The sequence below is a fragment of the Periplaneta americana genome, chromosome 1 (assembly GCF_040183065.1).
Source record: "Periplaneta americana isolate PAMFEO1 chromosome 1, P.americana_PAMFEO1_priV1, whole genome shotgun sequence".
Classification (NCBI taxonomy): Eukaryota; Metazoa; Arthropoda; class Insecta; order Blattodea; family Blattidae; genus Periplaneta; species Periplaneta americana.
The window spans coordinates 151,620,903-151,681,850 of NC_091117.1; the positions used below are offsets into that span (position 1 = coordinate 151,620,903).

The 60,948-nt window shown below is 35.6% G+C and overlaps 2 protein-coding genes across 3 annotated transcripts; both read left to right on the plus strand.

Moving 5' to 3' along the window:
* The first annotated feature begins 13,209 nt into the window (after window positions 1-13,209).
* On the plus strand, window positions 13,210-25,308 carry LOC138702065 (salivary glue protein Sgs-3-like). The gene is made up of 2 exons (XM_069829602.1): window positions 13,210-13,331; window positions 24,348-25,308. The coding sequence occupies exons 1-2, from the start codon at window positions 13,281-13,283 to the stop codon at window positions 25,047-25,049; spliced, it is 753 nt and encodes a 250-aa protein (XP_069685703.1). The 5' UTR covers window positions 13,210-13,280; the 3' UTR covers window positions 25,050-25,308.
* Window positions 25,309-41,896: 16,588 nt separating this feature from the next.
* Window positions 41,897-59,804, plus strand: LOC138702072 (uncharacterized). 2 transcript variants are annotated; one of them, XM_069829615.1, is made up of 3 exons: window positions 41,909-41,990; window positions 46,993-50,043; window positions 58,490-59,804. In XM_069829615.1, the coding sequence occupies exons 1-2, from the start codon at window positions 41,940-41,942 to the stop codon at window positions 48,532-48,534; spliced, it is 1,593 nt and encodes a 530-aa protein (XP_069685716.1). In that variant the 5' UTR covers window positions 41,909-41,939; the 3' UTR covers window positions 48,535-50,043; window positions 58,490-59,804. The 2 variants fall into 2 exon arrangements, with proteins under 2 accessions (XP_069685724.1, XP_069685716.1); XM_069829623.1 differs by lacking the exon at window positions 46,993-50,043 and having other exon boundaries at window positions 41,897-41,990; window positions 58,490-59,507.
* Window positions 59,805-60,948: the final 1,144 nt, after the last annotated feature.

Here is a 60,948-nt window from a genome sequence, read left to right on the forward strand (position 1 = left end):
TTCCTCATTTTCCCTAATCGTTTGTCGATTTTCTCCTAACATATTCACGTCATCCGCATAGACAAGGAGCTGATGTAACCCGTTCAATTCCAAACCCTCTCTGTTATTCTGAACTTTCCTAATGGCATATTCTAGAACGAAGTTAAAAAGTAAAGGTGATGATGCATCTTCCTGCTTTAGCCCGCAGTGAATTGGAAAAGCATCAGATAGAATCTGGCCTATACGGACTCTGCTGTAAGTTTCACTAAGACACATTTTAATTAATCGTACTAGTTTCTTGGGAATACCAAATTCAATAAGAATATTATATAAAACTTCTCTCTTAACCGAGTCATACGCCTTTTTGAAATCTATGAATAACTGATGTACTGTACCCTTATACTCCCATTTCTTCTCCAATATCTGTCGAATATAAAAAATCTGATCAATAGTCGATCTATTACGCCTAAAACCACACTGATGATCCCCAATAATTTCATCTACGTATGGAGTTAATCTTCTCAAAAGGATATTCGACAATATTTTGTACGTCAACAAAAGTGATAATCCTCGAAAGTTACTACAGCTAGTCCTGTCCCCATTCTTAAAGATAGGTACGATTATGGACTCCTGTAATTGTTTTGGTACAATTTCCTTTTCCCAAATTGCAAGTACAAGTTTATAAATTTCGCTAGATAATGCGCTTCCACCCTCTTGTATTAATTCTGCTGGAATTTGATCAATACCTGGAGACTTGTACTTTTTCAGATTTTCTATCGCAATTTCGACTTCAGAAAGTGTGGGTTCCGGTATAAATGGCTCAGGAGTTTGTATTTGAAATTCGTCCCGATCATTTCTACTTGGCCTATGTATATTTAGTAGTTGCTCAAAATAGTTTTTCCATCTGTTCAGAATTGAATGAGAGTCTGCAAGCAAGTCACCATTCTTATCCTTGATCACGTTTACCCTTGCCTGATATCCGTTTATAAATTCCTTTATACCTTATACATATAAATCTCGAATGTTTTTATTCTTACTATCTGTTTCTACCTCATTCAGTTTTTCCTTCAATGTAATCTCTCTTTTTATTCCTAAGTGTATATTATATTATATTATATTATATTATATTATATTATATTATAGAATAATAATAATAATAATAATAATAATAATAATAATAATGAGGGAGGTGGGATATGATGGTAGAGACTGGATTAATCTTGCTCAGGATAGGGACCAATGGCGGGCTTATGTGAGGGCGGCAATGAACCTCCGGGTTCCTTAAAAGCCAGTAAGTAAGTACGTAAGTAAGTAAGTAAGTAAGTAGTAATAATAATAATAATAATAATAATAATAATAATAATAATGTTATCAAAACAACCTATTGTCTCTCTTCTTGACCTAACTCTAAAATGACACGTTGCTGAAAGTGACATGAAAGAAAAATCTCGCAGTGTTTATGCCAAAATGCATAATATACTAAAACATATATACCTAGAATATTTATCTGGAATAAGTGAGTTTTATTTTCATTTTTCTGTTTCTGCATTAAACAGCAAATATTAGGATCTATAAATATCTACAATTTCTGAACGGCATAACAGATTCTTTTTATTATTTTGGAGATATTTAAATTGACGAATCAAAACTTTCACGCGTGTAAGGAAACTTACAGGGATAAATTTTGTGTCTTAAATGTGGTCAAATATTTTTATAATATACAGAAAATTATTTCTATTAATATGTCAAGTTTTGGGAAAAATTAAATAGAATATGTATTTCTCCATTTTTTTTTCCGTGGCGCCACAGCCCTTGAAGGGTTCAGACCGACAAGCCGGCTGCTGGCCTCACGTCCACATACCGAAGCAGAGGTGGACGATCATCCAATCAGAATGGAGGTATCGTGTGGTTAGCACGATGATCCCCCCAGCCGTTATAGCTGGCTTTCGCAACCGGATTTCGCTACCTATCGTAGCTTCCCAAGTGCATCACGATGCTGGGTGGGCACCGGTCCCATACACTGGCCGAAATTTCATGAGAAAATTTCTTTCCCCACGAGAACTCGAACCAGCGCGCATTCCGTAACGCGGAATTAATAAAAACGTTTCCTATCAAAGTTGTTTGTTTTGAAAAGCTCTATGAAATAGTACCCTATTTGACCCGACTTCCATTAAAAATTTTAAAGTGATACACAACTGACCCTACTTCCTGTTAAGGCTGAGTGATGAACTCAAGCTCAAGTGAAAGTTCACATGTGCTTTAGCAACAAATATTTTTGTCTCGAAAATTTTAATGCACTAGTTTCCGAAATAAATGGCGTACGGATGGTCTGAGTCATCCATTGTTTTTCGTACGTTTTCTCTTTGAAAGGGTAAGAATTAATAAAAATGTTTCCTATGAAAGTTGTTTGTTTTGAAGAGCTCTATTAAATGGTACCATATTTGACTATGACTCCCATTTGAGATTTTAAAGTGATACGCCACTGACCCTACTTCCTCTTAAGGCTGATTGATGAAATCAAGCTCAAGTGAAAGTTCTCATGTGCTTTAGTTATAAATATTTTTGTCTCGAAAATTTTAATGCACTAGTTTCCGAAATAAATTACTGTTACGGGTGGTCTGAATCACCCTGTATATCATATCATATCATATCATATCATATCATATCATATCATATCATATCATATCATATCATATCATATCATATCATATCATATCATATCATATCATATCATATATCATATCATATCATATCATATCATATCATATCATATCATATCATATCATATCATATCATATCATATCATATCATATCACATCATATCGCTAACACTGGTTTATGAATAAGAAAAACGTTAGTTCACTGATCATCCACTGGAAGCCCGCTCTAAGAATGTCTATGAATACGGCCCTGAATGTTTAAGTGACCTTGATTACTATGTAAAATACTAATCAACCAAGTTTGGTAAGAAATTGACAGCACTGTCATAAAACTGTTCAATGACCGTGTAAGAGATAAAGTAACCTGGAGACATTTTTATAGCAGTTGGTGGTAGTAGTAGTTGGTTGCTGTGGTGGTAGTAATAGTGGTTGGTGGTTGCAGTAGTGGTTGGTGGTTGCAGTAGTGGTTGGTGGTAGGAGTTGGTTGTGATGGTGGTAGTAGTAGTAGTGTACTAGTGGTAGCAGTAGTTGGTTGTGGTGGTAGTACTAGTGGTTGGTGGTAGCAGTAGTTGATTGTTGTGGTAGTAGTAATGGTTAGTGGTAGCAGTAGTTGGTGGTAGTAGTAGTAGTAGTAGTAGTAGTAGTAGTGATGGTAGTAGTAATAGTAGTAGTAGTAGTAGTGGTAGTGATAGTAGTAGTAGTAGTAGTAGTAGTAGTAGTAGTGGTAGTAGTAGTCGTAGTTGGTGGAAGTAGTAGTAGTAGTAGTAATAGCAGATTTCATTCAACGGTGCTTTCAAAGTTGAAGGTTATTCATCGCCAGAATTCAACTTGAGCGAGGAAATATTGCCGACAATGTTTCCCCAAAATCCTTTATCAAGAACAGGATTCCTTTACGTGTAATAATCTATGTCCCGGGACCCCCAGTTTTACTTCCCTCACAGAAAAGTCCATGCTAAGGATTTTGTGCGAGATCGTGCGTATTTGCTTGCTTTCCGCACAAAACCAATACGCGGTAAGTGTGAAATACCACATTCAGTATTCCCTACGTAACACACATAACAATTTCCCTCTTCTTACCGCTTAAGCGCCATATTCATTTTACTGCTTTAGGTTTTTAACATATTATTTTTAGAGACGTTTAACATAGTAATAATTATGAATTGGAAACTTACCACTGCAATTTCACCTAAATTGCAATGTTAATTATTGTTTTTAAATATTTGCAAAAATTAAGTAAACTCTACAACACCACAAAAGTTACTGCATTTGTAATGCAAGTAACATTAAGGAAGCCGTGAAAATATCAACAAGATTCCAGATGCCGATGTTATTACTGCAATATGTTATATAAATAATATTGTTAAAATATTAAAATGAAAAATAAATCATTACATAACCTTACCGTTTGTTTTAAGTTCGCATTTATAGACTGGGGGAAAAAAAGACAGACTTATATCACGGCCTGCTGGAGTATAGTAAACACAGAAAACATTTCATAGGAACAATGTTGAAGATAGATATATTTGTTTTCCAAAGTTGCCGTCATTGAACAGAAACCAAGATGGAGAGTTCATTGCAACTAATTAGAAATTCCTCTTTCAGGTATGTAATAAACGATCTTCGCACAAAATAATGTACGATACACAGCGGTATGTTTGTTTTCATGTTCTCCGAAATTAAAAAAGCTCAACTACGTTTCGCTTTTTCAATCTTTTCCTCGAACATGAAAATATCAACATACCGCTCTTGTAACGCATATTACTATTATCGTCCTTTAAAATTTACCGTCCTCTGCCGTGATTGAGCCCACAAACCTCGCATCTCATTGATAGCACGGAAACCATTAATGACTAGACCATCGAGAAGAATAGGAGCACAAATTAAGACAGATGGAAAGCAAGAAAAAAGGGAAAAGTCATGTTCAGTTTAAAATTCACACCACAAAATATGCTACTGTAGGTCCTCTGAAACTAGAATTCAGGTTTGTAACACAATTGCTTTATTACACTAATGTTAAAAAATAACTTCTGTACTTGATTTAGTTTATGTCATTAAGATGCCCATGGCAAAACTCTCACTCGTTATATTAAAAATAACGTACTAACCGCGAGCGTTATAAAGCAACTACACAAAGATGTGTCACTTTAGCAGGAAACTCTGCGGCTGAAGCAATAGATTACTAGAGTAGATGAACTCTAGTAGATACAGGAAACGGGAGATCCTAGTGACAGACCTTGGAAACACGCAGCGGACATGCAAAGATAGTGCCGGAGAGAGCTGTTGAATATTCCGCACGGCACACACGCGCCGCCGCCATGTTTGTGTAAGGCGATACACAACTGCGCAACCAATTTACACCCGTAATAAAAAGAATAAGCTCCTGAAGTACGAGATAATGGACTCGAGCCCGTAACGCGAGAAGACGTTGAAACAAAGGCGAGAAAGAACTTCTCCAGCACAATTTTAATTCCATATTCCCTTCTCCTTTACCGACTGTGTAGAAAAGAGTTTTATTAAAGGATTCCAGTTCTTAACTTTGTACGATCGAATATGAGTACATTACAACCTGTTCTTATCCTAAAAGATATTTATTAGTAAAGTTCTGATACATATAAGAAAAGTAAAATGCAGCGTTGAAAGTGCACTATCCGTGACACCGGCTAGGTTCTGACATTCTAGTTATTACTAGACTTCGAAGCTGAGGTACATAAACTCTGTTACGTGTAAATAGGATAAAGCAGGTAGAGAGGTAGTCCTCTCCCATCATACACCGTATGAGTTGGAGATTTTCAATATAGACCGATTAAATACACTAATAAATAAACTATCGCCTGAAGGACAAACGTAAATATTATATCATATTGAATACAATGTATGTCGTCTCTCAAATGTAAAAACATAAATGTGAATTGTGCTTGTTTACTTTTCCATTAACGTGGAAAGTTGCCTCCTCACTAAAAATGAATTTGGCTGAAAGGTCTTCATCATCCGCCATTAGTGTCAATAAATTTTCACAGAAAACACGTCATTTTGCATGGTCATCCGGTTTCAACTTATGCACTAACTTAATTGCAGTTTGTAGGGGTGAAATCGCAGTCGAGAACGTAGGACCTTGGAAACGGTGGATTTAGAAATGTTTAACTGCAGGCTAGCTCTACGCACAGACTTTCGAGGACTATGTACAAACGCCTTCCGCACTGACAGGCAGTTTCCCTGAATGGATTTACAACATACGCATCCATCCTCTACAAAATCTCTATACCACTTCAAAATCGTTTTGTCGGTAGGTGCCTCATGATGAAAATTCAGTCTGAAAGCACGCTGTACTTTTACTACACTCCGAGTACTATGATATTCCAATACACACCAACTACGTTCCTGTGGATTCGCCATAACCTAAATTACCCTCTAAATGCTACAGGATTCACACAGATATTTATTAGCAAAGTTCTGATACATAGACTATAAGAAAAGTAAAATATAGCGTTGGAGTGCACTATCCGTAGCAAATGTTTAAGTACCGGCTAGGTTCTGACATTCTAGTTATTACTAGATTTCGAAGTTGAGGTACATAAACTCTGAAGTTACGTGTACACAGGATAAAACAAGATAGCGAGGTAGTCCTCTCTCATCATACACCGTATGAGTTGGAGATTTTTAATATAGACCGATTAAATACACTAATAAATAAACTATCGCCTCAAGGACAATTTTGCTTTCGCTATATTTAACTGTTAGGCGTACATTAATTTATTTATCACATTTATTCCGTATCTTACTCTTCTTGCATGTGGTTCGCCTGGTTTCAGTTCCTGCTGCAATAAACAACAACATTCATTTTCGAAGTTTCAAATGAAAATGACCGCCGAGTGTCGGATAGCATAACCGTGTATGCGGAAAAACTGCGTTCAACATCGGCTGAAATCAAGGGCGCATATGTAAAATAGTTCGTATTATCAATTTCATTTCTACATCGTTTATAACAAGCGTATTTTTCATCTGACAAAACTCTTGCAATTTTGCATAATGAATTGAAACCACCGTTTTTTTTTTGTATCAGGTCTACTGTGTTCATTTTCGCACACACCTTTTTGCTTAGGCTATATCATCTTGCAGACACGATATTAACCCTTATATACAATAATTACATTGTTTTGATTTTATAATACGCAATAATCGTATACAAAACACGGAACATGTTTGCTTAGGCGTGTCTCAAATTCGCTCCCGGTGCCTGTACTTGAAACGCCGACTATATTCCGTCCGGCGTCGTATATTCACCTCAGACTAACAAATATACCGATATCACGGCCCTGCTAATGAAGAATCATTTATCCCTCTGGCGTATTTCAATAGAGAGGAAGGTATTCTTGTAAATTTAATTTAAAAAGAACTAATTTCAAGCCACTGCACAATGCGAGCAGATTGCAACGTTGTAGCCAGTAAAATAGCTCACCTAGCGAGACAGCTGTATTACGAGAAAAGTGCGTTAGCGGCGATGTTACCACACTGCTGAAACTTCCAACTTAATTTTCTAGTAAACTGTGTATTTAATCACAAAACGTAATATAGGTTTTCTATTCATTTAAATGTACCCTATCATCTCTTTCAATCTGTAAGGTTATTTCAATTCCACTGTTTATATAATGCTAGTTAGCCACAATGAAATCGTTTAAATCCCTAGCATGATACAAAAGTTAATTATTGTTGTTAAGTTACCGATTGCATAAATTAAATGTTGCTTCTAAACAACAAATTACTTCTCAGGTTGAAATAATGATAACTAAGATTATCATTATTTTACATGTGAAGTAATGAGCTATTTCTGACAGTTGCAAATAGTTTGACAAACAGATAATATTTTTTGTACAAGAACATTATAAACAGTCTTCATCGTTAGCGAAAATCGTTCATAAAATGCCACATTTTCGTACCAGTGTCGTAAAATATTACGCTGCCAACTGAAGCGTCATGACTTCTATTATGATAGCATAACTTGTACCATAAAGTTAACATTACGAAACGATTTACTGTGCAATAATATTTAATACCGGTACACCAATGTTGTCATAGCAACCCATTTCCCCTCAGTCCATGATATCAAACTACCTATCATTACACATGTTATATGTTATTTCTTTATTAATTTTTTATAGCAAGAAATACGATTACAGTATGTTACACAGTTCCTAAACAATGACTCATGCAGGAAATTGTAGGCCTAACATTAAATCTTGTTTCATAATATACTATTATTTAAATGCTATATATAGAATTAACTGTAAATAATGTAAATAATTTCAGGGGATTATTCTTTGCGACATTTCAAACAAAAAAGTTTAATACAATTTTCCTCGCTTTTGCTTCCTTTTTGAGATAAAAATTGTTTTATATGAAACATTTCATAGCCTATTTTGGGAAAGCCATTGATTTAATTCCCAATATGCTCTGTCAATTTAAGAGAGTAGTGTATTATGATAATGCTTGATTGAAAGAGTTTTAGTTTTGTCCTTTAAATGTGCGGAAATTTGATCCGAACAAATGTGACACTGTAAAATTCCTTTGCGGGAAGAAATGTTACATCAGATTTGACGGTATTTTCAGAACAGCCCCGAAGTTCACTCTAGCTCATTCTAGAGCCGAGGTCAAGAAAGCATGATGCTCTACATGCATGCCTTCCAAGTGCCTGGTGTAACTTTATCTTTTACCTTTACCTTTACCAGAAAAATTATCCGTTGAATCCATTACCAACAGCTATTCTCCTGGACTGGACTAAACGTGAACCAGAAAAATTATCTGTTGGATCCGTTACCAACAGCTATTCTACAGGATTGGACTAAACGAGAATCAGATAAATTATCTGTTGGATCCGTTAGCAATAGCTTTTCTCCTGGACTGGACTCAACGGGAACTGGAAAAATTATCTGTTGGATCCGTTACCAACAGTTATTTTCCAAGATTAGACTAAATGGGAACCACGAAAATTATCTGTTGGATCCATTACCACTAGCTATTCTCCTGGAATGGACTAAATGCGAACCAGAAGAATTATCTGTTCGATCCGTTACCAACAGCTATTCTCAGGACTGGACTGAACGGGAACCAGAAAAATTACCTGTTGGATCCGTTACCAACAGCTATTCTCCAGGACTAGACTAAAAGGGAACCAGAAAAATTATATCTATTGGATCCGTTACCAACAGCTATTTTCTAGGACTGGACTACACGGGAACCAGAAAAATTATCTGTTGGATCCGTTACCAACAGTTATTCTCCAAGACAGGATTAAACGGGAACCAGAAAAATTATCTGTTGGATCCATTACCAACAGATATTCTCCAAGACTGGACTAAACGCCAACCAGAAAAATTATCTGTTGGATCCGTTACAAACAGCTATTCTCCAGGACTAGACTAAACGAGAACCAGGAAAAATTATCTGTTGGATCCGTTACAAACAGCTATTCTCCAGGACTAGACTAAACGAGAACCAGGAAAAATTATCTGTTGGATCCGTTACAAACAGCTATTCTCCAGGACTAGACTAAACGAGAACCGGGAAAAATTATCTATTGGATCCGTTACCAAGAGCTATTCTCCAAGACTGGACTAAACGGGAACCAGAAAAATTATCTGTTGGATCCATTACCAATAGTTATTCTCCAAGACTGGACTAAACGATAACCAGAAAAATTATCTGTTGGATCTGTCACCAACAGCTATTCTTCAGGACTGGGCTAAACGAGAATCAGAAACCTTATCTGTTGGATCCATTACCAAGAGCTATTCTCCAAGACTAGACTAGACGGGAATCAGGAAAATTATTTGTTAGATCCATTACCAACCCATTACCACCAGCTATTCTCCAGGACTGGACTAAACGGAAACAGGAAAATTATTTGTTGGATTCATTACCAACAGCTATTCCCCAAAACTGGACTAAACGGAAACCAGAAAAATTATCTGTTGGATCCGTCACCAAGAACTATTCTCCAGCCTTGGTAACGGATGCTTTTCCGTTCCTGTTTCCTACCTTCCCTGGTATTATCACGTAGTTCCGAAATATTAGATGTCTCTACATCTGGTATATGACGAAAGTATCCATAAATCTCGTATAATATTTTATGCGTATTCTATATCAAAATTGTAATAAATTGTGTATTAATTGTCTATTAATTTTTTTGATCAGTAAAATCCTAGCCATGATGTTGATAATGTTGATGATCGGACTGAAAGAGTGACTTATTCACTCATCCACTCCCTGGCACGTGTACTGCTGCCATTCTGACAGTATTTTTTCAGTCTCCTTGACAACCCAGTGTGGCGATTCGCAGACTTTGCAACGTGTTGCTCCTCGCTGCAGTAGGCCACCTGACGTGCATCGAGACACACAATTTGTAACATTTATTTGTCTTACTCTCACTTTGCTACAGCAGTCATTAATATTATCATGCAGTGTTGAGAAAACAGTAATTACTATAATATTTATGACTGTAATAAAGTTTGTGCGACCTTGTTACATAATCATTAATCCATAACGATGGCCTCAGAATTTTCTCTCGTTCATGGGCTTAAATAATAGTAATCCGTGGAGCGATAGCCCATGAAGTCCAAGGTTATTCAGCAGACTGCTGGCCTCACGTTTGCATGCATCATATGAGGTGAACGGTTATCCAACCAGAACGAGGTTATTATGTAGGTAGCATAGTGATCCCTCCAGCCGTTATATGGGATATTGCTACCTAAGATATTTCCCCAAATTCATTATGAAGTTAGCCGAAATTTCATAGAAAATTTCTCCTCCATAAGGAATCGAACCAGCGCTCATGCCATAACGCGAGTCTAGGCATAAAGCCTTTAGATCATGACGCTACGGCGCGGAATCTTTCATGGATCTTCTCATTAGAAATTAAAATTAATTTAGCAAATGTCGTTACAGATTTTATTCTGAATGTAGGCTAACTGTTTTACGTTTTCAGTGTAGAAGTAAGTATAGGCTACAAGGAAATAGCTTTGAGACACTGAAAAATGCAGATCTAGAGATTTCGGCGAAAACAGAAGTCTGAAGCATGTGTGTACAGGAAAAGTTTTTTTTTTGCATGCAGCTAAACTATAATTGAAGGATTCAGAACCATAGTGGGCCAAGCGCCATTTACTAAAACCGTAGAAAACAAGGGTTATAATGAAGTTATTACCAAAATTCAATGGAAGTATAAAGTATACACATTAAAACTAAATGATATGTCAGTCTTCATTAAACTATGGCATTCACTTAACTTTAACCCTTACTTTCTCCGTTTTTAATAAATGGTGCTTGGCCCACTATGGCTCTGAACCCTTCAATTCTGATTGTCTGCGTACAATGATCTGTCAAGACTTCTAGACAACAATTTTCATTCAGAATATTCAATGTTAAAATCACTTAAGTGTCTAATTACCGGGGATGCCCTCCAGTCCCTGTGTGGTCAAAAAAAGTATGCATGTGATCCAATAGATTAATTTCTCTCCCGACAGATCGCGGCCCTGTAAGACCCGTGTGGCGTGGGTCGTATAAATGAACCTAAAACTGAGAGGTTAACCAAGAGAAAGAAAGAAAAGGTATCTAATTAGATCAATTTCCACTAAATCATTATATCCGAAGTTGCTTTCACAAAGTATATAATTTAGATACATTTATATCCTAAATTTTAATCATAATCTGTACACCCGGCCACAACACGACACTCTATTGTCAGTCCTTCTCTATAGAACTTCCGCATATTCTTCGTCTTTTACAATAAACACTATCCGTTCTTGGAATTGATTACCTGCAGATGTTAGGAGCTGCTCAACTTAAAACGCTTTGAAGTCCAAAATAAAACATTTTATTTTAGAACGCACGGCGTCCCAGGATATTATATTATAATTCACAATGTAACTAGTTTATAAAGTAATCATGTAATTTTAATTGTCATCTAGTTTAAGTAAGTTTTAAGTCCGATAATCCTCTGGGTTATGCAAATTTTTCTGTTTCGATTTTGTCTTAGTATACCTATCACTTTCTTTTGTATTAACAGTATAACTTATTAAATGTATTTCCTTTTTATCCTATGGTTGAATGGAAGAGAAGATCTCACGGTCTTAACTCTGTCGGAATAAATAAAGCATTATTATTATTATTATTATTATTATTATTATTAATTTTTTAAACAAGTTTTCGATTGTAGGTATAAAATTATTATTATAAATTATAATTATGTTGCATCCCAAAAAGAAAAAGTATATGATTGTCTCGTGACGAGAATATTGTACGAAATGGAAATATAAAAATTGGAAATATATCCTTTGAAGAGGTGGAAAAATTCAAATACCTGGGAGCAACAGTAACAAAAATAAATTAGACTCGGGAGGAAATTAAACACACAATAAATATAGGAAATGCCTGTTATTATTCGGTTGAGAAGCTTTTATCATCCAGTCTGTTGTCAAAAAATCTGAAAGTTAGAATTTATAAAACAGTTATATTATCGGTTGTTCTATATGGTTGTGAAACTTGGACTCTCACTATGAAGGAGGAATATAGGTTAAGGGTGTTTGAGAATAAGGTGCTTAGGAAAATATTTGGGGCTAAGAGGGATGAAGTTACAGGAGAATGGATAAAGTTACACAACGGAGAACTGCATGCATTGTATTCTTCCCCTGACATAATTAGGAACATTAAATCCAGACGTTTGAGATGGGTAGGGCATGTAGCACGTATGAGGGAATCCAGAAATGCATATAGAGTGTTAGTTGGGAGGACGGAAGGGAAAAAGACCTTTTGGGGAGGCCGAGACGTAGATGGGAGGATAATATTAAAATGGATTTGAGGGAGGTGGGATGTGATGGTAGAGACTGGATTAATCTTGCTGAGGATAGGGACCAATGGCGGGCTTATGTGAGGGCGGCAATGAGCCTCCGGGTTCCTTAAAAGCCAGTAAGTAAGTAAGGTATAATTGCACAAACAATACTTCCTATATACTTCCTGTTCCTTCTTGCATTTCCTACTCATTTCTCCTTTTATATTTCCCTTTTCCGTATTCATTTTTATTACTTTTTCCTTGTTCATCATGTTCGATATATCCTCGTTCACATTTTTCTTTCTTTTGTCTGTCTTCTTCTGCTTACCTTCGTTTTCTTCTTCTCCCGTCTCTCACTTTCTTTTTCTTCCTTTTATGATAATTAACATTAGGATTTAAGTCATGAAATACAGATTTATGTTGCAGTCCTTATTGTTTGTATTATTTCATGTTGTCATCTGGAATTAAACTTTATATACCTTACTTAAGAGACAGCATCTTTACTCCAGTTATGGATTCTCCAAAATTTGTCATTTTGTAAATCGACTTTAATGTTTATAATCACTATTGTATTCACATATAAGAAAATCCTTTCTAAGAATAATAATTATGATTAATGTAACAAACATGTTTTTGAGTAAAAAAAAAAAAAAAAGATTGTGTGTAAAAAATGGACATTAGTGTTTCAACTGATAAAAAGACAGATAAAGTTTTGACGTCACGAAGTAAGAAAAACATCTAGATTTAAAACGCAAAACTAGTATAAAAGAGTGTCACAGTTACATTAGGACCTGAGCTGGAAGTCTTAGAGAACAAATTACAAAATGGCGTCTAGACAATTTGCGTGCTTTTTTCTCGTAGCTGCACTGAATGTGGTGAGTGAATTTAATGTTTTGATCATTCATTTGTTTACGTTTACATACATTTATACGCCGAAGATTATGATTCTATAAATTGCGAAATCAGTAATACTCGCAATAGTGACTCGTATAGTGTAGCTAAATAGTATAATTATAATATATGTAATTAAATTACGTAATTTTACAAATTATTGTAAGTTATCTAACATGAAGCCGAACTAGACATGTGCATTGACAGGCACGAAAACACTGACAAGAGAAACAACTGAACTATAAATACCACGTCTGAAATTAATATAATAGTACATTATGCAACGAGCCTATAAGGATAGTAATTATTTTCATACGAGCGTCTTAATTACCATTATAGGCAAGTTTCATACAACTTTTTATGCTCGACCATATTTCTAACTTGAAATTATTCAGAAGTATTCATTTTATTTGTATCTGACCTGAGAGCGGAAGTGACCTTGTGCATAGCTCGTAAATTGTGAGATGTGAGCAGAAGCGAAAGTATTGATTTTTTCCGAGGAACAATAATGCCATTGGCCTTGTAACATGAACTAATTTTAATATAACCTGGAAATTGATTTAGAATTGAAAAACGAGATGACAAATTGAATTTATTTGAATATTATTTACAATTAACGCTAATTATTATAGTAACAGAACATAACCTTCTGCGACAGTATTGGATTTCCAGCCTCCGTGACGTTTCCCTCGTTATCTTTCGATTGCATATCCGAGAATAATCGAAAACCTGAACTTTAATGAATAGGTGTACTTTAATGACATGCATTAAAGAACTGCTACCAGGTGTACAATTACTACATTTCGGCATGGTCGAGCATAAAATAATAATCTCTACACAGATTATTCGCCTAATAGTGCAAATAAATTGTGAATTCCTGGCCGCACATGTCACTCATATGAGTGCGCTCCTTGTATGATGATATAATATAATTATGTCGAACATGGAGTAAGCCCGCAAGGGAAAAAAAAAACAAAGAAAAAAGATTAAATCTGGTGCTGTAGATTGAGCCTCGGCGCAGCTCAGTGGTAGAGCATCCAGTGCTTAGAACTGGGGACCCGGGTTCGATCCTCGTCGCCGGAGCGAACTTTTCTCAGACATAAAAATAGAATTCCCACTGCTCTTACAAACTATCGAAGAAACACAGAATATCTATTAAAAATGTAATAGAATGCTGAGATGAAAACAGACCGAATAAACTGAACATAGTATTTCTAATAGACGTAACTATTCTAATTTTCAGAATCGTACATAAATTATGGAATATATAGGACTAGAAATAAAGGAAGTGTGAAGAATGAATACAGTGTATAGCCTATTTATTCTCAATTTTGTTTTCTCTGTCACTGGAATGCAATCGTAAAACCTGATGACTTTTGTGGAAAATAAAATGAATTCATTGTAAGGAATATAAAAATTGTCTTCAAAACATATCGTGTAACTGATTAATTTCTATGAATAAGAAAAGCAAAGGATAAAAATAACGTTTTAACATTTCGAACTTCAAAATTACTCTTTACTACAGAATCATTCACTGTTTTTGTAATGAATCATGGTGAAGAACCATATTATACAGAACAAAGAACAGTTTCGGGAATACATAGGCCTATATTATATTGTTTTAAATCGCTCTTCTGCATCGGAAAACATTACAGAAGGAAATACAACTAGGAACTTTCTCTCGAGAACGCTGCAGTTAGAGCAGACTGGATTTTCGATAAATAAGAGATACGTTATACTCATCGAGAACGAAATCTGATAATTTGGTCACTATCAATAAGAAACCTGCGTGAGTAGAGTGAAAACACAGTAATTTCATAGTAATTACTGTAAAAAAGTGATTTACTTTAATCTTATCGTCAGGAAGGGTAATATAAAAACCTATTAAAATAATTTGATAGAATTTTGCTACTTCATACGCATATAATAATAATAATAATAATAATAATAATAATAATAATAATAATAATAATAATAATAATAATAATAATAATAATAATACTTACTTACTGGCTTTTAAGGAACTCCGAGGTTCATTGCCACCCTCACATAAGACCGCCATTGGTCCCTATCCTGAGCAAGATTAATCCAGTCTCTATCATCACCTCCCACTTCCCTCAAATCCATTTTAATATTATCTTCTCATCTACGTCTCGGCCTCCCCAAAGGTCTTTTTCCCTCCGGCCTCCCAACTAACACTTTATATGTATTTCTGGATTTAATGGTCCTAATTATGCCAGGTGAATAATACAATGCGTGCAATTCTGTGTTGTGTAACTTTCTCTATTCTCCTGTAACTTCATCCCTCTTAGCACCAAATATTTTCCTAAGCACCTTATTCTCAAACATCCTTAACCTAATGTTCCTCTCTCAAAGTGAGAGTCCAAGTTTCACAACCATAAAGAACAACCGGTAATATAACTGTTTTATAAATTCTAACTTTCAAATTTTTTGAGATCATAAAACTTCTCAACCGAATAATAGCAGGCATTTCACATATTTATTCTCCGTTTAATTTCCTCCCGAGTATCATTTATATCTGTTACTGTTGCTCCCAGATATTTGAATTTTTCCACCTCTTCGAAGGATAAATTTCCAATTTTTATATTTCCATTTCGTACAATATTCTCGTCACGAGACATAATAATATACTTAATCTTTTCGGGATTTACTTCCAAACCTAGCTCTTTACTTGCTTCAAGTAAAATTCCCATATTTTTCCTAATTGTTTGTGGATTTTCTCCTAACATATTCACGTCATCCGCATAGACAAGCAGCTGATGTAACCTGTTCAATTCCAAACCCTCTCTGTTATCCTGGACTTTCCTAATGGCATACTCTAGAGCAAAGTTAAAAAGTAAAGGTTATAGTGCATCTCCTCGCTGCAGCCCACAGTGAATTGGAAACGCTGTACGTTAACTTAACTTAATAATAACAATAATAATAACAATAATAATAATAATAATAATAATAATAATAATAATAATAATAATAATAATAATAATAATAATGTTAGCATATGCCCCATAACCAGAAAATTTATCAACTTGTTATGACATATCTTAATAAATAAACAGTGCACAAGTTTAAAATTTAAACCTCATCATTAATTTCGTTAAAATTCAGCTGAGAGATATAATAATAGTGATAGTAATAATAATGTAATTAAAATATTGAAAATGAATGTGTTTCAGATTATAAAGTAGAATGAAAAGAACTAGCAAATGAGTGATCTGCTAATGCAGAATATTATTCTTCTGATAAGATACTAATTATGAATTACTGCGTAAGCTAATAGATTACTCAAGGTCAATAGTCACGGCATTTCATACTGAACAAGTATCGCGTGTTGGGGAACTAAGAACATTTCAGTTTCATTGTATCAAATAAAATGACAGCAGCTGCTGAACATTCGAACTACTGTATCTGACTGGTGCCATGACATTCGACTATTGAATTTTATCAAACTTTCCTTGTACCATATATCATCTTATGACGTACTGTAATAATACAGCAAATACGTCAATATCTCTAATTTGTTATCTAATATTTCTCATGTGAAATTTGTCTAAGTTTCACTCACACCATTTAAACAAATTTAGAACAATGTTACAAGCTTCAAACGGAATGAATGAATGAATGAATGAATGAATGAATTAATTAATTAATTAATGGAGTGAGTGAGTAAGTGAGTGAAAATCAATCTATGTCATCATCATCATCATCATCATCATCATCATCATCATCTTCAAGGTTTAGGCCTGGTGGCCTGTTCCTTCCTCTTGGGAAGTGTCCTCCCATCTATTGCGGGGTCTTCCGACATTCCTCCTTCCTTCCGGTCTGTAGTTCAGTATTTTTTTTTTTGGGAATCTGTCTTCATTCATCCTTAATATATGTCCTTTCCAGTTTTTCTTTTGTCTTGCCAATCTGTCGTTTAAGTTGAAAATTCCCAGTTCCGTCCTTATGTCTGTGTTTCTTTTCTGGTCCAATAGAGTGCATCCTGTCACTGATCTCAGAAATCTCATCTCTGCAGCCTCTATCCTTCTTCTTTCTGATCGAATCAATGCCCAGCTTTCACTGCCATACATAAGAACAGGGACTGCCCATACTTTATAGAATTTTAGTTGGGTTTCTTTTAGTGTTTTCCGGGATAAAGTTCTTTTTATTGTACCGCACATTCTTTGGAATTTATTTATTTTGTTGTTAACATTGTTATTTTCGTAATAGGATACGTTGCAACTCAAATAATTAAAACTATGTCTTGTATAAAAATGCTATTACATTTAGTGTTTTCCGGGATAAAGTTCTTTTTATTGTACCGCACATTCTCTGGAATTTATTTATTTTGTTGTTAACATCGTTATTTTCGCAATAGGATACGTTGCGACCCAAATAATTAAAACTATGTCTTGTATAAAAATGCTATTAAATTTAGTGTTTTACGGGATAAAGTTCTTTTTATTTTATCGCACATCCTCTGGAATTTATTTATTTTGTTGTTAACATAGTTATTTTCGCAATAAGATACGTTGCAACCCAAATAATTAAAACTATGTCTTGTATAAAAAATGCTATTACATAAACCTCTGTTCTTTGTAGACATCATGTGTGTTTCAGAAACCATAGTCACTGCATCTTTCACTTCGTCTTCCGATACATAGTTGTCTTCCAGTGAATTTTCCCTGACAGTCTTGACAATTCGCATTCTATCATACGTCTCTTGATTCTTTGTTTGCATGGTAGAACCCCTAAATATTGAATTATTAACTATTTGAAAGAAATTTCCTGCTGAATCTTGAATATTATATGAGCATGCAAAATTCTTAAGAAAAGGGATGTATGCTATACAGCGCGAAGAAAATGGTCGTCATGCACTCTACAATGAGTTGGAGAAAATCAAGAAACATCTATTTACATAGATTACCATTCTCGTAGGCCTATATTTTTCTTAGAAATATGCACTACAATTTTATCAAAGAAATTGTACGAGCAATATTGTAAACGTTCTACTGTTTCTACCCATAATCTTTAGAGTACTGGTTAGAGATTAGAATTTTGGGCTATAAGAATAGGAAACCGTGTTAAATTGGCGTACTTTCTTAAATTCAAATTGTAAGACATCTTCATTTTTTATTTCATTTTTATTTTCGTAAAATTTTAAATTAGTGGATTACACATTATACAAGATGGGTCAAAAGTCGTTTTCCCCAAAAAATTCTATACATTTAATTACATTCAATTTACATTTGGCTAGACATTCGTTTACAGATTTTGTTCAAAATGGAGGCCCTGTTTCTGGATACACAATTCACAAGTTTAGACACTGATTTACAGATGACAGAACATAATGATTTTAATCGATTTTCACGAATGACTTTTCGATCATCTGTTTCTGCGGTTTCTGAGAAAAAACATCATTTTTCAGAATATCCCACAGCGAAAAATCACATGGTAGCGCATGATCTGGGTGGCCATTCTGTTGTGCCACGACGATCAATTCAGTCCACACCTCTGGAGTAACGGCTAGCGCGTCTGGCCGCGAAACTAGGTGGCCCGGGTTCGATTCCCGGTCGGGGCAAGTTACCGGTTGAGGTTTTTCCGGGGTTTTCCCCTCAACCCAATATGAGCAAGTGCTGGACCCCGGACTTATTTCACCGTCATCACCTTCATATCATTCAGACGCTAAATAACCTGAGATGTTGATACAGCGTCGTAAAAGAACCCACTAAAAAAACGATCAATTCATTCATGGAATTGCTGGTTGAAGAAATCCCTCACTCATACACCAAAATGAGGTGGTGCTCCATCCTGTTGTCATATTAACTGCATTTCTACAAAACCTGGGCTATTTTCAAGACATGATATCGAAAAAACAGTTGACACACGAACATGGTTGTCAACCCACCACTTATTACAACACCTATTCGTTTATTCAAGTTATAACATCTGTATAAATGTACAGTAGTGGCAAAAAAAAGTCGGACCGACCCTTGTAGCTGATACAAAATAATCCTATGCTGTGTATTGTGTCAAACTGTGGTAATTTCAATATGGATAGTGAAGTCCATTTAATGTAAAAATACGCAGTTATCTTTGCCGAATAGAAGTAGAAATGTAATATTGATGCCAGATGAAAATAAAACTCTAAAAGTTTTTTCGTCTGTAAGTTTGAGGCACTGAAGGAAACAAAAGACGGTAAGAATCGAACAAATGGAAAAAATTTCATTGTTACAATTGATTATACAAGATGGATATGTTTTGTGACTAGCAAAATTTGAATCTGTGGCTCTGAAAAAATGGAGAAAAAATGGGAGTATAAGGGTACAGTACATCAGTTATTCATAGATTTCAAAAAGGCATAGGGGAGAGTTGCCTAATTTGTACCATTTTACACATTTTATTTTTTCTAAATTTAACTGACAAAGTTTGAATTATTTCAATAGTGACATCTTAATTCCTAGTATTTTGGGGGGATTTTCCTGAAAAGAAAAGTTTGCTTCAAGTTAACATAAAGTCATTACGTTCAGTTTTCTAAATATCTGCAATGAGTACAAATTAGGCAACTGGTTTCCTAAATTGTACCATTGGGTTCCTAAATTGTACCACATATATCAGGGGATCTAAGTTCTTGCTGTGGATGGTGTGTCCATCAAGCAACAGCAATACTGGCCTTTCTTTGTTAGGATGGACGAAGAAAATGAAATGTTGCATCCATTTGACGAACAATTCGAAGTTGATGTAGCCAGTTTCTGAAACTGTAATAATAATGCCCGGTGGAGCAACAACAGACAGATCAGTACTCATCCGGTGTCTCTTGAAAATAATCATGGGAGGAACATATTGACCAGATGCACTGGCACAACATACCATCGTCGTATTCACTCCTTCTTCTTCGCTCGATATCACACCCACTTGTTTCTTGCCTTTCCTCGCTACGATTTTCTGTGTCTTCTTCTGCACTGTGGAGAAGCCACTCTTGTCCACATTGAAAATTCTCGTGGATTCCAATTTGTATCTCTCACTAATGTTTTCCAGCAGATCGAAGAATTCATAGGCACGTTCCTTGTTGAACCCTTTCGCTTGAGCCATGGATGTTGCCTCTGGCTGCCTACAAGAAAATTTGGGATGCCTCTTCAGATAGGCTGTGCATAATACCATTTCTTCAATGCTTGGTCATTTTCATGATTGAAATTATGTGGCAGTCCATTTCTCTGAGCTATATCAAAAGCAAGTTTCCTAACACCTGTTGGAGTTAATCCAAACATCATTTATTCAAACTTTAGAATGTGATCTTCAAGTTCATTTTCAATTTCTACCGAAAATACTGTGGTTCTTCCAAGCGATTTCACATCTCCATTAGCAACTACGTTTTTGTTTTTCGCATGTTTTAGTATTGTAGGCTTAGGCACATTGTACATTCGGGCACATTCATTTATTCCATGATCGTCATTCACATATGCAGCAACAGCAAGACTTAGTGCATCCTGTGACCATGTCCCGTATTGAAGCTCCTTTGCCATTCTGGAATTAATGTAAAATGCAATTATAATTTGTTGCAAAGGAAGAAACTTAAAAATGCCAGAATATGAAATGTGGAAATTATTCGATTAAATTCTAAATGCATAATTTAGTGTATTTATGCTATTTTTATGTCACGCTAATTTTTATTATTAGTAATGAACGTCCAACATTACTATTTTAAGTTCAGAATTGAATGTGTTTTATTTCCTAAAAATAAAAATTACAGTATTATATTCACATTGAAATGATTAGGAGTTAATAAATTATAATTACTGATTTAAATTAGGTATGTTTTTATTTATACATCACTATAATTTCAAACATTTCTAAAGAAAGTTCCTATTGTACCGGTACATTATAGGAAACTGAAGCCGGTACAAAATACGCAACCTCGCCATATTTTCTTTGTTAAATTATTGCTGTTTAACGGTTTCTAACAGAAGTCTGTAACTTAATGACAATTACAATATATAAATATAGTTTTAAATAATATATAGCATTGTGGACTTCCACTTACCTTTCGGAAGTAATTGTTGTAGCCATGTAGCGCAAAAACTAGATTGAAACTACCTAAAACAAGTTTTTTCACTTCACGTCTGCACAATACAACCCTGAGGCTTCGTCTCTCATAAAATGGCATGTTTGTAGATGTAGTTCACAATGTTTGACGTACATGACAACACTTATCAGGGAACTAATTTTCAAGACGGTGGTACAATTTAGGCAACGGTACAAATTACGCAACTCTCCCCTATGACTCGGTTAAGAGAGAAGTTTTATATGATATTCTTATTGAATTTGGTATTCCCAAGAAACTAGTTCGATTAATTAAAATGTGTCTCAGTGAAACATACAGCAGATGCCGTATAGGTCAGTTTCTATCTGATGCTTTTCCAATTCACTACGGGCTAAAGCAGGGAGATGCACTATCACCTTTACTTTTTAACTTCGCTTTAGAATATGCCATTAGGAAAGTTCAGGATAACAGGCAGGGTTTGGAATTGAACGGGTTACATCAGCTTCTTGTGTATGCGGATGACGTGAATATGTTAGGAGAAAATCGACAAACGATTAGGGAAAATGAGGAAATTCTACTTGAAGCAAGTAAAGCGATAGAGTTGGAAGTAAATCCTGAAAAGACAAAGTATATGATTATGTCTCGTGACGAGAATATTGTACGAAATGGAAATATAAAAATTGGAGATTTATCCTTCAAAGGGGTGGAAAAATTCAAATATCTTGGAGCAACAGTAACAAATATAAATGACACTCGGGAGAAAATTAAACGCAGAATAAATATGGGAAATGCGTGTTATTATTCGGCTGAGAAGCTTTTATCATCCAGTCTGCTGTAAAAAAAATCTGAAAGTTAGAATTTATAAAACAGTTATATTACCGGTTGTTCTGTATGGTTGTGAAACTTGGACTCTCACTCTGAGAGAGGAACATAGGTTAAGGGTGTTTGAGAATAAGGTACTTAGAAAAATATTTGGGGCTAAGCGGGATGAAGTTACAGGAAAATGGAGAAAGTTACACAACGCAGAACTGCACGCATTGTATTCTTCACCTGACATAATTAGGAACATTAAATCCAGACGTTTGAGATGGGGAGGGCATGTAGCACGTATGGGCGAATCCAGAAATGCATATAGAGTGTTACTTGGAAGACCGGAGGGAAAAAGACCTTTGGGGAGGCCGAGACGTGGATGGGAGGATAATATTAAAGTGGATTTGAGGGAGGTAGGATATGATGATAGAGACTAGATTAATCTTGCTCAGGATAGGGACCGATGGCGGGCTTATGTGAGGGCGGCAATGATCCTTCGGGTTCCTTAAAAGCCATTTGTAAGTAAGTAAGTAAGTAAGTAAATAAGTAAGTAAGTAAGGCTCTGAAATCAGCTATAAGGGTCGGTCCGGTTTTTTTTGCCACTACTGTACAAATATTAAATCTAAGGACGAGTATTGGGGAAAGCGACTTTTTCCCCCACCTTGTACATAATTTTGGAACATTCTGAACTTGAAATTTATTGCATTTAGAGCTATCTTGATTTAATAACAAAACAACAATAAAATATGCTTGACAAAGGACTCCGAGAGTATCGCTAGGGTACCATGTACTTGGAAAAAGCATTAGTAAAGAATATGTACTGCATAATATTTTCACAACTCTAATTGTAACCCATTCTGCTCAGAAAATAAAAAAAGAAGGAATTTATGAAAATAAAAAGTGTCGTATCTCTCCGAAGAATCGCAAGATGGTATGAATGATCGCCAATTTATATTCTTCCTAGCCATTTATATATGAATTCGAATTGGAAATACACCTCAAAATATATACCTTCAATCATGAATACATGGTACTAACCTCTGCAAACGAGTTTTACAAATCAGTCACAAGGTCAGTTTAACCTACTCTGTTGTAACAAAATAAGCTATGTCCCGAAAAGTTCCTTCCTTTGATCATACACTGCATAGCCTAGCTAAAATATAATAATTTTCCCCTACTGTACTTTTGTATAAATCAAATTTGTGAATAAGTTTATATTCAGACATAATCACTTCCTTTTAAAAGGTGGAAAAATTCAAATACCTTGGAACAACAGTAACGAATTTAAATAACAATCGAGAGAAAATTAAACGCAGAATAAATATTGGAATTTCGTGCTATTATTCGGTTGAGAAGCTTTTATCATACAGTCTGCTCTAAAAAACTGAAAGTTAGAATTTATTAAACAGTTGTATTACCGGTTGTTCTGTATGGTTGTGAAATTTGGACTCTGACTGTCAGGTTAAGGGTGTTCGAGAATAAGGTGTTTAGAAAAATATTTGGGGGTAAGAGGGATGAAGTTACAGGAGAATGGAGGAAGTTATACAATGTATTCTTCAGCTGACACAATTAGGAACATTAAATAGAGACGTTTAGGATAGGCACCGTATGTAGCAGGTATTAGTGAATCTAGAAATGCATATAGAGTGTTAATTAGAAGACCTGAGGGAAAAAGACCTTTGGGGAGATCGAGACGTAGTTGGGAAGATATTAAAATGGATTTGAAAGAAGTGGGATATGACAGTAAGGACTGGATTAATCTTACTGAGGATAGGGACCGATGGTGGGCTTATGTGAGGGCGGCAATGAACCTCCGGGTTCTCTAAAACCCATTACTACATAATTAAGAAAGTGAATAATGAAACATATTTTGGAAAATAAGTGTACAATAAAATATTGATACATAAAGAGCCCTTCTTGACCAGTAGGCCTAAATCAACTAAACCGAGAGAGATATTTAAATAAACTTGTATTAAAAAAGTAAATTACAGTAATAGGAAGTATTAAAAATTTGTTTCCAAAATTAATTTGTAAATAAGTAAAAATATTAATACGTTAGAAGCAGGAGTGCAATAAATACTCATTGTTCATGTAAGCGTAATATAAATACATTTAACTGATTGGGACATTGGCTTGATGTAACTTGTTTCAGATTTTAAGCTTCGTAGTTTCTTCGACGGCTGGACAAGCGACGTTCACGTGTCCGGGTATAGGCTGGTACCCCCATCCCACGGATTGCACCAAGTATTATGTTTGTGACAAAAATCTGAATCCCACAGTGAAATCCTGTAGTAGTGGTACACACTACGACCCTGTCTACCAGGACTGCGAGACAGGTCCTTGTCCCACAACTACAACATCGACAACACCATCAACTACAACATCGACGACAACGCCGTCAACTACAACGTCGACGACAACGGAGTCAACAACAACATCGACAACGGAGTCAACAACATCGACGACAACGGAGTCCACAACAACATCGACAACACCGTCAACTACAACAACGACAACGGAGTCAACAACAACATCGACAACACCGTCAACTACAACATCGACAACACCTTCAACTACAACATCGACAACACCTTCAACTACAACATCGACAACACCTTCAACTACAACATCGACAACACCGTCAACTACAACAACTAAGACAACCGTAACTACTACTTCGACTCCCACTACGACAGAGAAACCGTGCAAGAAACCGGGCCAGACATTTCCTGACCCTACCAGCAAGTGCAATTTCTATCGCTGTGACGTAAACCTCAATCCCGTGAAGGAGAAGTGCCCGTTCCTAACTATCTACGACAGCAGCACAGGAGGCTGCATCTTTGGATTCTGTTAAAGGCTTAACGAACTGTTACACAACTAAATACTACCTGGCTATGTTTAATAATTTTAAAAGTTACAGTAAACTTAGTTATTAATCTGTATTATATTTAATATATTGGTTATCTTAATGTTACTTGAGCCGATGATCTGATCAATTGGAAATCTTTGATTTTGTTTATACGAAGAGTACAAGAGAAACTGGAGGTTTGGAATGGAAAATAACTAAGGTTATTGTAGTTGTATGTGTATTGAAATAAATATTGTATGCACTCTGTTGATATTAAAATTTGAACTACCTTTACCTCAGAGTTATACACACTGACTTTAATCATTTTATTAGAAGTTGGATTGTAGTTTATTTGAACTCATTGGGTAAAATATCGCAAAATATTTACTTACTGAAATTCAACTCTAATGACTTGCCGTTTCCTTATATATATATATATATATATATATATATATATATATATATATATATATATATATGTTTTGTTTATATTGGAATTTTCATCGACTATTGTAAGGTTACACGTAGCTGAACGTGGAAAGAAACATTGTAGTTGAGAAAAAGAGTGTACTCCTGAAAGAAAACATCAATCATTTAGGCCTACTCTGTCTACTAAATTAGAATTTCAATGAATACAATGGATTGAACTCGAGTTTTGGTATAATAAAGAATACCCTAGCGCAGATCTAACGAAATAGTTAGAAACCTTTATCCAGTCGTGGTTAGGAAACAAATCGTGCAAGATCTGACTATAGTTGAACCTCATTGTCTTTAACACTTACTGTATATAGTGTCCGGTAACTCAGTTCTAGAGCGAAAAACCTAGAACTCTGTTACGATGCCCGACGTTGGCTGGAGAGTTATTGCAGTGGACATAAACGTAGTATGAGTTTTTCCGCAATAATTACAAATTGGAATTCACCAACACTCCATTTCACTGTATGGTTCGAGAGTAAAGTGTACGAACTTTGGTAATGTCGAGTAGAGACCACAAATCAGTTACACCTTTTTTTGTATAGCGTTCACTACAACGTATCTTGATGGCGGACCAATAGTGTTCTCGGCACTGAACGAAGCCGTTTAGAGTTTTCTTTGCCGTTATCTGAATTAGTGATGATATCGGTTGGAGGCGTCTGGATTGAGCATACTACAGTAGCAGTAGCAGAGCAGCAGTAGTAGTAATAGCAGCAGTAGCAGCAGCAGCAGCAGCAGTAGTAGTAGTAGTAGTAGTAGTAGTAGTAGTAGTAGTAGTAGTAGTAGTAGTAGTAGTAGTAGTAGTAGTAGTAGTAGTGTTTAGAATGGTGCGTCAGTAATTATGGTTATTTGCGCCATTGCACGAGAATCGATATATAACTAATTTAAAAGTGGTAGACGTAAAATATCAAGATTACTGTAGTTAAGAAAGTTGTCACAATAAAACTCTAAACAAAGGTAATACACCTATTTGAAAATTAGGTCCTCCCTTTTTAAAATGAAACTAAAATAATTAATATGAAGCCCAAAATAAGGATTAGAATTGTGTTTCTTAATCGAGTATTTAATAGAGATGGATTGATAACACAATTTTTCGATACTCCATATTAAGACTTGTTTTAAAGCTTCGATACTTGATAATAAAGTTTAAAGCGAAAACTGAAAACATAACACAGCAAAAAAAGTAAAATACTTTGCTAATATACTTTAAATACCATATTCATAAAATATGTAATCACATTAAATGTCTATATTACTTTTAAAGATCTATTCAGGAAAAGAAGCATTCTCAATCTTTCTGGATCCAAACACTTTATTTTCTTGCCACATATCACTCCAGTTCTACTGGAAAGTCTCTCGGAAAAAAAGTGTAGCTTGTGGTATAAACAGATATTTAACATGTGTCTTTCGTAGCTTGGGGGAAATGGTCTATACTTCTCAGTAGGTAAAATGCATTAACATTAGGAGACAGCAAGCCTTTGTGTATAAATGCATTTAACTCTTGCAATGCTTACTGAATTTCATTCCCATAGTTTAATGTTTCAGTGTCAAGCTCCATAATACACCCTTAAAGCCTTGGCCTCGCACCTCGCACGGTTGGATTCAGAAAAACCAAGAGACAACATTTAATATGGTTCATTTCCGAGCAATACTAGACCTTGCCAATTTTAGTTAGATAATGAATTGAGTTCATTGAGGGGAAAGAATGAGCTACCAGAAAGAGAGTTACCTTCACGATGGTTAACATTATAAGATCTACAGACACGGAAGTTCAGCTCAAACTAAAACATATCTTCTCCCACCATAACCATTGGTGATATAGTCATAGTAGGCCTACATGTAAGGTAACAGGACAAATCTTGCCTCCTCTTCTGTAAAAATCTTTTTCAGCATACCTACTTTCTTAGAATTTCCTGCCACGCACCACTACTGACGGATTTCCATACGGATCAATTGGAGCTATTGAGACGTTTGGTTTATTACATTTAGGTACTTTACAACCTACAATTTTATAATACTTTTGAAATTTAAATAGAAAACATATGCTTAAAACCGGAGCATAGATAGCTAAGTTATATCACATAACCCCTTAGAATTTAATGAAACTGCCATGTGGAATCCTGGCTACCAAGTCACTCAATTGAGTGCGCTCCTTGTACTGGGACATTATTCTATTTTTACTAACATTTCTAATATTAACCAGACTATACCTTTGGATTAACGTTTCAGAACCGGAAACACTGCTTATTACTCCCTTCCACGACCGAGTTCGATGATACGCAAACAAATAACTTTACTAAGTATAGGAGGGAAGAAAAGTAGTGCATCCATTTACATACCTAAATTTGGAAATATTACGTTTTTGGGTTTAATAATTTTCGTTAGGTTTTTATTTAATAAAAATTCAATACAGTATTAACAATACGTGTTTTTTACTCACGAACTGAGCTATCCATACGGAAGTATTCATTATGCAGTGTAACTTATATTATACTGTCTATAGCACATTAGCGTACAATATAAAGAATGAAGTTAAATTGAAAAATAGTCGAAATTTGGATATTTAAACAAATTGTTGAAAATGGTGGCTGCTCATTTCTATAGAGGCTTCAGTTCCTTTGTGCATATTATCGCACTATAGACTATTGTACCTAATTCCAATTACCAGTTTCGTCCTTCGTACTAGTAACTCATGTTGAAATAATTCTGTACGTACTCTATAACAGAGTACCTTACGTACTGTAAATTCAATCTTCACTTCTGTCCGATCCGAAAAGATAAAATTACTCAGACATGCTATCTACTGTCCGTCCAAGTGGTTTTGTCGCAGGGTCGTAGAAAGGGAGGAAATCACGTGACAGTTATTACTTAACGAGGTCCTTTTATTTAAGTTATTTTAAACAGTTGTATAATATTACGTAGATGTCCAATTCCTAATAGAAAATATTTTCAAAATTGGGCTAGGACAGCCCAGCAGAAGCGGCTGAGGAAAATCGGGATGTGACGTAACCAAAAGGACGCACAGTACCTGTACGAAAATATGATTAAATAATAAATACTTTTTTTTTACTGGAAAACGCGACCATACTTCTCGAACGTACTATACTCACTAACTCAGTACTGTTTACTGAAAGGCCGGGCATGAGAGCGGCTCCATTTAGTCGGCCAGAGCTGCTATCGCTCCGCAAGGCAAGCCAGAGCAGAACGCTCACGCAGTGGCGGACTCACATTACAGCACCTTCCCTGCATTAATGTAACAAGAGCCACGATTGTTCTAGTCATTCAGTCTGTCAGTACATAATAGTTTATAAGGATATTACATCAATCCATTGTACAGTACAGAATTTATAACACTCTTATTAATTTAATGAAATAAACTTCGCTCTATGCACACACACAAATCATTAGGCTTATTTACATAACCCATACGCACAGTGCTTTAAGAATATTACATAATGGTAGCTATTAATAATATAAACATAAAGGATTACAATCAGACATAATGGTAGGGTGTTAATAATATAAACATATGTAATAAAGGATTACAATAATATAATATAATATAATATAATATAATATAATATAATATAATATAATATAATATAATATAATATAATATAATAATGTGATATGATATATGACATATTATCTTAAACTGTAATATACTATACTATGATATAACTTAATACTTGTATAATTTAAAATTATATATTACTAAATGTATAATAACTTATAATGCAATATAAATATCAAATAGATATTCTTCTTAATCAGTTGGAGTGTTTTATGACAAATTAAACACTTTGCTAAGCCACTGCTCTCTACCAAAAAGAACTCCTCCTCCCATGATACATTAAACGCATTGGGAGTAGCGGGACGGTTTAATGTATGAGCGGAAGCTCCGTCTTCAAAGTTCGCCATTATACTGCAGAGTCACCACTGCACCGACATTGAATGACGTACAGTATGCATACGTCACATCGCTCGGAAGAACAGCTCTTTAAAGCACACAGCGCTCATTTCTCAGAATCACGTAATGTGCCCAGCCCTGATTTACTGTGACCGTAAGACGACTTTGCATACGGGGCCTTGGCTCTGTGTGAAAGATGGCTGGAAGTTTACTAGTGGAGGGGGTGGGAGTGAAGTACATTAAAAAACTCTAGTACAATAAAAATTGAAGTAAAAATAAAATGATGTCTCTGTATAATGGCAGTTGAATTAATATATGTGTCGAACTTGGAGTCAGGCCACAGAGGGAAAAACACTATCGGAGAGGGAATCGATACGGTGCTGTGGATTGAACTTCGGCGTAGCTCAGTGGTTATAGCACTTGGTACGTAGAACCAAGGACCCGGGTTCGATCCCTGGCGCCGGAGGGAATTTTTCTCCTCCAATAATCAAAATATATTGAGTTGTGATACATACATGTTTAGAAGACAGCTCTCAAAGTGTAATTCTGTAATTTCTGCGTATTGGTTCCACTGTCGTTTATTTGAGCAAGGTAAATGAGGAAAATAGCGACGAGTGTAGAACATAAAACTTCATGCAAAAAAGTTTGTCGTGAGCGTCCAATTGCATTTTTTTTTAATTGGGACAGATACAACCCGTGGTCAGATCGGAAGTGGTACTTGCACTTGTAGAAATAAAAATAACTAACAGTGGTATTCGAATAGCCTGCTAGGTTGTACGGCAGTGATCGCCAACTATCTCGCGACACATGCCCCTGCCGCTCATTTCGTGCAGTCTCAATAAGGAATTGTAGAATTGTTTATATATGTTTCACTGTGTTTTTTTCTCTCTCTTTTCACATTTTACATTTTTTTTGTGAAATTTTGTTTGAAGTTAGATTAGTTGTAATTGTGATAATTAATGATAACGGTAGTAATAATAATAATAGTTGTTTTACTATTTTATTATTAGTAGATATTATTTTCGTTTTGAAGATTCAAATTATGCACAGTTACAGCACGAATGGTCGTACGGGCTCGTGCGAAAGATCTTGTGTACATGAGTTTGTATAATTTAATATACATCAATAAATGCATCTATCTATCTGTCTGTCTGTCTGTCTGTCTGCCTGCCTGCCTGCCTGCCTGCCTGCCTGCCTACCTACCTACCTACCTACCTACCTACCTACCTACCTACCTACCTACCTACCTACCTACCTATCTATCTATCTATCTATCTATCTATCTATCTATCTATCTATCTATCTATCTATCTATCTATCTATCTATCTATCTATCTATCTATCTATCTATCTATCTATCTATCTATCTATCTATCTATCTATCTATCCATCCATCTATCTATCTACTAAAGCATAACGGTGACATATTGGCATTAACAGAAATCTACAATGTTATTTTACAGCGGCAAATAGTTACTCTATCACAGAGTAGAGAGGTGTTAGTGCTCATTCATAAAAAGAAACTCATAAGAACATTAAAAACTGCAAACCCATTACTTTTTTAAACTACGATTACAAATTGTTTGCAAGAGTTTGAACGAATCGTATAAAAGTGCTACTCCTTCACCTGATTTATAACTCCAAAATCTGTGGAGTTTCAGGCAGATCGATAGCAAATATGTCAACTAGGAGAATAGGTTGCTTACATTCTCTATAATCAAACTGAAGTTTTTAGTGTTCCTTGATTTTAAACGTGCTTTTGATTCTATCAATCACAAGTTTCTCTTTATTGTACTGGAAAGACATGGCTTCAATCCTAAATTCATTACTGAACTGAAATGTTTATGTACTCACATTAATGTTATCATTCAAATTAATTGTTTTTGACGATCCCCCATTTCTGTTAATAGATACATTCGGTAAGGATGTCCTGCCTCTATGGTGCTTTTCGCCTTTGTTCTCAATTCATTACTCTATTTACTACATCAACAGGTTACAGGTATCCGGATTTATAATACTGGATTAGCAGTGACAACATAAGTCGATGATGTTAATGTTTTACTGGCTAATGATGAAGGCTCCTGCAAAATGTGAGATGTTCTTCAACCTTTTACAAAATAAATGTATCTGGATTAGAAATAAACAAAAACAAACCTCAAACTTTGCCCATTGCAGTTTGGGTCTCCGAACCTGTTTTAGCTACATTACCCATTGTAGAACAACTGAAAATATTGGATATTTATTATCATAATATTCCTGATATCATGCTATGTTTGAACAGAAAAATGGTTGTTCAGTCCATTAAAGCACTAGCTCAAAACTGTAAATGGAGATCTTTATGCCTATATGAACGAGTCTAGTTCGTGCATACAAAATTATGGTATGTAGCACAAGTGTTACCATTACAGTTAATCATGCCCGACAAATTTCTAGTGCAATTCTGAGGTTTATTTGGCAAGGTTGTTTGTTTGAAGTGCCACTATCGACCTTACCTCTTCCTCTTCAGGCGGGTGGACTTGGACTCTGTAATGTCTCGGATATCTCTCCTTATTTCTATATAGGTATTATAACACTGAATCTCAGCAAAGCGTGGTTTCAATAATGGAGTTCAATATCGATCTCAGATGTCATATAGATATTAGACAAATATATTCTCAATTGAAATAGCCTACTTCAGAATATATTTACAAGAATGGAGTTATCTGCAACATTACTATAATTCTTTGGCCTGTCCATCAAAACATGAACTTTATGCATGTTTACAACACTGCAGAACAGCTATACCAATGCGCATTGCTAACATTCTGCCAACAGGGATAAAATTTCCTCAACTGTTGAAAAACATTACATTAATTTCAGATATTTTTTGGTAGATTAATAGCTACCTTCACGTTATTTGATATAAACTTAAGTATATTGTGTGTTGATTGCTTATAAAGTGTGATATTCAGATATTTAGCATTATTAATGCATTGATTATCCCTAAGACCTTTAATTTTTCTGAAATCTATGATAACTTGTAGAGATGGTAGCTTCTTCCTGCTTTGATTCTCCCTGTTTTTTTTTTTTTTTTTGTGAACACGCTATGTTAAGCTCTTTAGCAGCTCATTGCTACTCTGAGCTCTCTATGTTTTTGTTAAAAATGTCACGTTCTAAAACATTCCATGTTACTTTGAGACTGTATGTAGGCAATATGTCTGTTAAAATTTTATGTTTAGCTCTATAGCAAGTCACTACTACTTTGTGCCTCTTTGTATGTTCTGTTAAGAAGATATGTCAAGCGCTATAGCACTTTATTACTGCTTTCAGCTCACAGAGAAACCAGCTGCGGTCAGATGGATAGGAACGATAAACAACGCAGAGGTTCAGTGACATGTCGTTCACAATGAGTGCAAGTCGTGCTTCGCCTACATATGTACATAAATACTACATTTAATTTTCTGTTTATAACAAATGTAAATGTAGCTTACACATTGCACAACACTGATCGATTCTTATGTCAACGATGAACACAATTGCGGGAGTAGAAGGAGACCGCTACCTGAAGATCGCTCAAGCTAACACATAAAACCCCCAGGCCTGTGTTAGGTTATGTTCGTGATACTTTCAGTTTCTTTGTATGTTTTTATTTAAAATGTTCTGTTAAGCTCTACCTACCTCATTGCAACTTTCAGTCTCTAGATATGTTTTTTTTTGTTAAAAAGTTATGAAGCTCTATATAAACTCAATGCTACTTTGAGTCTCTCTGTATATGTTTTGGTAAAAAGTTATGTTGTTAAATTCTATACAGGCTATTCTTAATTTCGGTCACTTTGTAAGTCTTTGTTAAAATATTATACTAAGATATGTTGCAACTCATTACTTTGAGCCTCTATGTATGTTCTTTTGTTAAGAAGTTATATTAAGCTCTGTAGCAATTCATTGCTACTTTGAGCCTTGTATATTTTTATTAAAATGTTATGTTAAGAAAAATAAAATGTTAAAGAAATGGCATCATATTCCCACCCTCTTCTTATCTCCTTCACTTCGTTAGAAGTAAGCAAACAGATATAATCAGCGAACGTACTCGTACATATCTGTAATACTGTGTGTAGGGTACTGTGCCTCGAAATGTTTCTTTGAAAGCAGAAATACGTAAAGACTTAAATTTCAAGCAAGACGTGCTGATGGGAAAAATGTGAGATGCTTAATTTTTTGTATAATGTTAAATGGAGTATATAAGAAAAATTTACAATGTCATTATTCTTATTGTCATAAAGATTATCACGCCTTTATCAGTAACTCGAATACTTCATTAATAATAAGAAATGAAAAGTATCGGCTCCTATGTCGTATTGTAAAATAGAGGCAACCTTAAATGACACACATTTATACACGGTGAACGGGAAGTCCCTTTACACTGACTTTGAAAGTATGTGGTTATGTGCAGTAAGGTGTACCGAAATTCGTGGTTAATTTTTTTTAAGAAATTAAAGACGTGGGGGTCTAAAAAGTTTCTCATAGGTTAATTATTGTCTTTGCCAAATTTTGATCTCATACGAAGATTTCTAGCATTAGCTTTAAAGTTTAAGAATTTTATCTAAATATTAACTTATGTTTAAACTCTGATATTCATTATATTTGTTACGTTTTCTATTACTTGAAAAATTTTAATGTTATCTAAGTAACCAGATAACTGAACAGAAGTCTTAATAATATTTTCAGGCTATAATAGCCCAGAACTCATCACGGAGAGGTGGCTGTTATCGAGTTTCTGCCTGCCCACCCATTCATTGTCTTCATTTCTGTTTTCAATGTTACTCCAACCTAGATGAAAAACACTCACTTTTCCTTTCATACTTAGGTAATTCTTTCCTTGAACGAAGGTTGGAGCGAATACATGCATCTCTTGCATCATAACCACATACAGAAGAATCAGCATCACTGACAACTTTTACTAGTCTTTCAACGGCCTGTGTGTGGCAAGGGAAACAAGGAACATCAATTTATTGTAAATTTATGTCACTCAGTATTTTCAGAAAATTCTCAGTATTTATATGAGCTATCCCTGATGGCTCTGTGACACTGCACGTGTTCCAGTCAATCAAGTCCATATACTCCTTAGCCATAAAGTTTAATTCTGGCACTAGACACTTGCGAACAGTCTTCAATTACTACTCCTTGCCAAAACTCGTGCTTCTAAAACATGAGTTCCAGAGGATATTTGCAAGTGAAATCCGAATCCAAATAATAATTATTTTCTTCCGATGAACTGCTCTATTGTATGGCACACTCTGGAGAAAAAGGTGGCATGTCTTCTTTTCGTTTACATTTCATGGATCTTCTTTCCTCTTGCTTTTTATTTTTAGTTCTTTTTGTTACTACATTGTCCAGACTTGCAATCGCCGTTTCTCTACATGTCCGTTGATCAAGTAGGAAATTTCTTTCTTTTTACGGTATTTTTCGCGATTTTCAAATTTGCAATTCACGAAGTCAAGACATATTCATGTTGCAATATAAAATAGTCTTAGGCAGTGCAGTTTAGATTCATTAGATTTTCTGCTTTTGTCCTGTTTTTAATAAATTCTTAACTTTATTATGATAATTTAATATCATATCTGTTATTGTTCTCATGGAAACAGGGATCGAAGCGTGTTACTATGAACTCACTACTTTATTTACAATTTTTTCGACATTACACGCACTGCAGGTTCTTTACTTCCTTCACCTTTTAATTCTGTGAGAGTGAAGAGATAATACCTTATTACATCTCGCTAGGTCCGGAGTGTTCTGTTATTCAATTCTTTTGGGGTATCAAAAATATTCTTCGCCCTGACAGATGTCTTCTTTCTTGTTTTTACTGGTGAAGATTTCGCCATTAGAAATAATACGCAACACTCAAAACACATATCAATGCATATGGGAAATTGTGACAGAATGGAGAAGTGATAATCACACCTTACCTTCACCCGCTCCCTCCCTCTACACAGTACGCACACTAATTTGAAGTATATTGCGTTGCCAGTTTGGTAGTGTCTATTCAGTCATCGATACAAACATTTATAACATCTGAATGTTCCTTTTTATTTTTTATTGTTTATTTTTCAGTAGGTTACTTTATATATCAACATCTTAGGTTATTTAGCGTCTGAATGTGATGAAGGTGATAATGCCGGTGAAATGAGTCGGGGGTTCAACGCCGAAAGTTATCCAGCATTTGCTCATATTGGGTTGAGAGAAAACCCCGGAAAAAACCTCAACCAGGTAACTTGCCCCGACCGGAAATCGAACCCGGGCCACCTGGTTTCGCGGCCAGACACGCTAACCGTTACTCCACAGGTGTGGGCTGAACGTTCTTAATATTCAGTATTACAGAATATAATTTTTTCAAGTTTTTGAGAGTTCTATAAAACTTGGAAGGCTTTGCGCCTCGGTGAAAATTTAATCTAGAGCTCTATTTTTTTCTGAATGAATGTTAGATCATCGCCGTCTGCTATTCTTACACGCCTTCCCACTTCCTTAAATGCCCATGCTGTCAAGCGTACACGAGATAGTTAAATACTTTGTCGCAGGAGCGCTAGTAGGATGTCCCAGTGTCGCAGTCCAAACAGCGTATAGCATCACTTGTTATGCCTACGCGAAAGACAGAAAAACGTGGTTTCAGAGAGTTGGTGCTGATGTTTTATGTCTGTTTGTTTAGTGATTTGTGTGGCCGTTAGAATATAAGTGTGTATAAACTAATAAACAAACATCTTTGAGAAAAGTTCCATCTTGATTTTATGGAGAAAGGTATGTACAATTTACAGGTTTATATATGCATGCTCATTCCATGTCAAACTGATAAAGCTACGTCCATTACATTCCAAACTATTTGAAACTATAATCAACCGTTTTAAACAGGGGCGGCGGTACATCCAATAAACCTTACTGAGGTATGGCGGGTAATTCTGAGATGAAAGCGAGTAGTACCAGTAGCTGATTTATTGCTCATAGCCAATTTGTAATCAACGGCTCAACTGAGACTAAAGAAAGAGCAGTGGCAAGAACGAACTAATAAGTAATAGCGCAGAACCGCGTCCAAAGTATCAGATTATCCATTACAATACTTAATGCCTGTTTTCAGATAGAAGAAAAAATGTCAATTAATGTAAAACAATAGATAGTAAAAAAATATAGGCCTAATACTACCCGGCACAGTGTCTTAAATATTTCCACGTTTTTTGTGAATTTTATTTATTTTGCTATTATAAAGACAATGCGGAATAATGAAATCAAATGCATTAACCAATATTATCGTGAGCAGTTGGGGGGACAGAAGTTCTTTGGAGAGACTCTAGCCCACCCTTACCTCCTTTCAGCGTCATCCCTAATCTAAAATCTATTGCATTTCAATTTACAGTAGCCTATATAATTTTTGGGATCAATATCCAATGAATATATATATATATAATTTTTTTTTTACTTCTGCTAGGTATATCATCTACAAAATGGTGTATTGCTGTGTGCCGCACTGCACAAGCAAGAGCGGAAAAGTCAAGGGGATTTCATTTCATGAATTTCCTTGCGATCCAGAACTGAAACAAAAATGGCTAAAAAATATATCTAGAGATAATTTCGTGCCTCCAGAACATCTTTTGTGTGTGGCCTACATTTTCTTGATGCTGATTACCGTCCAGACCTGAAAATAAAGAAATTGAAGTAAAATGCTATCCCGTCAGTTTTTAAAGGTTATCCTCCGAATAAGATACATAAACCCATACCGCAGAGTCGAGTATTAATAAAGCATGAAGTAAAGAAAAACAAAAAAACGAAAGAGGGATGAGTCTTTTGGAGATAATTATGAATGTCCTATTTCTGACGGCAACAACGAAGACGACGTTGAAAATACAATTAATTGCAGCAGGTCTGTTGAAGTTCAGACAGACTCCGAAGCTGGAAAATATTATAAAGCCGAAAGAGAAAAAACACGACTGCGATTAAAATTGTGGCGTGCCAATCAGAAAATCAAAAAGTTGGAGAATGATTTGCAAGTACAGAAAGAACGGATGAACCAGTTTCATAATAAATACCACAGCAATGTAGAAGCAATAATAGAGTCTAATGAACAAGATCCAACTGATTCCAAATCTTCATTTATTTTAGAACAAATTCTAAATTATTATAAGCAGTCGCCCCGTTGGTCAGAAAATTACATAAAACAGTGTGTAATATGGCAATTCATTTCTCCAAAGGGGTATAGTTACGCAAGAAACAATTTGTTAAAACTGCCTTCTATAAGCACTTTGAATCGCTATCTAGGAGACGTATCTTGCGAAACAGGAGTGACAGAACTCGTGAGAGAGAGACTACTTGCAGAGTCTGAAAGACTGAATGGAGGAGAAAAATTAAGTTCCCTAATTATTGACGAAATGGCCATAAAACAGCAATTTTTGTATGACAAGAAACTAGACACATTTTTTGGTCATAAGGACACTTCTTCTCATGTAGAAGCTCTCCGATGTGAAAACAATTCTGTTTCGAAAGCTGTAACTGATAAAGAGCCAGTTCTTGCAAATAGTCTGTTATGTTTTCTTATTTCTGGCATATCCACCTGTTATAGAATTCCTGTTGCTTATTTTTTTTCTAAAAGGCTTTCTGGGGTGGAACTTCACAGTCTCACACTATCAGTGATAAAACTGGTCGAGTCTATTGGTTTTGTGATTTTAAGATTAGTTACAGATAATCATAAAACAAATGCGAACATGATGAGACGACTGTCCAACGGGAAGACAATAAAGGCTAGAATTAGTCATCCAGATAATCCAGAACGGCCTCTCTTCTTAGCTTTCGACCAGTGCCACATATTGAAAAACTTAAGAACAGCTCTTTTAGAAAAGACAATGTATGGTGGAAAGGAAGAAATTAGTGGCAGTCACATTAAAAACTTATATAAAATGCAGTCGAAAGAAGTAGTTAAGCCAGTCCCTTTCCTAAGTAGAAAACATGTAGCACCAACTAATTTCGAAAAGATGAATGTGAAAAGGGCTAAAGATATATTTTCTTCGGAGGTAATAACCGCTCTGAATGTTTGAAAGACAACAGCAGCCACTTCAAATCCCAGGATTTTCAAAGCTGTGGTGCCACTATCACGTTTCTGAAAATGATAAAGAAGTGGTTCGAAATCCATGATGTGAGAAGCACTTCTTTGCAGCACTTAATGCCGGAGAAAATGCACTTTTTCAGTATAAGTGATGAGAGACTGGAGTGGTTAGAAAATGATTTTCCATCATATCTAGCAGAAATTAGAAATGCAAGCAATGAGCAGAGAATGGAATTTTTAAGCAAAGACACCTACGAAGCTGTTCTCCTGACATCTTCCTCCACTCCAGTGCACAAAGTATCTGCTTTCATCTGGCTTCCATTTCGTTCTCACAAGGGCATTTAAAAGTATCCTATAGAGCATTTCTTCAGTAAGCTGAGACAGATATCTGGGAGCAGTGACATGCCAGACTGCAGAGCAGTTATATTTCGCATGAACAGAATACTGAACACTGGATTAACTACTAGAAATAACAAGAGAACTTCTATAGTGATGCTCTCGTCTGGAACTAACCAACAGGAAGACGAGACTTCGATTCCAGAAAGTATGATGTCTATATTAAGCAAACTTCACCAACCTCCATGTAAGTAAAATTGTTTATCAATAAAGCTTTAAATAAAATCGTTAACTAAAGATTGACGATATACTTTAACTTATTATAACTGTAGGTATGTAAAATTTAATTTTCAGGCCTTGGATTTGTGACAATGCAGTTGGCGTCTCTGACTTACATTGGAGGTTTCGTAGTAAAGCAACTACAGAAGGAAATCGAATGTATACTATGGTGTCAGCTGGTCAGCAAAGAAAAATGTAGTTCACCTATGATGGACTTAATCTACAAGAGGGATATCTCCGATAAGATGCACTATCCATCTGAAATGTTAGTGTGGTTACTAAGCACAATTTTCGAGTTTGTCTGCGAGGCCGCGAAGTTGGTGACCGTCAGGACATGTGAAACGCTAACTAAACTTATTCTTCCTGTGCTTAGCGAGTCTCCTTGACTCAAATGCCCTGCCTCTTTAGACGACAGTCACATACAAAGTTTGAGCATGTTCGTGTGTAAATGTGCAATTCCCATATTTCTGAAGAATATTGCTTCAGAAACAACAGAACGTTTTGAGCGTGTTAAATTTCTCAATTCAAAACCAACAAGTCGGCAAATATTGCGAGTGTAACCTGCCTCCATGCCGTCACCGTCAAGTTGAGCTGCGAGGGACATCAATGCAGCGCTCTGAGGTGGGTAGTGGAGAAACTTTGCACTATTTCAATGTACGCGCTTTTGGTCGAAGTGGGAAGGCGTATAAGGATAGCAGACGGTGATGGTTAGATATAATAACTTTTCCGTACTCTATATTTTTTAAATTATGAATTTAATTTTTTCGATACACCCTAATGTACAGCTTACCTCCTATGCATCCAAAAGTTTGCATGGGTTTCTCTATGTTCGTAGCATAACTTAATGCCCTCAACGTCCGATTGTTAATCCGCAGAGTATTAGGGGTGATGCTTTGAAACGCTGCACGAACTGCGTCTTTCAGCTGTTCGTTGAAATATCGGTGTTTCTGTACCTTCTCTTTCACAATAGCTCATAGTGCAATGTCAAGTGTTGTGAGGTCAGTGCTTCTTGTATGCCAAGGGAATGAAGCCTGAGATTGTTCTGACCCACTTCCAATCCAACGATTTGGAAAAATTTCGTCCAGGCATTGGCGGACAAAAGCATTTCATTTTCAGATCATTCTTATGTGGTCTTGCATTGTCGATTTTGCATTGCCTAATTCTGAAGAACGTTTGCGTAAAGATTTCATCGGCGATCGTTAAATTTATGCCTCCACAGCAGCACAAGTTTCAGCTCACGTGTACGGTCTCCCACTACTGCGCTAATCAAGAACACTTTCCGTGGCAAAAACTTCTTCTCCCACCCCAATAACGTTGGCCGTGATGGTGGTTCATTACCAAAACACACCACAAAGTCATTCTGGATATCCTCCTTTCTTTTGCATGATTCGACCTTTGTGAATCCACACACGTCTCCAAACGCTCCTCCACACTAAAAGTATCCATATCGACCATCGCGTTAGGAGCCATTTTGAGCGAGTATTATTGTGTATTGTTTCCGCCATCACCACCAGCGCTGCCAGATCGACCTCCCGAACGATTATCGTATTGGTATTAAGGATTTATTTCCTTATTTCCTTCATAGATCCAGGTTACTACAGTGTATAGGGACTTCTCGTCCATACTGTATATAAAATATAACGTTATTGTTACATAAAAATATGGAAGTACTTACGCTCAGTATTAATATTGTTCCAATATTATGGCTATTTCAGATTCTTTTTTTCTTATTTCGAGAATGAAACGAACTAAAACGCTATAAGATTTGAAAGAAGAAAGTTCATGTACAGCTCGATTCAGCGTTAATGGCCCTTGTCCTTGGTTGTTTGGCTAGTGAACGAGCTGTGTGATCGTCATAAGAAAGAAATTTAATCACACATGTGCAAAGGAGAGGAAGAGGGAAGAGGAAGAATGAAAATAATCTCTATACTCGAAGTTGAGGGACACTCATGTCAAGAAAATATAAGCCATCATGATATTGTTTAGTCAACAGACGTAGTGGTTAGTAACGGGACGTGTGAAATAATATTGTGTTTTAAGACGGAGTGTACCGCGACATGATAAGAAGGAAGTGTAGTGACGAGTAACTCGCTCTTAGTCTGTCTACTTACTTTTTGCAGAGTCCAAAATCCCTGAATGAAGCTGTACAAATGAGAATGACGAAATTACCACAACTCTGACTATGAAGTAAACAAATTCTAGCTGGCTATTTTACTAGAAAATGGCAGTCTACGATGACTAGTACGCATGGTCGTTTTGTTGTCATGTTTGGATAGCGTCATTGAACTAAAGTATCTAAAGAAAGTTGATAATTTTAGTAAGAGTCATTTGTCTCCCAACACTGAAAAAGGATAGATCTAGGTAATGTTTATAAATTAATTTAAAATGAAATGGAAATAAATGTTTCTTAGTTCATAGATTATTCTCTGGAGCTGGACGAATGTACAGACATAAATGACGAGACCCATTGAGGTATGATTCTGGTCTAATGAAATTAACTTTGTATTTATATACCTATGCTATAGCATCTCTTCTTTACTTACGGATTCTCCAAAAATTTTCATTTCGTACGTGGACTTCAGCATATAATCATTATGGTAAAAACAAATTACAAAATCCTTTGAAACTAAAGCATAATAACTATGATTTATGTAACAACAAATGTTTTAACTAAAAGCAAAGATTGTGTATAACAAATGAGCATAGGCTTTTTAAACTGATAAAATATTAGATAAAGTTCTTACGTCATGAATATCTAGTTTTGCACTCAAAACGGTATAAATATAATGTAACAGTTGAATAGGTTCTCAATAGAAATACTTCGAGCAAAAACTACAAAATGACGTCTATACCACTTGCATGTGTTTTTCTCGTTATTGCACCAAATATGGTAAGTGAATGTTATGTTTTAAACACTCATTAATCATTATTATACATTTACGTATATCTCTATGCAGAACGTTATGGGTCTATAATTTGCGAAATCTCGCAGTTGTGACAAGAAAGATTGCCTCTTAATTGTTAGTATAGTACAGCGAAATAATGTAATGATAACACTTTTAATTCAATTACTTACTTTTAAACGAAATTATAATAAGTCAACAGACTTGTTCCAAGAGAATACATTCAATATTAACGGACATGAAAACATTGATAATAATATAATGTACTTGCTTCGAGAAATAGGCCTAAGTAGCAGTTCTAAAATTTATAGAACATTCCCACTACACTTATAAACCATCGAAGTACCGATAACACAAAATTCCCATGACAAAATTTAATAGTAGGCTTAGCTGAGATTAGAGGAAATCAAACCAACCTAATATTTCTAATAGACTTAAATATTCTAAGTTTAAATAATCAATTTATGATACAATTATGCAGAATTAGAAGTAAAAGACACGTGACAAAACAGTATATATTTTCCCAATTGATTTTTCTGTGAGAGGGAAGAAACCATATACCCTATTAACACTTCAATACACCTCGATAAATGAGGATGAAAGCAATGATAATTGTAGAGAAGATAATATGTAGATTATGATTTTCCATTCATAGTTATCAAAAAGGAAACCACAACTCTTCGAAGATTGGCTCTAACTTCATCTTCAGGTAGTCGAAACATAGGGTAAGAGAGGCTTCCAATGAAAAGGATATGCCTTTCACTTCATTGGCTCTATCTTAATCTTCAGGTGATCGAAACATAGGGTAAGAGGGGCTCTCAATGGAAAGGAAACCCTTTTCACCCACTGAATCTATCTTTACCTTCAAGTGATGAAAAAGTAGGGTGAGAAGATCTCCAAACAAAAATAAACATTTTTTCATCCCATTGACTCTATCTTCATCTTCAGGTGGTTAAAATGTAAGGTGAAAGAGGCTCCCAACAAACATAATCTGTACTATCTTCGTCCTCAGTGATTAAAATAGGTCAAGAGGGGCTTTCAATGAAAAGGAAATCCATTCACCCCATTGACTCTATCTTCATCTTCAAGTGGTTAAAATATAAGGTAAGAGAGATTTCCAACGAAAAGAAAATCCTTTTCATCCCATGACTGTATCTTCATCTTCAGATGGTTAAAATCTAAGGTAAGAGGGGTTTCCATTTGCTTTATATTTGTATTCAGGTGATCCAAACATGTGGTAAGAGACGCTCTCAAAGAAAAGAAAACCCTTTTCACCCTATTGCCTCTCTCTTCGTCTTCAAGTGATTAAAACTTAGGGCAAGACAGGTTCTCCAAGTAATGGACACTCTTTTAACTCCATTGCCTTTATTTCCTTCTTCAGATGATTAAAACATGTCCTAAGAAGAGCTCCCAACTAAAGGAAAGTCTTTTCACCAAAGCATTCGCTACATCTTCGTCTTCAAGTGATTAAAAAAATATGGTAAGAGGGGCTCCTAACCAAAAAGGAAACCGTCTTCACCCTATTCGTTCTATCTTCGACTTAGGTGATTAAACCTAGGACTTCCAAAGGAAAGGAAACTCTTTTCATGTGACTTGCTCTATCTTCGTCTTCAAGGGATTAAAACATATAGTAAGAGGGACTCCCAACAAAAATGAATCCATTTTCACCCCATTTGCTCTACGTTCGTCTTCAGATGACTAAAGCATGATATGGTAATGAGGGCTTTCAACGAAAGGGAACCCCTTTGTATTCACTTGGCTATATTTTCGTCTTCAGCTGATGAAAATATAGAATGAGAAGAGGTGAGGAGCTCCTTTTCATCCCATATTTTCCATTATCTCAACATGAAGATAAAGTCAATTTTCGAAATGCTGCGATTAACTTTTTTTTATCAACAACGAAGAAAGTCTTCCAATCTGCAACTCTTCTTAATCTTAATTTTCTTCAACATGTCACCAATTCATTACTTGTATGAATGAATTAAGTCACTTCGAACTTCAAAATAAATCTTTAGGCCTAATACAAAATGGCCGATTGTTTTTGTAATTGTGAAAATCAACAAAAATCATATACGTATGTTTAAACTTACAATCATGATAAAAATTATTTCGGAATACAGGATTATATATCTTGTCCTTCGGAGAGTGTCAATAATAAAATCAATAATAATGATAATAAGGAAGGTAGAGGCTAATTGAGATTTCCCGGTCTCTGATCGGGTCAAAAACTATGATGGAACTATTATTTAACCCTTGCGGTGAATTTCGATTAAGTTCAGAGGGCCTAATTAGTCAAATCCACTCTCCATGCAGAGGCCCCTGAGATCTTTTAAGAATCAAAAGAGAGATTGATGTGTGGAAAACGAGAAGATACCGCATTCATATTTTCGAAGAAAAACTGCAAACATGTATGGGGTAGAAACATGGGCATTACGACGAAGTCAAGAAAAGCGAATAGAAGCATTTGAAATGTGGATATGGAGAAGAATGGAGCATGTGAAATGGACAGACAGAATAAGAAATGAAATTGTGTTGGAAAGAGTGGGTGAAGAAAGAATGATGCTGAAACTGATCAGGAAGAGGAAAACGAATTGATTGAGTGATTGGCTGAGAAGAAACTGCATGTACTCAAGGATTTCACTGAAAGGAATGGTGAGCGGGAGAAGAGTTCGTGGCAGAAGTAATCAGATGATAGACGACATTAAGATATATGGATTATGTGCGGAGACAAAGAGGAAGACAGAAAATAGGAAAGATTGGAGAATCCTAGGTTTGCAGTGAAGGACCTGCTCTTGGGCAGAAAACTATGAATGAATGATAATAAAATAAAATTAATAATAATAATAATAATAATAATAATAATAATAATAATAATAATGTTAAGATAAGCTCTATAACCAGAAAATTCCTCAATTCTGTGTAACGTTTAGTGAGGGACAGAAATGTTGAGACGCACGATCATTTCTGAATGCCACACTGCACATGCTCCGGCCAATAACCTAATTCATACCATGATGAGATATTCGTGTCTCTTTTCTGTTTAAATATTACATATCTATGCGTGAATACATTAAAAAATGGGAGTTACTATTTTCAAATATACAGACGTAAAATGCTGCAGTTTTTGAGAAAACAAACCTGAAATATACAGAAGAGCCGGGAGCATTCTACCCTATTATGAAATCATCTAATGATTAAAGGCAAGCGAAGTGGCCCATTGGGTAAAGCATTTGTATCTAGAGTACGGGATTGAAGGTTCGAATCCCGACACTTTTAATTATGTTTTATATCTTTTAACATGAAAAAAATAAACTCACTTTTCATATGGCTTCATATTAATTTGAGTTCCTAAATGTTATAGCCTATTAGTAGTATTATTTACAGCATTTATCTTTCCACCACACTTCGCTTTAATTCCATACATCAATTAACTCATTCCAAAGACGTTTAATAATCATTCATTATAATGTAAGCATGTGGAATTCGGTGATTTTAATTAATGTTTGAAAGAAATCAGTCGTTAAATCAATTAAAATATTTAATATCACATTATTTTTCTGACGGCCTGAAAATGTGTATGCCATTATATTTTATTACTCCCAATGCATATAGTAGGCCTAAACTGTCCCCTTCCTCTCGTCTCGCCGCTCGTTTGTGTAGAGAGCAGCACATTGCAACTGAATCACAATATTGAGAAACCCCACATGTCCATTTTTTACGAAAATGAGTTATATATGATTTCGTATTCTGAACATGTAGAATCATGATATTATGAAGAGAAACCCCACATATTGCCATCAACATTCATTTTAGCTACAGTGTTAAGAAAAAAATAATGTGAGCACAAATCTAGGACCTGTTTTATTATTATTTTTTGTATCTCCTGAAAAGTTTAGTTTTCTAGACATGTGGGGTTCCTCAATATTCTGGTTCAATTGATCACAACATCACTCCAACCATTACAGTATTCGAGGACAAATACTGTAATCACTTGTTTTAAGCGTTCAGCTTTCATTTCCTTCATAATGGCAGAGGTGAGCGTTCGTGAGGGGATTTACTATTCACTCTGTGAGCGCTTCATAGGCTGGTCGATTTGCGTGTAGATGGATCCACATTCCGTTCCCTTCGTGTACATCGCTGAACAAGTGTAACTGATTAAATTCTGCAAACCAAAGCACACACTGCACTTTAAGCCGTGGCGTCTACATCTCGACCGACAGGGAAAAATCTGATGCAAAATATGTCCTTATTCCGTTTCGGCTCTTGTGCGACATGTGACGTAACGATTACCTTGCAAGTATGATAGAACAAGCCTCAGAGAGATTTTCTATAGATTGCGTTTTACGTTAAACATTTATAATGTACATTTCTCTTATTATATGCTGTTATTTATGTATATCTTTAACCCGGACACTCTGTAGTTCCCAATGGTTGGCGATATTAGGTCAGAATATACTTGGTAGAACACCAAATTTTTATTGTAAATAAAAATTAATGTAAACAAAAGACACAATGAAAGTTGTAGTAATAAATGAATAAAAATTATATAATATATAGGTACGGTACTTAAGAAACGCAACAAATATGTACACATATAGTCCTACTTTTTAAGTAAACAAGTAGACAATTAGGAAATAAAAAATGAAGTTTAAAATGAAAACTGATAAGTTATCTAAAAAAACAGGAAATGGGTAAGTAATAAAATGTTTTGAGAATAAGTGTACGATATAAATACAAAATACACATATGCTTAACGAATATATCAATTAAGCAGAGCAAAATGTTAAAATAAACTTGCAGAAAACATGCAAGTAAAAATTGTAATCAGTAGACTATTTAAAATGTTCTTAACATGTTGACTAAACAACAACATTTATAAATAAGTACAAATAATAATTATATAAGAAGCAGGCGTTAAATAAATAAAAATAAATGAGCTTAACACACATTTAATTGACGCAGGCACTGGCTTGATGGAATTTGTTTCAGATTTTAAGTTTCCTGCCGTTGGTAGTTACTTTTGAATGCCCCTCAATCGGAATGTTTCCTGATCCTATGGACTGCAGAGCTTACTACAGCTGTAACGGCAGAAAACAAGCTTTCAGAAAGTCATGTCCTCTGTACACCCACTACAATACTGTCTTCATGGACTGCGAGCCAGGAGACTGTCCAGTGACAACAACCACTCCGCCAGCCACGAAGAATTCAGGAGGATATGTGTGTCCTGGGATAGGCCTGTACGCCAATCCCACGGACTGCACCAAGTATTATATCTGTGACCGTAATGGCAAATCCAAAATCGGATCCTGTCCCATTTACACACGCTTTGATCCTGTCTTCCAGGATTGCGAGCCAGGTATCTGTACTTCAAAAACGTCGACAACTACAAAAACAACACAAACTACGTCAATAATCTCAATATCAACACCTACTATACGTACATCTACATCAGCGATAATACCAATAATAAAGGGTAGTTACTCGTCAAATGAGTTACCTGAAACATCTAGTGCAACATCAACTGGAAAATCAAACACACCCAGCACAACAGTAACTAAATTAACTGTAATACCAGCAATATCAACTGAAGGAACATTCAGTACAACAATAACCGAATTAAATGAAATACGTACAAAATCATCTGAAATATCAGAAACTACTTCACACAGTACAAAAACAACCAAAATAACTGAAATTTCCACAGCACCAACCGAAATAACAGAAACACCAAGCACACCCAGCATAACAGTCACAGAAATCACTGAAACACCTACAACTCCAACTGAAATACCAGAAATACTCAGTACGTCGAGTACTACAATAAACGAAATAACTGAAACACATGCAACACCAACTGAAATAAGAGAAACACCCAGCGCATCTAGCACAATAACACAAATTACTGAAACACCTACAACACTTAAAGATATAGTATTAGAAGAAATCAGTACAATAATAACCGAAACTTCTCAAACACGCACAACACCAAATGAAACACCAGAAACAACCAGTACAGAGAGTACAATAATAACCGAAATAACTGAATCACTCGCAACACCTAACACAACCCAATCAACGCTACCTACAACTTCAACAACTACAGCCTCGACAACAATGTTAACTACAACTTGGATACCACCGTCAACTATAACATCGACATCAATTGTAACATCAACAATGCCATCAACTACGACATCGAAAACACCATCAACCACAATATCGACAACAACACCGCCAACTACAACATCGACAACACCGCCAACTACAATATCGACAACACCGTCAACTACATCAACCACAACACCGTCAACATCAACAATAACACGAACAACTAATACAACCGTAACTATTGGTTCGACATCCAGTACTACAGAGAAACCGTGCAAGAAATCGGGCCAGACATTTGCTGACCCTACCAGCAAGTGCAAATACTATCGCTGTGACGTGAACCTTAATCTTCAGAGCCAGAAATGCGGCTTCTTTCAAGTCTTCGACAGCAGCACAGGAGGATGCATCTTCGGATTCTGCTAAAAGCGTAACGTGATGTTATATAATTAAATACTACAAGGCTAAATGTTGTATCTTCAAAAACGACAATAAATCATTTATTTAACTTCATTGTGTTCGTTATATTGGTTATCTTAATGCTGCTTGAAGCTATATCCTGATGAATTCGACATCTTTGGTATGTTTTGTAAGAAGATTTGGAGGGAAACTAGAGATATGAAATGGATAGAAATAAGTTTTCTGTGGTTTGCACTTAATTTCAAAACACTGGTTACATTCTCTTGTTATATATTGGTTTAAATATTTTATTAGAAGTGATTTGGAGATTTGATATCATTGGGCAAAATAATCGCGAAGTATTGAATTATTTAAATTGAACTCCAACGACTGTTTTTTATTTCTCTTTTGTATTTCTTTTCGCTTTTATTAGGGTTTTAGGTGGGAACATATTCAACTGTGTACACATAGTGTGGAAATGAGTAAATTGGAATGGGCAAATATTTAATATGCCCTATCATTTTATGTTGTTAATTATTTACTTATTATTCTGTTTGCGAAAGTGTCTTACTAACCAATATCACCCAGGATTTTCGGTTTTGATATTACTTATGACAATATATATCCAATCATTTTTCTTATATTATATGAATTTTACGATATAGTAACAAGACAGAGGTATTACCTCACAGCCTTTTACAGTATAGGCTATAGGTTATACAGAATGCTCGAGTGTCATGTTATACACAAAAATGTTAAAAAAGAAACAAAATAAATATTTTGCAAAACTGAAACAATGCCCTACGGAAAAGAAATCTAGATGATAACTGAGAAAGTTCAAATTAAATATCTGTCAGCAGAATGATATAGTTGTCTGTATTAGAAGTTGCAAGACCATAACACGAAGACATCTTAAAATATTTAACTTAAATTATTAGAACATATACAACTGTAAAAACCTATAACAGCTGCACCTTAGGCAACGAACGATTGTAAAATGATAACAGATGAAAGGAAAAAAGTTAACGTTAGACGAACTTAAAACTGTTAATATTGCTGCCTTAACTGACTTAAAAGTTCAATGCCAAAACAACGAAGAAGAAGAAGAAGAAGAAGAAGAAGAAGAAGATTTGAAGCTTCTGCCTTAACGTAGTTCAATGCTGAAGAAGAAGAAGAAGATTTGGAGCTTGCGTGTAAACTTGAATAATAAGCAATGTTTCTCTGACTTTTTTTTTGTTTGTTTCTTTGTATTTTGCTGATCTGCACAGACAAAAGAGAAGAATATTAGGGTTCAAAATGGCACACGATCCTGATATTGAATTCAGGTCTGCGACATTGCCATGTGCTGCATTCAATGCACAGATGTGTACCAACAATGTGCATTACGCAGTGAAAACTAGAGATGAATGGTGGGAGAGTGACTACGAACGTATAAATTGACAATTCCACGCACATCGACCTAACTCAGAAATACTTCCTGCAGCCAACATGGACGCTTGCAAGTTCACTTTATCTGTTGCGTTGGCAACTTGTGTGGTAAGTAGACCTAATCGCTCTAGAGATAAATATTTGAATTTATATTTTTAGTATCGTCATATTTCGTATGAGATGAGGCTAAATGAGAACTTCTTAATTTTGTCAAAGTCTTAAAACAGAGCCAGTATTTTGACGCTCTAAAATCATTTGATATGGTTCGTACCATTATTTTGAAGTCGTTAAGTATTTCCTCTCATTTAAAGGGTTAAGTACAGCTTACAGCAGTAATTTTTTTTGGAAATATTCAACATTTTTTTCTCCCATTATTGTATTTTGTACAATAATGAAAATTGGAAGACACAATCCTTCTGCTATATGAAAAAAATTTTACGATTTAAAATATATATATATATATATATTTTAAATTCAGAGTTCACTATGCAGTGATGAAGCGTTTCTCTCATAATTCATAAGCTTGTTAACTTTTTCATGTTCTTTCTTTTTTATTTTATTGCTGGAACTCATGTTTACAATAACATGCTCTTTCAACTACATTCCTTAATAAACAATATATATATATATATATATATATATATATACTGTATATAATATATATATATTTTTTTTACTTTGTGTTAAATATTTGACCATTTTTTAAAATGAATTTATTTTTTTACCAGACAATCTATCAAAGGTAGAAAAGTGATTTTGCATCATATTGTAGATATGACATGCATAAATATACACAAAAAATTCATCACAGAATGTTGGATACTTTTTGAGTTATGAGGGAAACGCTCCATCACTGCACAGTGAGCTTTAAATTTTGAAAAAAAAAAAAATATATATATATATATATATGTAAAATATGTTTATCATATAGCAGAAGGACAGTGTTTTACACATACTAATTTTCATTATTGTACAACATAGAGTAATGGAGGAAAAAAAGTTGAATATTTCCAAAATTTTACCCCTTTAAGCTGTACTTAACCCCTTAAAGTTCTTTGTAAGTTCATGCATATGTATATACACTTTTTGCTGGTTGAGTGGAAGAGAAGGCCTTACGGCCTTAACTCTGCCAGCTAAAATAAATCATTATTATTATTATTATTATTATTATTATTATTATTATTATTATTATTAAAGCGATGCGCTACTGAAAATAGTCGACTTTTGATAAATTGTATCTTGCAAATCAAGCTTTTAGGTATAACTCCCTGTAAAGTCCGTTTGAATAATTTTGAGGGAAAAATTGTTCCGGGGCCGGGTATTGAGCCCGGGACCTTTGGTTATACGTACCAACGCTCTACTAACTGAACTACCCGAGAACTCTACCCGACACCGATCCAACTTTTCCCTCTATATCCACAGATCTCAAAGTGGGCTGACAACCGTCAAGCAACCAACATTGAGTGCACACTAAATGTATGACTTAAATTGTGGTTTTCTGTTAACGAACAGTGACGTAAAATTATTATGTGTAAAACACCGCCCTTCTGCTACATGATAAACGTATTTTTACGATTTGAAAAAAGTTATATATATATATATTTTTTTTTTTTTTCAAAATTCAAAATTCACTGTGCAGTGATGAAATTATGACGTGTATTATCACAATTATTCCCTTAAAATTATTCAAATCGACTTTACAGGAGTTATACCTGAAAGTTTGATTTGCATAATACACGTCACTGTTCGTTAACAGAAAACCACAATTCAAGTCACACAGAGTTAGTATGCACTCAATGTTGGTTGCTTGACGGTTGTCAGCCCACTTTGAGGTCTGTGGATATAGAGGAAAGAATTGGATCCGTGTCGGGTAGAGTTCCCGGGTGGCTCAGTTGGTAGAGCGTTGGTAAGTTTAACCAAAGGTTCCGGGTTCGATACCCGGCCCCGGAACAATTTTTCCCTCAAAATTATTCAAATTGTATCTTATTTTTTATTTTCGCGCTAAAAATGTACGATTTCATGAAAATTTTATCTCAATATTTTAATTATAAGTATGCATTTATGTAATTAGTAGAAGTTGTGTTAATGTACGAGTTATGTATAACAAAACTTTTAATTTAATTATCTCAAAAAATAAATTTCCTGCGTTTTCAACGACAAGTATCTCTGCATCATTTATTCCTGAGATTCCAGTGTTCTAACTGTCCATGCCTTGCATCCGTAAGATGCAACTGGTCGGGCAAGATTACATAAATTTTAATTCGTGTATGCTTTTGGACACAACTGTGTTTATAGTGCTGTAAGTTGTTATAAATTTAAGGGCAGAGGGTTACGAACGCATACAAAAATTATGGCAAAACTTACAGTGACACTTCAGACAATATCTACCATAAGATTTACGATAGCCGTACATAAATTTTACCATTGAATCTTGAAACAATATTGAAATGAATGGCTTATAGTTCACTTAATTTAGATTATTAATTTGTCCTTTACAATTTGTTTAATTGTTGCAACAAACGAAAATATACTTAAACATAAGATCACATAGGTATATTTTCTTGGTAAAGTAATGATGCCATTGGTCCCAATTTTTTACCATGTCTTACATATTGCTTTGTGGTAGTCAAATTCAGTTTTTATTTTTATAACTTGAAAGTTAAGTTAGTTTCATAATTTTATACATTCTGTGAAAATTATTTTTTCCAAACTCTAATTTTATAAAACGTCTCAAAATAGACAGATCTTTCTGAAATCAAGTAAAAAGTAAGTTGTTGTAGTTGTAAGTATGTGTAAGATCTCATACAAATTTATGACCAATGAGATCATTAGCTTACCAGGAATTTGTACCTATGTGGTCTTATGTTTCAGTGTTTTTTCGATTTGTTGCAACAATTAAACAAATTATTTAGGACAGGAGGATAATCTAAATTAAGTGAACTGTATGCCAATAAATTCAGCTTTCTTTAGAGACTCAATTATTAAATTTATGTATGGCTATCCTAAACATTGTGGTAGCTATTGTCAAAAGTGTCAGTGCATGATTTGCCATAATTTTTTAATGCTTTCAAAGCATTGCTGCCCTTAATAAATATATTGCAAATGTCAAAGTCAAGCTTAAGTGATAATGTATATCCAAGTTAGTTGAAGTTATTCACCTATCTAATTATGAGTAAGTTATTTGTATATATTTTGCTGGTTATCTGTTGCTACCCCTTGAAGGCAAACAAGTTACTTCTGTCTAATGAAATTTCCATACCATAATTTTTGTATATTTTATCCAGATTATGTAATAATAATAATAATAATAATAATAATAATAATAATAATAATAATAATAATAATAATAATACAAGCCATCTTCAGATTTCGTTAATGATACTTAAAGTAATATCTAAATTCAGTGTAAGGCCTATTTGTGACTGATAAATTGCCATGAGGTTTGCCTCCATTACATGACTATATAAACTATGAATAGTAGGGAGGATAGTGTACGTCCCTGTCGTACTTATTGATTAAAAAGTCTAATGATAGACGAATAATATTCTCTTTTAACAGTTACCAAGTTATTTCTGTATAATTTTTATAGACCGATGATTATTTCTTGCAATAATCATTCTGTAAAATTGTAAGACGTTCGTCGCTGCTGACTTTATGAAACGCCTTTATAATAATAATCTAGGAGTGCAATGTTTATAGTCAAATTAAATTCCCTCCGTGTTTCATTAAAATTTTGAGAGTGAAAAATCCATCAGTGCATGCTTTACCTCTTGAAAGGCAGTCAGTTGAAAAATGTTACATGTAAAATACAGTATGTCATTCGCTTAAGACGGTACAAAATATAACCTAATCAATAAATAACCACACGATAAAAAGGTGTAGAAGAAAATAAAAACTGAGTCGACAAATGATGCATCCAAAGGTAGTTCTACGAAAATATATGCAGCAGAATAAAGCTTTGTACCTATCGAATTTTTCACCGTACCGCTAAAGAAACTTAAGAGAATTTTGAAGGGGAAAAGTAAAAAATGGACGTAACTTAATAGCTACCACATGATGGAGAGAAGCATGTGGAAAATTCGGTCATCAAAGGGGAAGAAAAGAGGGAAAGTAAGCTAAAAGATAAACGAGTGTGCGTTCTTGCAAGGAGGCACAAATAGAGAAAAGAACTAGATGGATCGCGTGGAAAACTACGGGGCACGAAGTTCATCTTATACTCCTGTTATCATGGTACGGGTGACGTCAGAGTAAAACTGCTATGTCAAAAAGTTACAATTTTTCTATCATTGTATGCCGAATACAGATGTTTCACGTAAAAAAAGAAACATTCTGTATATGAGACAAACTTTTAGATAATTTTATTTTATTTTTCGGGGGGGGGGCTTAGTGAAGCTAATTGTTGTATCTCGGTCTGTAATCTTTATTAATCTAATCGATGGGCCTTAATGATAATCTTAGAATCTTGCTATGAAACATTCTATTCTATTATTCCATCTGTAGAGAACGGCACGGAATGGGACTGTTCTCTCACGCAGGTCGCTTGAATGGGCCCATTCTACTACCCGGACGGAATGTTGTGCATGCCTTAAGACAGCTACAGATTAGCCTGCGCGCCACCACCGAACTCCTCTACAGCCTACATGATCCCTTTACCATTCCACGTAGTTCTCACCGCTGTCCCACGAGTTACCTTGAGTCCAGTGGACAGCCCACGGTGCATAGCGCTACCACCAATAACGAATGACCACATACCCACGAGGTCCAATTTCGTCGACTCTACATCGAAGCAAGCCTGAAATCTAGAAAAAAAACGGAGGAGATGATGATGATGATGATGATGATGATGAAAGAGGGGAAGTGTAATTATGATGGCGAAATGAGTCCGAGATCCAACGCCGAAAGTTACCCAGCAATTCTGCTTCAATTGTTTGAGAGAAAACCTCGGAGAAAACCTAAACCAGGTAACTTACCCCAACCAGAATTTGAACCCGTGCCGGCTCATTCCACATCCTGACGTCCTAACCGTTACTCCACAGCGGTGGATCTCTGGAAGATTGTTCGTTCCTATTACGATGAAAATCCACTCCCATAGGTGAAGATAGGAGAAATCAATGACGTATATATATCCCGTGTTTGTATTTCCTGTGTCATAATTTAGAGTTTAGGCTCTACTATAAGAAGAGCAAAATACGAGCTATTTGTGGTCTTAATTTTGTTACGAATTTCAGCTTCTTCAGTGTTTATTTCATTTTGGAATCTATGCAAGAGACTATACTAGACTCACTTTAGTTTACTTTTTGTAGCAGCAGGCTTTCCTCTATGGGCATAATACAAAATGGGGCAGAAAGATCTCATGATTTTGACTTAAGTAATACCCATCCGATAGTTGGGGTGGATTGAAGCTCAGCATGGCATAACATTGATCAAGGTATGCCATTTAAGTTTAGAGTATCAATTACAAAATTATGTTCTTGAGATGAAGTCACGGTCCGACAACTCTTAATTTTGTACGGACGATGATTTAAGTCGATTAGCAATATCCGACGAAGGGACCTGTTGAATATGTTATGGGCAACAGCTTGTCGACGTGCAGATCGTTTTGGACTGCGAATGACGGCAGCATGCACTCTTTCGATATTCTCCGGTTGTTACGCACAGTTCGATCTCTGCCTGTAATTTGTCATCTCTTGAAGAAGCTGTTACTCATAATTTCTCATTCCTGTTATTGATTGTGTTCTAATTCAACCTGTACTATTATATGAAAAAAAAAAGTAAAAACACAAATTAATAGTTTTTAAAAACAATGTGTTGAGGAAAATGTTTGGTCCAATTTTTGACCCACTTGAAAACAAGTGGAACATTCGACCATCAAACCTGGTTGGCGAGTTGGTATAGCGCTGATCTTGTATGCCCAAGGTTGCGGGTTCGATCCCGGGCCAGGTCGATGGCATTTAAGTGTGCTTAAATGCGACAGGCTCATGCCAGTAAATACTCCTGCGGGACAAAATTCCGGCACATCCGGCGACACTGATATAACCTCTGCAGTTGCGAGCGTCGTTAAATAAAACATAACATTTTCGACCGTCAATTTTAAATGTAATACGGACCAGAAGATTGAACTGAGCAGGACATGTTATACATATGGATGACTGCAGCAGCGTAAAACAAATATATATGAATATCTTTAACAACAGAAGGCCACTGAGGAAGACCTCGAAGTAGATGGAAAAATGAAATTGAGAAGGAATGCATGGAAATGGGAATTACCAACTGGGAGAAACTAGTAACAGACAGAACAGAGTGGAAGCGTTTTGTGAAATCGACATGGAGTCGACATGCTCCATAATGTCCTTTGACTGATTTGTTATTGATTGTGTTGCGATCCGGAACTTCCGCCTGAATAATCGCCGTGCTGTTATCACTGACTCTCCGTTTTAAACAAAATGTTTCAGTAGTGAATGCCCGGTGTTCTCCTGACCAACGAGACATGTTCATTCAGCACATACATTGAAATAATTCAAATTTGTTGATTTCAGTAGCAAAACAAATCGTTGCCACGTAAACCTGAACAATTGTCACTCGAACCTTAACTGGCATACCTTGGCCAATGTTATGCCATGCCTAGATTCAATCGACCCTAACTATCGGAGGTTACAGTAAGACCTCCTAAAACGAAACGCGATCGTTCCACAATTTTTTGTACGTTTTCACAGGTTTTCGTTTTACAAAAGGTTGACTTTTGGCAAAACTAAGAATAGACTACTGCAATATGCTTACTGTAGGAAGACCACAATGAAGAAATACAGTAATATGAAATACAAGTTACTACAGTACATCCAAAGTGAATTTTATTTTCATAATTATTAACTTACGTAATTTCAGCCTCTCTCTCTCATCCTCTCTCTGCACCCTAGTTTCTTGGCCCCCACATTTCTTTTAAAGCACATTGCCGCGACTTTTTTTTTTTCTAAGGCAACGTTGTAGGATTTCCTTCGCGTCCTGCATCAATTCAGAGTGTAAATTGCGCTCGATTGTGTAACTGAAGTTGTGTTTTGTGGAAAATAGATTAACTTCACTTTAGACAAGTCAATCCTTGGATGGCAGGTAGCATTGTCTAAAAACAGTATGACCTTAGGACCTTGACGTTTCATTGCTCCATTAAAAGAATGAAGCCACTATTCCATGATAGAACTGGTCATCCAGGCTTTTTTTATTAAATCACGCAGTTTTACGTTATTCGCACCGTTATTTAACACTGTACTGGCATATTAACACAAAACTCAGAATAAATTAACGGAAATGTGAAACTAAACTGACACTACACTACAATTATTCGCATCTACTCGCACTGTCCTCTGTCACTGTATTGGCTTGTTAACACAAAACTGAGAATAAATGGAAGAAAATGCAAGAGGGTTGCAAGAAGTAACGGTACGAAGGTCAGTAACCTGCCGGGGTCTTTAAAATAAGCACAGAATAGTGACATGGTTAGAAAAGCTTCACTCCCAACGCCTGACAAAGAATAGCTAAAGTCTTCCAGATTATTGCATGTACAGTCACACAAAAAATTATGCCATGCTTCGTACAGTATTACCGCAAAATTATAAATGGTTTGATAGAATTTAGCAACAGTTACGCTTAAAATTATCCGTTTTAGTCAGGTTCGTTTACGTAAATGGTGCCCAAAAATGATTCTGTTTTCGCGTTAGGCAGTTTTCCGTTTTAAAGTATTATTTTACATATGAAATTATTCCGTTCTCAAATTTATTTTTCGTTGTACTTACTTACTTACATATGGCTTTTAAGGAACCCGAAGGTTCATTGCCGCCCTCACATAAGCCCACCATCGGTCCCTATCCTCAGCAAGATTAATCCAGTCTATCATCGTATCCCACCTCCCTCAAATCCATTTTAATATTATCCTCCCATCTACGTCTCGGCCTCCCCAAAGGTCTTTTTCCCTCCGGCCTCCCAACTAACACACTATATGCATTTCTGGATTCGCCCATACGTGCTACATGCCCTGCCTATCTCAAACGTCTGGATTTAAGGTTCCTAATTATGTCAGGTGAAGAATACAATGCGTGCAGTTCTGCGTTGTGTAACTTTCTCCATTCTCCTGTAACTTCATCCCGCTTAGCCCCAAATATTTTCCTAAGCACCTTATTCTCAAACACCCTTAACCTATGTTCCTCTCTTAAAGTGAGAGTCCAAGTTTCACAACCATACAGAACAACCGGTAATATAACTGTTTTATAAATTCTAACTTTCAGATTTTTGGACAGCAGACTGGATGATAAGAACTTCTCAACCGAATAACACGCATTTCCCATATTTATTCTGCGTTTAATTTCCTCCCGAGTGTCATTTTCGTTTGTACAGGTTTCCTTTTTATAGAGGGTAGTTTTAGAATGGTTTTACTTTATTACTTAAGTCAAAATCATGAATTCATTCTGCCCCACCTTGTGTTATTGTAATATTATTGTGGATAAAGTAGTACAAACATTTTTAAGAGCAGCAATAACAAATAAATTAACTTATTTGTGTCCAACAGATTCTGAGTTTGACGATAACAACGATGTCTCTACCCTTCGGCTCGTTCAACTGTCCCGGAGTTGGGATATATCCCGACCCCCTTGACTGCCACAATTTCTACATGTGCGGCATGAGCGGTATCGCATGGCAAGGAACCTGCATGCGAGGCACGGGAACTTATGACGCTGTAGCAGGAGTGTGCAAAGTGACCGGATGCACTGGTGCTCCCAGCACCACCACCGCGTCCTCCGCGTTCCAATGCACTTCAGTAGGACTTTTCCCAGATCCTGACAACTGCCACAAGTTCTACAGCTGCGATAAAGATATGCAGGCCATTCCTGGCCAGTGCATGAACGGCAAAGGCTCCTTCGACCCCGATATGAGGGTCTGCGAGAATAAACCCTGTACCTCTGCTTAAGCGCCAAGGTTCTCAAACGGTTCAAGATTTTCTTGTATGAACATATTTAACAAATTTTATTACCTATGATTATACCGATTATCCCACTGTCGTCGTCCAGTTCTCCAACCAAATAAAGCACTACAAGCAAACATTAAATTGTATTATATTTACAGTCACGCAAAGAACTAGAGATAATTAAAAATTAAAGACACTGAATCAGAAAAGTTGTTCATAAGAGTTCATATCTGAGTCATGGTTTCACATTCTAGCGAAAGCAAGCACATTCTATGGTGAATAAATATTGTCATAAAAATAATCTTTTTCTTTTTCAACATCTTACCGCTTAGCTGGAGTTATTCCTTGCACGGAAAGAGCCATTGGAAAAAATAAATAAAACTTTTAATTTCCTTTACTCACAAAGTTACAAAATCCTACTCCAATCATAACTTTTACACTTCAATATAAAAAAATTGCAACAACGAGAAGTACACACAATCTAACCTTGTAAATTAAGCGAGAAGTAAAAGGGTTTAGGAAGATTATTCATAAGATGTAATATGTAATTGTGTAATATAATATTCGTCACATTCTGCCACTAGCCAAGTGAAACAAATAGAATAAAATTATCTTGCAATTATTATCTGTTAAGTAAATATCATTTTTTTATGATCGATTCCTTTTAAATTCCTTTAAATATGTTATAAAATATCTGGTGATTGGTTAAACAATTATTATATTTGCTGACTTGTATTGTGACAGGATTTTTCCAGGTTTTTTCTCAATGTTTGCACCCTCATCCCGCTACATCTGCATATGAAACCTTTATTACCACCATTTCAGAAATAAATATCCGACTTCGACTGTCAGCACTGTAACTAACTTATTACTTGTAACAAAAGTTTCTTGCCTCTTAATATATTGATTTGAAAACTGATTCAAACAAAAACAGAAATAATTTAATCGTAGTGATTAATGGTGTTATAGTCACCGCTGTGAAATAACGGCCAGGGCGTCTGACCATTAAAAAGTGGATCCGAGTTCGAATTCTGGCTGAGACAAGTTACCTGGTTGGGATTTTTCAGGAGTTTTCCCTCAACCAATTAAATCACAATTGCTGGGTACGTTTCGGCGTTGGACTCCAGAATTATTTCGCCTCATTAATTCACGTATCATCATCCATACCATACCCCGGGTTCAGTTTACAGTGCTGTACTTGTACAAGAGCGCGGCCGTTCAGCTATCCAATCATTCACAGAATAGGAGTGGTAAGCACAATAAGCCTCAGGCTGCAGTGTAAGCCTTCGATTCCCTACTCCGTACAAGAAAAGAAGAATGGGTGTTACCCATGATGCTCAAGGTGCGTGGTTAATAATCCTCTGTTATAAAATGTAAGAATCCCAGTAAAAGTTTGAGGAAATTTCTCACAAAAATTATCCATTCTAATACCTGCTCCGTCCCGTCCTACCCTACCCTATCGTGCCCTACCCTACTCTATCCTAGCCTATCCTATTAGTTTCCCTTGAGAGGAGGGGCACGGCCTGGGACTGCCTTCGCATGTACGCCGATTGGAATGGAATAATATACATCTTCTAAGGCCCCCGCGCTACAAGTTTCGCTGCGGTCCGCTTCCGAACTCCCCTATATGCTACAGAATGGCTTCGCATTTCCGCGTAGGCATCATCACGGTCCCTCAACTCCAGGTCCCATGGTAGCTACCATGAAGCCCAGGGAGAGAGCCCACGGTACATAACTAAAGACCACAAATCACGGGGTTAATTTCGGTAGCGGCTCCCAGCCGATTCTACATCGGAGCAAGCCCGAAGTATGGGAAAGAAACAGAGATGATGATGAAAGAGGGAAGTGTAATACAATAATATGATAGCGAAATGAGCCCGAGTTTCAATACAAAAAGTTACCCAGAAATCCTGATTCAATTGGTTGAGGGAAAATCTCGGAGAAAACATCAACCACATAATTTGTCCCAACTAGGATTTGAGCCCGGACCCGTTCATTTCTCGTTACTCCACAGCGGCGGACTACCCTACCCTATCCTACCCTACCCTACCCCACCCTACTCT

Excerpts from the sequence above, each read along its gene's own strand:
- LOC138702065 (XM_069829602.1), top strand. The coding sequence starts at position 13,281 with ATGGCGTCTAGACAATTTGCGTGCTTTTTTCTCGTAGCTGCACTGAAT. Across the intron at positions 13,332-24,347 it reads TCGTAGCTGCACTGAATGTG|ATTTTAAGCTTCGTAGTTTC; the intron begins GTGAGTGAATTT and ends AACTTGTTTCAG.
- LOC138702072 (XM_069829615.1), top strand. The coding sequence starts at position 41,940 with ATGACGTCTATACCACTTGCATGTGTTTTTCTCGTTATTGCACCAAAT. Across the intron at positions 41,991-46,992 it reads TCGTTATTGCACCAAATATG|ATTTTAAGTTTCCTGCCGTT; the intron begins GTAAGTGAATGT and ends AATTTGTTTCAG.